This window comes from Protomyctophum bolini (genome assembly GCF_963924005.1).
Source record: "Protomyctophum bolini genome assembly, chromosome: 2".
NCBI classification, from domain to species: domain Eukaryota; kingdom Metazoa; phylum Chordata; class Actinopteri; order Myctophiformes; family Myctophidae; genus Protomyctophum; species Protomyctophum bolini.
The window spans coordinates 4394609-4466697 of record NC_137863.1 but is presented as its reverse complement, the minus strand read 5'-3'; the positions used below and the strand labels follow the sequence as shown (position 1 = coordinate 4466697).

The window sequence follows — 72089 nt, the reverse complement described above, 5'->3', positions numbered from 1 at the left end:
AATTTGCATGCTTCATGTGGTACTAGGTGTTTGGGTTATTGTCTGTCTTGTATTATTTTTGGTGTTTTGTGTTGGGATCTTTGAATTTTTTATGTTTCATGTTGTCCAAATGGGTTGGGTATTGTAAATCTTGTATTATTTTTTGTGTTTTGTGTTGTGTCTTTGAATTTTGCATGCTTCATGTGGTACTAGGTGTTTGGGTTATTGTCTGTCTTGTATTATTTTTGGTGTTTTGTGTTGGGATCTTTGAATTTTTTATGTTTCATGTTGTCCAAATGGGGTTGGGTATTGTAAATCTTGTATTATTTTTGGTGTTTTGGGTTGTGTCTTTGAATTTTGCATGCTTCATGTGGTACTAGGTGTTTGGGTTATTGTCTGTCTTGTATTATTTTTGGTGTTTTGTGTTGGGATCTTTGAATTTTTTATGTTTCATGTTGTCCAAATGGGGTTGGGTATTGTAAATCTTGTATTATTTTTTGTGTTTTGTGTTGTGTCTTTGAATTTTGCATGCTTCATGTGGTACTAGGTGTTTGGGTTATTGTCTGTCTTGTATTATTTTTGGTGTTTTGTGTTGGGATCTTTGAATTTTTTATGTTTCATGTTGTCCAAATGGGGTTGGGTATTGTAAATCTTGTATTATTTTTTGTGTTTTGTGTTGTGTCTTTGAATTTGCATGCTTCATGTGGTACTAGGTGTTTGGGTTATTGTCTGTCTTGTATTATTTTTGGTGTTTTGTGTTGGGATCTTTGAATTTTTTATGTTTCATGTTGTCCAAATGGGTTGGGTATTGTAAATCTTGTATTATTTTTTGTGTTTTGTGTTGTGTCTTTGAATTTTGCATGCTTCATGTGGTACTAGGTGTTTGGGTTATTGTCTGTCTTGTATTATTTTTGGTGTTTTGTGTTGGGATCTTTGAATTTTTTATGTTTCATGTTGTCCAAATGGGGTTGGGTATTGTAAATCTTGTATTATTTTTGGTGTTTTGGGTTGTGTCTTTGAATTTTGCATGCTTCATGTGGTACTAGGTGTTTGGGTTATTGTCTGTCTTGTATTATTTTTGGTGTTTTGTGTGGGGATCTTTGAATTTTTTATGTTTCATGTTGTCCAAATGGGGTTGGGTATTGTAAATCTTGTATTATTTTTTGTGTTTTGTGTTGTGTCTTTGAATTTTGCATGCTTCATGTGGTACTAGGTGTTTGGGTTATTGTCTGTCTTGTATTATTTTTGGTGTCTTGTGTTGGGATCTTTGAATTTTTTATGTTTCATGTTGTCCAAATGGGTTGGGTATTGTAAATCTTGTATTATTTTTTGTGTTTTGTGTTGTGTCTTTGAATTTTGCATGCTTCATGTGGTACTAGGTGTTTGGGTTATTGTCTGTCTTGTATTATTTTTGGTGTTTTGTGTTGGGATCTTTGAATTTTCTATGTTTCATGTTGTCCAAATGGGTTGGGTATTGTAAATCTTGTATTATTTTTGGTGTTTTGGGTTGTGTCTTTGAATTTTGCATGCTTCATGTGGTACTAGGTGTTTGGGTTATTGTCTGTCTTGTATTATTTTTGGTGTTTTGTGTTGGGATCTTTGATTTTTTTATGTTTCATGTTGTCCAAATGGGTGGGGTATTGTAAATCTTGTATTATTTTTTGTGTTTTGTGTTGTGTCTTTGAATTTTGCATGCTTCATGTGGTACTAGGTGTTTGGGTTATTGTCTGTCTTGTATTATTTTTGGTGTTTTGTGTTGGGATCTTTGAATTTTTTATGTTTCATGTTGTCCAAATGGGTTGGGTATTGTAAATCTTGTATTATTTTTTGTGTTTTGTGTTGTGTCTTTGAATTTTGCATGCTTCATGTGGTACTAGGTGTTTGGGTTATTGTCTGTCTTGTATTATTTTTTGTGTTTTGTGTTGGGATCTTTGAATTTTTTATGTTTCATGTTGTCCAAATGGGGTTGGGTATTGTAAATCTTGTATTATTTTTTGTGTTTTGTGTTGTGTCTTTGAATTTTGCGTGCTTCATGTGGTACTAGGTGTTTGGGTTATTGTCTGTCTTGTATTATTTTTGGTGTTTTGTGTTGTGTCTTTGAATTTTTTATGTTTCATGTGGTCCTAATGTGTTTGGATTATTGTCTGTCTTGTATTATTTTTTGTGTTTTGTGTTGTGTCTTTGAATTTTGTATGTTTCATGTGGTACTTCAAAATATTATTAATACAAACAGGCGGCCTGTTGTATTAATATAATATTTTGAAGTACCACATGAAACATACAAAATTCAAAGACACAACACAAAACACAAAAAATAATACAAGACAGACAATAATCCAAACACATTAGGACCACATGAAACATAAAAAATTCAAAGACACAACACAAAACACCAAAAATAATACAAGACAGACAATAACCCAAACACCTAGTACCACATGAAGCACGCAAAATTCAAAGACACAACACAAAACACAAAAAATAATACAAGATTTACAATACCCAACCCCATTTGGACAACATGAAACATAAAAAATTCAAAGATCCCAACACAAAACACAAAAAATAATACAAGACAGACAATAACCCAAACACCTAGTACCACATGAAGCATGCAAAATTCAAAGACACAACACAAAACACAAAAAATAATACAAGATTTACAATACCCAACCCATTTGGACAACATGAAACATAAAAAATTCAAAGATCCCAACACAAAACACCAAAAATAATACAAGACAGACAATAACCCAAACACCTAGTACCACATGAAGCATGCAAAATTCAAAGACACAACACAAAACACAAAAAATAATACAAGATTTACAATACCCCACCCATTTGGACAACATGAAACATAAAAAAATCAAAGATCCCAACACAAAACACCAAAAATAATACAAGACAGACAATAACCCAAACACCTAGTACCACATGAAGCATGCAAAATTCAAAGACACAACCCAAAACACCAAAAATAATACAAGATTTACAATACCCAACCCATTTGGACAACATGAAACATAGAAAATTCAAAGATCCCAACACAAAACACCAAAAATAATACAAGACAGACAATAACCCAAACACCTAGTACCACATGAAGCATGCAAAATTCAAAGACACAACACAAAACACAAAAAATAATACAAGATTTACAATACCCAACCCATTTGGACAACATGAAACATAAAAAATTCAAAGATCCCAACACAAGACACCAAAAATAATACAAGACAGACAATAACCCAAACACCTAGTACCACATGAAGCATGCAAAATTCAAAGACACAACACAAAACACAAAAAATAATACAAGATTTACAATACCCAACCCCATTTGGACAACATGAAACATAAAAAATTCAAAGATCCCCACACAAAACACCAAAAATAATACAAGACAGACAATAACCCAAACACCTAGTACCACATGAAGCATGCAAAATTCAAAGACACAACCCAAAACACCAAAAATAATACAAGATTTACAATACCCAACCCCATTTGGACAACATGAAACATAAAAAATTCAAAGATCCCAACACAAAACACCAAAAATAATACAAGACAGACAATAACCCAAACACCTAGTACCACATGAAGCATGCAAAATTCAAAGACACAACACAAAACACAAAAAATAATACAAGATTTACAATACCCAACCCATTTGGACAACATGAAACATAAAAAATTCAAAGATCCCAACACAAAACACCAAAAATAATACAAGACAGACAATAACCCAAACACCTAGTACCACATGAAGCATGCAAATTCAAAGACACAACACAAAACACAAAAAATAATACAAGATTTACAATACCCAACCCCATTTGGACAACATGAAACATAAAAAATTCAAAGATCCCAACACAAAACACCAAAAATAATACAAGACAGACAATAACCCAAACACCTAGTACCACATGAAGCATGCAAAATTCAAAGACACAACACAAAACACAAAAAATAATACAAGATTTACAATACCCAACCCCATTTGGACAACATGAAACATAAAAAATTCAAAGATCCCAACACAAAACACCAAAAATAATACAAGACAGACAATAACCCAAACACCTAGTACCACATGAAGCATGCAAAATTCAAAGACACAACCCAAAACACCAAAAATAATACAAGATTTACAATACCCAACCCCATTTGGACAACATGAAACATAAAAAATTCAAAGATCCCAACACAAAACACCAAAAATAATACAAGACAGACAATAACCCAAACACCTAGTACCACATGAAGCATGCAAAATTCAAAGACACAACACAAAACACAAAAAATAATACAAGATTTACAATACCCAACCCATTTGGACAACATGAAACATAAAAAATTCAAAGATCCCAACACAAAACACCAAAAATAATACAAGACAGACAATAACCCAAACACCTAGTACCACATGAAGCATGCAAATTCAAAGACACAACACAAAACACAAAAAATAATACAAGATTTACAATACCCAACCCCATTTGGACAACATGAAACATAAAAAATTCAAAGATCCCAACACAAAACACCAAAAATAATACAAGACAGACAATAACCCAAACACCTAGTACCACATGAAGCATGCAAAATTCAAAGACACAACACAAAACACAAAAAATAATACAAGATTTACAATACCCAACCCCATTTGGACAACATGAAACATAAAAAATTCAAAGATCCCAACACAAAACACCAAAAATAATACAAGACAGACAATAACCCAAACACCTAGTACCACATGAAGCATGCAAAATTCAAAGACACAACCCAAAACACCAAAAATAATACAAGATTTACAATACCCAACCCCATTTGGACAACATGAAACATAAAAAATTCAAAGATCCCAACACAAAACACCAAAAATAATACAAGACAGACAATAACCCAAACACCTAGTACCACATGAAGCATGCAAAATTCAAAGACACAACACAAAACACAAAAAATAATACAAGATTTACAATACCCAACCCCATTTGGCCAACATGAAACATAAAAAATTCAAATATCCCAACATAAAACACCAAAAATGATACAAGACAGACAATAACCCAAACACCTAGTACCACATGAAGCATGCAAATTCAAAGACACAACACAAAACACAAAAAATAATACAAGATTTACAATACCCAACCCCATTTGAACAACATGAAACATAAAAAATTCAAAGATCCCAACACAAAACACCAAAAATAATACAAGACAGACAATAACCCAAACACCTAGTACCACATGAAGCATACAAAATTCAAAGACACAACACAAAACACAAAAAATAATACAAGATTTACAATACCCAACCCCATTTGGACAACATGAAACATAAAAAATTCAAAGATCCCAACACAAAACACCAAAAATAATACAAGACAGACAATAACCCAAACACCTAGTACCACATGAAGCATGCAAAATTCAAAGACACAACACAAAACACAAAAAATAATACAAGATTTACAATACCCAACCCCATTTGGACAACATGAAACATAAAAAATTCAAAGATCCCAACACAAAACACCAAAAATAATACAAGACAGACAATAACCCAAACACCTAGTACCACATGAAGCATGCAAAATTCAAAGACACAACCCAAAACACCAAAAATAATACAAGATTTACAATACCCAACCCCATTTGGACAACATGAAACATAAAAAATTCAAAGATCCCAACACAAAACACCAAAAATAATACAAGACAGACAATAACCCAAACACCTAGTACCACATGAAGCATGCAAAATTCAAAGACACAACACAAAACACAAAAAATAATACAAGATTTACAATACCCAACCCCATTTGGCCAACATGAAACATAAAAAATTCAAATATCCCAACATAAAACACCAAAAATGATACAAGACAGACAATAACCCAAACACCTAGTACCACATGAAGCATGCAAATTCAAAGACACAACACAAAACACAAAAAATAATACAAGATTTACAATACCCAACCCCATTTGAACAACATGAAACATAAAAAATTCAAAGATCCCAACACAAAACACCAAAAATAATACAAGACAGACAATAACCCAAACACCTAGTACCACATGAAGCATACAAAATTCAAAGACACAACACAAAACACAAAAAATAATACAAGATTTACAATACCCAACCCCATTTGGACAACATGAAACATAAAAAATTCAAAGATCCCAACACAAAACACCAAAAATAATACAAGACAGACAATAACCCAAACACCTAGTACCACATGAAGCATGCAAAATTCAAAGACACAACACCAAAACACAAAAAATAATACAAGATTTACAATACCCAACCCCATTTGGACAACATGAAACATAAAAAATTCAAATATCCCAACATAAAACACCAAAAATGATACAAGACAGACAATAACCCAAACACCTAGTACCACATGAAGCATGCAAAATTCAAAGACACAACACAAAACACAAAAAATAATACAAGATTTACAATACCCAACCCCATTTGGACAACATGAAACATAAAAAATTCAAATATCCCAACACAAAACACCAAAAATGATACAAGACAGACAATAACCCAAACACCTAGTACCACATGAAGCATACAAAATTCAAAGACACAACACAAAACACAAAAAATAATACAAGATTTACAATACCCAACCCCATTTGGACAACATGAAACATAAAAAATTCAAATATCCCAACATAAAACACCAAAAATGATACAAGACAGACAATAACCCAGACACCTAGTACCACATGAAGCATGCAAAATTCAAAGACACAACACAAAACACAAAAAATAATACAAGATTTACAATACCCAACCCCATTTGGACAACATGAAACATAAAAAATTCAAATATCCCAACACAAAACACCAAAAATGATACAAGACAGACAATAACCCAAACACCTAGTACCACATGAAGCATACAAAATTCAAAGACACAACACAAAACACAAAAAATAATACAAGATTTACAATACCCAACCCCATTTGGACAACATGAAACATAAAAAATTCAAAGATCCCAACACAAAACACCAAAAATAATACAAGACAGACAATAACCCAAACACCTAGTACCACATGAAGCATGCAAAATTCAAAGACACAACACCAAAACACAAAAAATAATACAAGATTTACAATACCCAACCCCATTTGGACAACATGAAACATAAAAAATTCAAAGATCCCAACACAAAACACCAAAAATAATACAAGACAGACAATAACCCAAACACCTAGTACCACATGAAGCATGCAAAATTCAAAGACACAACACAAAACACAAAAAATAATACAAGATTTACAATACCCAACCCCATTTGGACAACATGAAACATAAAAAATTCAAATATCCCAACACAAAACACCAAAAATGATACAAGACAGACAATAACCCAAACACCTAGTACCACATGAAGCATGTAAATTCAAAGACACAACACAAAACACCAAAAATAATACAAGATTTACAATACCCAACCCCATTTGGACAACATGAAACATAAAAAATTCAAAGATCCCAACACAAAACACCAAAAATAATACAAGACAGACAATAACCCAAACACCTAGTACCACATGAAGCATGCAAAATTCAAAGACACAACACAAAACACAAAAAATAATACAAGATTTACAATACCCAACCCCATTTGGACAACATGAAACATAAAAAATTCAAAGATCCCAACACAAAACACCAAAAATAATACAAGACAGACAATAACCCAAACACCTAGTACCACATGAAGCATGCAAAATTCAAAGACACAACACAAAACACAAAAAATAATACAAGATTTACAATATCCAACCCCATTTGGACAACATGAAACATAAAAAATTCAAAGATCCCAACACAAAACACCAAAAATAATACAAGACAGACAATAACCCAAACACCTAGTACCACATGAAGCATGCAAAATTCAAAGACACAACACAAAACACAAAAAATAATACAAGATTTACAATACCCAACCCCATTTGGACAACATGAAACATAAAAAATTCAAAGATCCCAACACAAAACACCAAAAAAGAATACAAGATTTACAATACCCAACCCCATTTGGACAACATGAAACATAAAAAATTCAAAGATCCCAACACAAAACACCAAAAATAATACAAGACAGACAATAATCCAAACACCTAGTACCACATGAAGCATGCAAAATTCAAAGACACAACACAAAACACCAAAAATAATACAAGATTTACAATACCCAACCCCATTTGGACAACATGAAACATAAAAAATTCAAAGATCCCAACACAAAACACCAAAAATAATACAAGACAGACAATAACCCAAACACCTAGTACCACATGAAGCATGCAAAATTCAAAGACACAACACAAAACACCAAAAATAATACAAGATTTACAATACCCAACCCCATTTGGACAACATGAAACATAAAAAATTCAAAGATCCCAACACAAAACACCAAAAATAATACAAGACAGACAATAACCCAAACACCTAGTACCACATGAAGCATGCAAAATTCAAAGACACAACACAAAACACAAAAAATAATACAAGATTTACAATACCCAACCCCATTTGGCCAACATGAAACATAAAAAATTCAAATATCCCAACATAAAACACCAAAAATGATACAAGACAGACAATAACCCAAACACCTAGTACCACATGAAGCATGCAAATTCAAAGACACAACCCAAAACACCAAAAATAATACAAGATTTACAATACCCAACCCCATTTGGACAACATGAAACATAAAAAATTCAAAGATCCCAACACAAAACACCAAAAATAATACAAGACAGACAATAACCCAAACACCTAGTACCACATGAAGCATGCAAAATTCAAAGACACAACACAAAACACAAAAAATAATACAAGATTTACAATACCCAACCCCATTTGGCCAACATGAAACATAAAAAATTCAAATATCCCAACATAAAACACCAAAAATGATACAAGACAGACAATAACCCAAACACCTAGTACCACATGAAGCATGCAAATTCAAAGACACAACACAAAACACAAAAAATAATACAAGATTTACAATACCCAACCCCATTTGAACAACATGAAACATAAAAAATTCAAAGATCCCAACACAAAACACCAAAAATAATACAAGACAGACAATAACCCAAACACCTAGTACCACATGAAGCATACAAAATTCAAAGACACAACACAAAACACAAAAAATAATACAAGATTTACAATACCCAACCCCATTTGGACAACATGAAACATAAAAAATTCAAAGATCCCAACACAAAACACCAAAAATAATACAAGACAGACAATAACCCAAACACCTAGTACCACATGAAGCATGCAAAATTCAAAGACACAACACCAAAACACAAAAAATAATACAAGATTTACAATACCCAACCCCATTTGGACAACATGAAACATAAAAAATTCAAATATCCCAACATAAAACACCAAAAATGATACAAGACAGACAATAACCCAAACACCTAGTACCACATGAAGCATGCAAAATTCAAAGACACAACACAAAACACAAAAAATAATACAAGATTTACAATACCCAACCCCATTTGGACAACATGAAACATAAAAAATTCAAATATCCCAACACAAAACACCAAAAATGATACAAGACAGACAATAACCCAAACACCTAGTACCACATGAAGCATACAAAATTCAAAGACACAACACAAAACACAAAAAATAATACAAGATTTACAATACCCAACCCCATTTGGACAACATGAAACATAAAAAATTCAAATATCCCAACATAAAACACCAAAAATGATACAAGACAGACAATAACCCAGACACCTAGTACCACATGAAGCATGCAAAATTCAAAGACACAACACAAAACACAAAAAATAATACAAGATTTACAATACCCAACCCCATTTGGACAACATGAAACATAAAAAATTCAAATATCCCAACACAAAACACCAAAAATGATACAAGACAGACAATAACCCAAACACCTAGTACCACATGAAGCATACAAAATTCAAAGACACAACACAAAACACAAAAAATAATACAAGATTTACAATACCCAACCCCATTTGGACAACATGAAACATAAAAAATTCAAAGATCCCAACACAAAACACCAAAAATAATACAAGACAGACAATAACCCAAACACCTAGTACCACATGAAGCATACAAAATTCAAAGACACAACACAAAACACAAAAAATAATACAAGATTTACAATACCCAACCCCATTTGGACAACATGAAACATAAAAAATTCAAAGATCCCAACACAAAACACCAAAAATAATACAAGACAGACAATAACCCAAACACCTAGTACCACATGAAGCATACAAAATTCAAAGACACAACACAAAACACAAAAAATAATACAAGATTTACAATACCCAACCCCATTTGGACAACATGAAACATAAAAAATTCAAAGATCCCAACACAAAACACCAAAAATAATACAAGACAGACAATAACCCAAACACCTAGTACCACATGAAGCATGCAAAATTCAAAGACACAACACAAAACACAAAAAATAATACAAGATTTACAATACCCAACCCCATTTGGACAACATGAAACATAAAAAATTCAAAGATCCCAACACAAAACACCAAAAATAATACAAGACAGACAATAACCCAAACACCTAGTACCACATGAAGCATGCAAAATTCAAAGACACAACCCAAAACACCAAAAATAATACAAGATTTACAATACCCAACCCCATTTGGACAACATGAAACATAAAAAATTCAAAGATCCCAACACAAAACACCAAAAATAATACAAGACAGACAATAACCCAAACACCTAGTACCACATGAAGCATGCAAAATTCAAAGACACAACACAAAACACAAAAAATAATACAAGATTTACAATACCCAACCCCATTTGGCCAACATGAAACATAAAAAATTCAAATATCCCAACATAAAACACCAAAAATGATACAAGACAGACAATAACCCAAACACCTAGTACCACATGAAGCATGCAAATTCAAAGACACAACACAAAACACAAAAAATAATACAAGATTTACAATACCCAACCCCATTTGAACAACATGAAACATAAAAAATTCAAAGATCCCAACACAAAACACCAAAAATAATACAAGACAGACAATAACCCAAACACCTAGTACCACATGAAGCATACAAAATTCAAAGACACAACACAAAACACAAAAAATAATACAAGATTTACAATACCCAACCCCATTTGGACAACATGAAACATAAAAAATTCAAAGATCCCAACACAAAACACCAAAAATAATACAAGACAGACAATAACCCAAACACCTAGTACCACATGAAGCATGCAAAATTCAAAGACACAACACCAAAACACAAAAAATAATACAAGATTTACAATACCCAACCCCATTTGGACAACATGAAACATAAAAAATTCAAATATCCCAACATAAAACACCAAAAATGATACAAGACAGACAATAACCCAAACACCTAGTACCACATGAAGCATGCAAAATTCAAAGACACAACACAAAACACAAAAAATAATACAAGATTTACAATACCCAACCCCATTTGGACAACATGAAACATAAAAAATTCAAATATCCCAACACAAAACACCAAAAATGATACAAGACAGACAATAACCCAAACACCTAGTACCACATGAAGCATACAAAATTCAAAGACACAACACAAAACACAAAAAATAATACAAGATTTACAATACCCAACCCCATTTGGACAACATGAAACATAAAAAATTCAAATATCCCAACATAAAACACCAAAAATGATACAAGACAGACAATAACCCAGACACCTAGTACCACATGAAGCATGCAAAATTCAAAGACACAACACAAAACACAAAAAATAATACAAGATTTACAATACCCAACCCCATTTGGACAACATGAAACATAAAAAATTCAAATATCCCAACACAAAACACCAAAAATGATACAAGACAGACAATAACCCAAACACCTAGTACCACATGAAGCATACAAAATTCAAAGACACAACACAAAACACAAAAAATAATACAAGATTTACAATACCCAACCCCATTTGGACAACATGAAACATAAAAAATTCAAAGATCCCAACACAAAACACCAAAAATAATACAAGACAGACAATAACCCAAACACCTAGTACCACATGAAGCATGCAAAATTCAAAGACACAACACCAAAACACAAAAAATAATACAAGATTTACAATACCCAACCCCATTTGGACAACATGAAACATAAAAAATTCAAAGATCCCAACACAAAACACCAAAAATAATACAAGACAGACAATAACCCAAACACCTAGTACCACATGAAGCATGCAAAATTCAAAGACACAACACAAAACACAAAAAATAATACAAGATTTACAATACCCAACCCCATTTGGACAACATGAAACATAAAAAATTCAAATATCCCAACACAAAACACCAAAAATGATACAAGACAGACAATAACCCAAACACCTAGTACCACATGAAGCATGTAAATTCAAAGACACAACACAAAACACCAAAAATAATACAAGATTTACAATACCCAACCCCATTTGGACAACATGAAACATAAAAAATTCAAAGATCCCAACACAAAACACCAAAAATAATACAAGACAGACAATAACCCAAACACCTAGTACCACATGAAGCATGCAAAATTCAAAGACACAACACAAAACACAAAAAATAATACAAGATTTACAATACCCAACCCCATTTGGACAACATGAAACATAAAAAATTCAAAGATCCCAACACAAAACACCAAAAATAATACAAGACAGACAATAACCCAAACACCTAGTACCACATGAAGCATGCAAAATTCAAAGACACAACACAAAACACAAAAAATAATACAAGATTTACAATATCCAACCCCATTTGGACAACATGAAACATAAAAAATTCAAAGATCCCAACACAAAACACCAAAAATAATACAAGACAGACAATAACCCAAACACCTAGTACCACATGAAGCATGCAAAATTCAAAGACACAACACAAAACACAAAAAATAATACAAGATTTACAATACCCAACCCCATTTGGACAACATGAAACATAAAAAATTCAAAGATCCCAACACAAAACACCAAAAAAGAATACAAGATTTACAATACCCAACCCCATTTGGACAACATGAAACATAAAAAATTCAAAGATCCCAACACAAAACACCAAAAATAATACAAGACAGACAATAATCCAAACACCTAGTACCACATGAAGCATGCAAAATTCAAAGACACAACACAAAACACCAAAAATAATACAAGATTTACAATACCCAACCCCATTTGGACAACATGAAACATAAAAAATTCAAAGATCCCAACACAAAACACCAAAAATAATACAAGACAGACAATAACCCAAACACCTAGTACCACATGAAGCATGCAAAATTCAAAGACACAACACAAAACACCAAAAATAATACAAGATTTACAATACCCAACCCCATTTGGACAACATGAAACATAAAAAATTCAAAGATCCCAACACAAAACACCAAAAATAATACAAGACAGACAATAACCCAAACACCTAGTACCACATGAAGCATGCAAAATTCAAAGACACAACACAAAACACAAAAAATAATACAAGATTTACAATACCCAACCCCATTTGGCCAACATGAAACATAAAAAATTCAAATATCCCAACATAAAACACCAAAAATGATACAAGACAGACAATAACCCAAACACCTAGTACCACATGAAGCATGCAAATTCAAAGACACAACCCAAAACACCAAAAATAATACAAGATTTACAATACCCAACCCCATTTGGACAACATGAAACATAAAAAATTCAAAGATCCCAACACAAAACACCAAAAATAATACAAGACAGACAATAACCCAAACACCTAGTACCACATGAAGCATGCAAAATTCAAAGACACAACACAAAACACAAAAAATAATACAAGATTTACAATACCCAACCCCATTTGGCCAACATGAAACATAAAAAATTCAAATATCCCAACATAAAACACCAAAAATGATACAAGACAGACAATAACCCAAACACCTAGTACCACATGAAGCATGCAAATTCAAAGACACAACACAAAACACAAAAAATAATACAAGATTTACAATACCCAACCCCATTTGAACAACATGAAACATAAAAAATTCAAAGATCCCAACACAAAACACCAAAAATAATACAAGACAGACAATAACCCAAACACCTAGTACCACATGAAGCATACAAAATTCAAAGACACAACACAAAACACAAAAAATAATACAAGATTTACAATACCCAACCCCATTTGGACAACATGAAACATAAAAAATTCAAAGATCCCAACACAAAACACCAAAAATAATACAAGACAGACAATAACCCAAACACCTAGTACCACATGAAGCATGCAAAATTCAAAGACACAACACCAAAACACAAAAAATAATACAAGATTTACAATACCCAACCCCATTTGGACAACATGAAACATAAAAAATTCAAATATCCCAACATAAAACACCAAAAATGATACAAGACAGACAATAACCCAAACACCTAGTACCACATGAAGCATGCAAAATTCAAAGACACAACACAAAACACAAAAAATAATACAAGATTTACAATACCCAACCCCATTTGGACAACATGAAACATAAAAAATTCAAATATCCCAACACAAAACACCAAAAATGATACAAGACAGACAATAACCCAAACACCTAGTACCACATGAAGCATACAAAATTCAAAGACACAACACAAAACACAAAAAATAATACAAGATTTACAATACCCAACCCCATTTGGACAACATGAAACATAAAAAATTCAAATATCCCAACATAAAACACCAAAAATGATACAAGACAGACAATAACCCAGACACCTAGTACCACATGAAGCATGCAAAATTCAAAGACACAACACAAAACACAAAAAATAATACAAGATTTACAATACCCAACCCCATTTGGACAACATGAAACATAAAAAATTCAAATATCCCAACACAAAACACCAAAAATGATACAAGACAGACAATAACCCAAACACCTAGTACCACATGAAGCATACAAAATTCAAAGACACAACACAAAACACAAAAAATAATACAAGATTTACAATACCCAACCCCATTTGGACAACATGAAACATAAAAAATTCAAAGATCCCAACACAAAACACCAAAAATAATACAAGACAGACAATAACCCAAACACCTAGTACCACATGAAGCATGCAAAATTCAAAGACACAACACCAAAACACAAAAAATAATACAAGATTTACAATACCCAACCCCATTTGGACAACATGAAACATAAAAAATTCAAAGATCCCAACACAAAACACCAAAAATAATACAAGACAGACAATAACCCAAACACCTAGTACCACATGAAGCATGCAAAATTCAAAGACACAACACAAAACACAAAAAATAATACAAGATTTACAATACCCAACCCCATTTGGACAACATGAAACATAAAAAATTCAAATATCCCAACACAAAACACCAAAAATGATACAAGACAGACAATAACCCAAACACCTAGTACCACATGAAGCATGTAAATTCAAAGACACAACACAAAACACCAAAAATAATACAAGATTTACAATACCCAACCCCATTTGGACAACATGAAACATAAAAAATTCAAAGATCCCAACACAAAACACCAAAAATAATACAAGACAGACAATAACCCAAACACCTAGTACCACATGAAGCATGCAAAATTCAAAGACACAACACAAAACACAAAAAATAATACAAGATTTACAATACCCAACCCCATTTGGACAACATGAAACATAAAAAATTCAAAGATCCCAACACAAAACACCAAAAATAATACAAGACAGACAATAACCCAAACACCTAGTACCACATGAAGCATGCAAAATTCAAAGACACAACACAAAACACAAAAAATAATACAAGATTTACAATATCCAACCCCATTTGGACAACATGAAACATAAAAAATTCAAAGATCCCAACACAAAACACCAAAAATAATACAAGACAGACAATAACCCAAACACCTAGTACCACATGAAGCATGCAAAATTCAAAGACACAACACAAAACACAAAAAATAATACAAGATTTACAATACCCAACCCCATTTGGACAACATGAAACATAAAAAATTCAAAGATCCCAACACAAAACACCAAAAAAGAATACAAGATTTACAATACCCAACCCCATTTGGACAACATGAAACATAAAAAATTCAAAGATCCCAACACAAAACACCAAAAATAATACAAGACAGACAATAATCCAAACACCTAGTACCACATGAAGCATGCAAAATTCAAAGACACAACACAAAACACCAAAAATAATACAAGATTTACAATACCCAACCCCATTTGGACAACATGAAACATAAAAAATTCAAAGATCCCAACACAAAACACCAAAAATAATACAAGACAGACAATAACCCAAACACCTAGTACCACATGAAGCATGCAAAATTCAAAGACACAACACAAAACACCAAAAATAATACAAGATTTACAATACCCAACCCCATTTGGACAACATGAAACATAAAAAATTCAAAGATCCCAACACAAAACACCAAAAATAATACAAGACAGACAATAACCCAAACACCTAGTACCACATGAAGCATGCAAAATTCAAAGACACAACCCAAAACACAAAAAATAATACAAGATTTACAATACCCAACCCCATTTGGACAACATGAAACATAAAAAATTCAAAGATCCCAACACAAAACACCAAAAATAATACAAGACAGACAATAAACCATACCCATTATTACACCTGAACCCTCTCAAAGACCATCGGTAGCCCCCGGACTATTGCTTGAAAACATTTGCACTAGGTGACTGAAATCAGGGCATAAATGGTATTGCAGTTGTAAATATGTATATAGAAATTGACCACTAGGGGGATATCCTTGACTTACACAAGAATTACATTCAAGGACCCTTGGTGGTCCCCAGACCAATGATTGAAGAACATTTCCCTAGATGACTGAGATCACATCAGGGCATAAATGGTATTGCAGTGTAAATATTTATATAGAGATTGAACACTAGGGGGGTATCATTGATTTTCACAAGAATTACATTCAAGGACCATTGGTGGTCCCCAGACCATTGATTGAAAAACATTGCCCTATATGACTGAGATCACATCAGGGCATAAATGGTATTGCAGTGTAAATATTTATATATAGAGATTGACCACTAGGTGGAATCACACACCCCCTGTCAATGTATGTAAGGAATTTAAGGAATCCATGGAATTTAAATACTAACTTGATTAATTTATGCATACAATTCACTTCAAAGATAAGGACCCTAACCCTAACCCTAACCCTAACCCTGTTTACTACTGGCACCTGGTTAGAACCCATCCCCCCACCCCACCTCTGTGTTTATCTAATTTGCATGTCTGGCACCTAGCATTCCACAAAGAGGGGGGACCCCATCCCCCCACCCCACCCCCGCGCTTTCATTTAATTTGCATGTCGCACCTGGCACCTGGTTAGAGTGGGAGCCCATCCCCCCACCTCAGCCCCAGTGACAAACAAACAAATTTACATTTGTTTGTTTTTCACACCTTCGAGTCAGCATCTCTGCTGGCTTTTGGGGAGGCATGGCACAAGGAGAAGCAGGGAGAGAGAGAGATGAGATCAGCTAATCACACACACATCATGCATTTTATAAATAACTATCATTAGTTTTTATTATTATTTAATTATAAACTATTATATGCTAATTATATTTATGGATATTTATATTTATGGATATTTTATTATTTATGATTATGTTAATTATATCTATGGAATTCAAGGAATGTAATAACTAATTTGCATAATTAATTATGCAAATTATGCATTAAATTGCTCACTAGCGCCACCAGTGGCCAAAAAAGGTACCGAACAGACACCATACTATACTACTGAGGATGCTGTAGTCAGTATAACTCACTTAATTACACCTTACAGGGCTGGGCACAGCACGGAGGATGCTGTAGTCAGTATAACTCACTTAATTAGCAAGCACTTGGAGGAGCCAAAGGCGTATGCTCGTGTCCTTTTTGCAGACTTCAGTTCTGCTTTTGATACTGTAAGCCCTATATGTTACTTGTCAAATAGCTAAATGACATGAATGTAAATCCAGGTAAAGGTGAACTCAGTACTCTCAAGCTCCAAATTGTGTAGCACAGGTGTGCCACAAGGGGGGGTGAGTTCACCATTTATTTTCACTGCCTACACAAATGATTGCAGAAGCAGCCAGCCTAACAACTTAATCTTGAAATTTTCTGATGACACTGTAATAGTCAGCCTGTTGAGGGGTGTTGAACACCCGGTGGGTTATATCAGTGAGATCAATAACTTTAAAGACTGGTGTGATAATAGCCACCTTATGTTAAACACCACAAAAACCAAAGAGATGATCTTCGATCCAAAAGGTGTCCACATCCATGACCCAGTGGTCATGGGGGGCACGCAAATTGAGCAGGTTGTATCATACAAGTACCTGGGGATCCAAATGGACAACCAGCTCAAATGGAACGTCCATGTGGACTATCTGTGTGCCAAACTGGCACAACGCTTGCACTTTCTCCGCAGGCTCAGGCTCTTTGGTGTGAGCAAGGGAGTCATGTCAACCTTCTATGATGCAGTGCTAGGTAGCATTATTAGATATGGCACGACAGCTTGGTTTGGGACACTCTCTGTCCAGCTCAAATCTAGAATAGCTAAAATGGAAAAAACAGCCATGAAGGTAATTGGTAGGAAAGATTCTCCATCTCTTCAGACAATCTTTGAGAAAACGGTGCTCAGTCTGTCTAATAGAGTGTTGTCTGATCCTTCATCCTTCACATATATTATCTTCAGAGTATGAGCCGTTGCCCTCTGGTAGACGCTACAGAGCGTGTCGTTGCAAGAGCAACCGCTTCAAACTTTATTTTCTTCCCACAATTTTTCTACTAAACAACCGCCACATAGTTCATAGTTCTTAGTGGGGAAGGGACTTCTGACCTTCATCAGTTATTTATTGCACTTTTGTGATTGTGATACTATAAACTGTGAATACTCTAGCACTTCTTTAATATTATACCTTCTCTTATTGCAATTTGCACTTCTCTTGTGATACTCTTGTGACTTTACTTTGCTGCTACTGTGTATTGTCTTGTGTGTATTGTCTGTCTGTTTTAAAAAGCGTTGATGTATGTACTAATGCACTTTTGCCCAAGACAAATTTCCCCTCACGGGACAATAAAGTATATCTCATCATCTCATCTCATCATGATACTGACATATTTACATTAAACTGACCATTATACTGACCATGATACTGACCATGTCACTGACTTGATACTGACATGATACTGACCATGATACCACAGCCAATCCCTGGTCAATCACCACAGTATAAATACACCTGCGATCTCTCAACCAAGTTGTTTGTTCTGCTCCACGACAGACCAAGCATGGGTTTTGAGTACAGCTGCACTTGTAGATTGGCTATTTTCGCTATTCTTCAAATTTGCCATCCTCCTCCACCCCGACCTCCACCGTGCGTGCGTGCGTGTGTGTGTGTGTGTGTTGCTTATCTTTTCTTATCATCCAGATAAAAAGAACATGAAACAAAAGATTGACTACATTTGTGTTAATGTGCATCAGTAGCCTTTCCATGTCTACTTTAGTCCAATGTATAGTTATTCTCCACTGTAAGACAGGACAGACACTTTACTGTTCCTTTGGTTAGTATTGAATTTGGTAAACATTCCTTTTCTTTTAAAGCCCCCACTGTTACTTTCTTATCATGTTTCATGATAAATGCTTTTTATGTGATTGTATTCCCATGCTTTTTTGTTCTTGCTTAATGTAAGTCGCTCTGGATTAAGAGCGTCTGCTAAATGCCTAAATTGTAAATTGTATCTGTAAATATGTCATATGTTTTTTTCTTTATTTCTTTATTTTATTTTGTATTACTATTATCATTTTATTTTTGCACTCACTGTATAGGACGTAGCGTTTTCATAATGTGTTCTATAATTGGATTCAATGCCATAATGTGGTCTGCAATGTTTAGTGTTTTGTCTCGTCCATGTATGTTGTATGTAATTTGTTTTGTTTGATTGTTTACATGTACAATAATGATTGTGACATGTATCTGTGTTGGGAGCCCCTCGAAAACGAGATAGTACATCTCAAAGGGTCTTTTTTCCTAATCAAGAAACTTGAATCATCATCTTTCACACATTTTGCACATGAAGCCTTGTAAAAGTGCGTGCGGTGGAATGTGTACAAACCTGTATAACCTTCATTTGACTTCTAATTGTCTGCAAATCATATCATTGTTGAATAACACTTGAAAGTTATCGGCACAATTAACAACGCCAGTGGAAAACAGAAAAGGGCAATTAACTCCTGACCAAACAAATGATTTATCAGAATAACGAAGCCAGATCAAACATGTTTTACAGATATGGAGAGACATAGAAGGTATATAAGAGGCTTCTGGCCGTCAGTTAGTTGTACAGACGCACCATGGGCAAGCTTCTCATCTGCGTTGGTAAGTCGAGAAATTGCTGTTGAGGAAAACATTTTTCTGTGCAGAGCAGCAGAGGAAATGAACTGTATCTTTAGATTTACTATGAAACGGATATACTTTTCTGTTCTAAATAGTTGTTTAACAGTATGATTCATATAACTGATGATTATAATAATTTGTAGAAGGATTTATGTGTCATATATAGATTAATAACCGGAGGATAAATCTTAGTGCTTGTCCTTACTGACCCAACCACCACTCCTTATTTTCCACTTTCTCTGGATCTCTCTCTCTCTCTCTCTCTCTCTCTCTGCAGGACTGGCTCTCCTGCTGCACGTGCAGCTAGGTAAGACTTGGTCCACTTGGTGTGTTACTCTCAAACGGCAAAAAAACTAAAACAACAACAAGCCCTTATTTTGTCACTCGTCCCTTAATTGCAGGATCCTCCTACATCCTCTCATGTTACTTCACCAACTGGGGACAGTACAGTCCCGGTGCTGGGAAGTACATGGTCACCGACATCGACCCGTGTCTCTGTGACCATATAGTCTATGCCTTCGCTGGAATAGACAACAACAGGATCACGACCACTGAGTGGAACGATTATGAACTCTATATGCATCTCCGGGCTCTCAAGAAGCAGTGAGCACACACACACACACACACACATTCTGAAACATATTTTTTATCATGCACATGATCACAAAGTCTAAGGCTGCAGCCTCCTCTGAGCTGCAGCCTCCTGGCTGCTGTTGTGGGAAGATACATGCTTTTATCAAGCCATAAAATGTGCATGTCATTTTTAGATTTGAACCACTTTAACCATTAGTTCATCCTTTGGCTGTTCAAAAATGGCAGATATACAACCTCGTATAGCGTGTCACTTCTATCTATTCTACATCTATTCTATCCTACATATCAGGCTGACACAAAGGTGTGAGGACTCAAAGTGATTTACATTTTTGTTTTGTTTTGTCCAGGAACGGCGCTCTGAAGACCCTGCTGGCCGTTGGTGGATATACCGTAGGAACTTTGCCGTGAGTATTAAACATGAAACCTCAGATACTGTAAAGCCACTCTTTCTTTGACTCTTTTGGATGAATCTCTCTCTCCCTCCCCCTCTCCCTCTCCCTCCCCCCAGGTTCACATCCATGGTGTCCAGTCCTTATAACCGTTGGATCTTCATCGAAAGCGTGGTCCTGTTCCTGCGTGATCAAGGCTTTGACGGTCTGGACATCGACTCAAAGGGTGTGGACAAGGCTCTCTTCACCGTCCTGTGTCAGGTCAGCCGTCTATCATGTTACAAGACATAACCACCTTAAAACACTTTTAGTGCCGGAAGTGCATCAAAATAGGAGCTCTGGGGTGCCGGAGTTGTCTGATCGCTTTTACTCTGAAAGCCATGAACCGGAAACACTTTCCTAAAATTTTTAATTTTTTTACGATATATGATCCAAAATGCGTTCATATTTTGCGGAAGAGACGGATGAGGAGCAGAAATGAAGCGCCAGCATATCGATCCATTCAACACCACGGAGAGCGCCCTGGATTAGGAGATACGAGTCATTCTTTCCGCCGCGCTAACATGGGAGTCAATGACAAGCTAATAATTGCACAGAGCGTTAGCATACGGCAAGCGAAAAGCGAAATGCCAAAAGATAAAATAGGAAGAATTCTGAATATTCTTATCTCGCCCTGTATCTTTGAGGGTGCTCTAGGACGGCCACAGACGTCCAAGGCACCTCTCGGTTAGAATCCTTATGACGGCCTGAGGCGTCCTATGTAAAAATTGTGTTTTAATGGCACCTTAAAATGTTGGAAATTTGTGGAAATCTTTCTCTTCACCACCTCCTGTCTCTCTGCAGGAGCTGTTGGCTGCCTTCAAGCTTGAAGGTCAGCGGACCAACCGTCCTCGTCTGATGCTCACCGCTGCCGTCTCTGCCGACAAGGGAGTGATCGACGCTGGATACGAAGTTTCCCAGCTCGGAGCGTCAGTATAGATAACACACAAACATACAAACAAGTATTTGGCTGCATGGGCATTATAGGCTATATGAGTATTTGTGTCTGTTGAGCTCCTACAATTTTCAAATGCTTCCGTCATACAGTCTGGTGCAACGAAAGCTCTGAATATGATGCGACGCCTCCTTCCCCGCTGATACGATTCGTTTTTACAGTCGCTCAGAATCAGAAATGAATCTTCACTGAAATGACAATTTAATAAATAATAATAATAATAATAATAAAACTTTATTTGTATAGCACCTTTCATGACATGAAATGCAGCTCAAAGTGCTTTACAGAGAAATGGAGGATAAAAGAAAAGCAAGGCAACAACATTAAAAACAAGCAGTAATGCAATACAGTGAGGACATGAATAACAAAAATAAAAAATAAAAGATCAATTAAAAGCAATGTTGTAGAAGTGGGTCTTGAGCTGAGCTTTAAAAATGTCTACAGAGGCTGCCTGACGAAGGTACAGTGGGAGCTTGTTCCATGCCGACGGCCCGTAGAAGCAAAAAGCTGCTTCCCCGTATTTTTTTGTTGCCATTTTTTTTGGCAAAGCGAGCAGGCCAGCAGTGGAAGACCTTAGGGGGCGGTTTGGGACATATTTAGGCAGGCAGTCATGTAGGTAGGAAGGTGCGAGACCATTGAGAGCTTTATAGACAAGTAAAATAATTTTAAAATCAATCCTAAAAACAACCGGAAGCCAGTGCAGTGATGCCAAAACTGGAGTAATATGTTCTCTCATCTTAGTTCTAGTTAAAACTCTGGCTGCTGCATTTTGGACAAGTTGTATTCTGTCAGTTGTTTTCTTAGGCAGTCCTGAAAAAAGTGCATTGCAGTAGTCAAGCCGAGAAAAAACAAAGGCGTGGATTAGCGTTTTTGCATCGTCCAAGGACAAATAGGCTCTGATTCGTGCAATATTTCTAAGGTGAAAAAAGGCAATCTTGGTAACATGATTAATGTGTGAATTGAAATTCAATTCAGAATCAATAATAACCCCCAGGTTCTTTACTTTACTGTTACTTTCTACAGTCAGGTTACCAAGTCTGCTTATTATTGATTCTTTCTGCTCACTAGAACCGATTATGAGAACTTCTGTCTTATCCTCGTTTAGCTTGAGAAAGTTCTCACTCATCCAACATTTGATGCTAGACAGACAGGTCAACAGCGGGTCTAAAGCACAGGGATCATCTGGAGCCACAGAAAGATAAAGTTGGGTATCATCAGCATAGAAATGAAAATTGACTCCGTGATTGGTAATGAGTTCGCCCAATGGCAGTATGTACAAAGAGAAAAGCAGAGGGCCAAGAATCGAGCCCTGTGGAATACCAGAGCTGATGTCGTGTTTGTCTGAGTCAAACTCGGCTAGATTGACAAAGTAACTTCTGTTTGATAGGAAGGAGGAAAACCAGGACAGGGCCGTACCAGACAGGCCTATCCAGTGCTCCAGACGCTGTATTAAAATTGAATGATCAATCGTGTCAAATGCAGCCGTTAGATCTAGGAGTAGGAGAACAGATACATGTTTCTTGTCAGCAGACACCCTAAGATCATTAATTACTTTTACAAGTGCTGTTTCTGTGCTGTGACCTTTCCTAAAGCCAGATTGGAATTTGTTGTGCACATTATTGTTCTGTAGATGTATGTTGGCAATAGCATCCTTTAAGCAGTTTCCCCAGACAGTGTGCGGTCGGTGCGGGACCTTAAAAAAAGAAAGAAAAAAAAGAAAATGATATCATAGATTTCAGAACAATTGGACCTTCCTGGTTGTCCTATGCACTTTCACTAATATTTTCTTCAAATCCCCCTGACTCCTGTACATCCTTTCATCACCAGTATCCTGGACTACTTCCATGTGATGACCTACGGCTTCCACACCCCCTCGGAGCTCGTTACTGGAGAGAACAGTCCTGTGTGGCAGGGCCCAGCTGACAAGGGTGCCATGATCTACTTAAACGTGGTGAGTGTGGAGGTTCCTCCACATTCAAAATGTGAACACAGTGAACCCCATTCGTTTCTAGAACAGACCCGGACCGCGACAGACCGCTTTGAAGCCACGTTTTCGGCGAAATTAAATCCGATGGCGGCGGGCATCTTCAGAGCAGAATCCCGAGAAACATACCGAATTTCATAATCAACCTCGTCGTCATTAAACCGCAGGTTTATAACTTTATATCAAAATGGACCGGCAGAAGCCAAGCACATACCTCTTTAACCTCTATACCTCGCCCAGGTTGCTATAGGCAACCTTCAGTGTCCCTCCAGGCACAAGGCGAAATGCGCGTTTTTTTATGACACGCAGGTCCCGCATGAATTATTAATTTGACTCACCCGTCCGTCGCAGACATAGCCTACAGTAGAGTTATGCCAACAACAGGACTGGAGACACAGACGCTGAAAGAAAACGCCACTAAAGACCTGAGAAAAACTATTTGAAAATGTTTGGTGTTAACGTTGTCAAACCCCTCACTTATTAGCCTATACAATCCACACACATGCACGCACGCAAGCGCACGCACACACACACACACACACAGTGTGTCACACACACGCACACACTCGCGGGGGCGCTGAAGGAAAGGGATAGGTGCTGCTGGTGGTTATAAAAGATTTCACTCGCTCTGGAGTGTCGGTCATATACCGTCAGAACACAAGGATGGAAGATGGTAGTAGACAACTCACCACTGTGTTCAAGGACAGCACGGGGAAAATAAATGTGTGCTGAAAGGCTGTGCTGTATATTGTTTCCTTGTCCATATTATAGAACTACGCTATGAACTACTGGAAGAACCAGGGCGCCCCAGCTGAGAAGCTGCTGGTTGGTTTCGCCACCTACGGTAACACCTTCAAACTGGCTTCCTCTTCCAACACCGGTATCGGTGCTCCAAGCACTGGACCTGGACCTGCAGGTCAATTCACCGCCACGCCTGGAACCTGGGCCTACTATGAGGTATTTAACTCACCCTGGAACCTGGGCCTACTATGAGGTATTTAACTCACCCTGGAACCTGGGCCTACTATGAGGTATTTAACTCACCCTGGAACCTGGGCCTACTATGAGGTATTTAACTCACCCTGGAACCTGGGCCTACTATGAGGTATTTAACTCACCCTGGAACCTGGGCCTACTATGAGGTATTTAACTCACCCTGGAACCTGGGCCTACTATGAGGTATTTAACTCACCCTGGAACCTGGGCCTACTATGAGGTATTTAACTCACCCTGGAACCTGGGCCTACTATGAGGTATTTAACTCACCTGTCGCCAATTGCCTCTTTTGACGTCTATTTTAATATCAATTGATTACGGTGATCAACTGTGTCCAGTATGCCCTCATAACACTCCGGTAGCGGTCAGCTAAATATCAGATGTTTTGGTGGAAATGTAGGCAAAAGGTGACGTGCATTCAGCAAAACAAACTGCACATAAATAGACTTGTACAGCCATGTCAGAGGCAGAGATTGTACACGTCTCCAGTGCAACAACAAGGTTTTGCGTTCTATATAGAAACTAATACGTACAGTATAGATTTCACATTTGTTTCTAATGGCTTGTCTCTGCTTCATTCAGATCTGCCACTTCCTGAACCAGCAAGGAGTCACAGACGTCTGGGATGTCGCCCAGCAGGTGCCTTACGCCTACAACAGCCAGACCTGGGTTGGATTCGACAACGTTGTCAGCTATCAGGGCAAGGTGCATAGCAGCATTTCACATAATCGCTCAGATTTGTAGACACTACGAGTTACTAGCGCGAGCAGAGCGGCGCAAGTACTGTATTCGGCTGCGTATGTCCGGGATCAGGGAATATGTATTTCTTTGGTGGCGTCTCTCGGCCAATCGGAGCGTACGTTTGCAGCTTGCTGCGTATGTCGGTGGCCCCTCGAACCGATTGGTTTGGGGCTGTGTGTTGGTGGCGTCGTTCGGCCAATCAGGGGTGATGACGTAACTATGTATGTTTATCTAAAAACATGTGTGACATGTGTGGATGACGTAACAGATTTAAGTTATTTATGAGGGAGGAAGTTGACAAGCGTCGGATATAAGTTGCGTGCTCTGCTCGCGCACAAGTAGGCCAAGTAGTTCCTGCTTTTGTCATTTATTTTAACACACTGGTACAGGTTGGCTGGTACACTGTTACAGGTACAGGTTAACTGGTTACTGTTAACTGGTACAGGTTGGCTGGTACACTGTTACAGGTACAGGTTAACTGGTTACTGTTAACTGGTACAGGTTGGCTGATACACTGTTACAGGTACAGGTTAACTGGTTACTGTTAACTGGTACAGGTTGGCTGGTACACTGTTACAGGTACAGGTTAACTGCTTACTGTTAACTGGTACAGGTTGGCTGGCTGAAGAGGAGTGGTTTTGGTGGAGCCATGGTCTGGACTCTTGACATGGACGACTTCAGTGGCAATTTCTGTGGCCAGGGAAAATACCCTCTGATCAACGCCCTCAAGAAGGGCCTGGGAACCGGAGCTTCTGGTAATATGACGCACACACGCGTGCACGCACGCACGCACGCAATACAAACTTCAGATTGATCATGGGGAAAGGTAGCAGAGAGGGGCAGTTTAGTGACAAGAACACACACCCTCAAAACTGTTTAGAGATTGCAACCATACCGTGAGAGTCAGGATTGCTAAATTGGAGTAAAAGACATTCCTGGACCCAGGAAACGGTGCAGCAGAGGGCAAGCAGCATCAAAGCTTGGCTATAGAACCTGCCTGGTTCTATAGCCAAGCTTTGATGCTGCTTGCCCTCTTTGCCTGTTTCTGATGTGAAAGCACAAGTACTTGACCTCTGGCTATGCTCCTACACAAGTCTGATTATTCAGATAATGGATAACAGTCTACAGTATAGTGGGTTATTGGGTTAATTCAGCGGTGACAATACTACGTAGGCCTATTTCTAGTACAGAGTTCCATCTCTTGAGACATAATCCTCTTCTTCCTTCTCGTGTCATGCAGGCTGCAGTGCTTAGAGCTGGCTGAGATGGTCCAAGACCACGACGCAGGCCCATGTGCGTGGTGGGAAGGACCTGCTCCGTAACAGTTCTGTCTACTGATCACTGATGGAAATACTACTGTACAATTCAAAACACCTGTCCAAGTTATTACTGGGATCCGATTGTTTTTACTTCCGTTACTTTCTTCAGTTCTTGATAATAATAATAAACATGTAAGAAAACAAGAAATGAAGATCACTTATTAACACTTAATTTTCTAAGTAAGTATCTATACGTCATTTGTCAGCCGATCGCCGTTTGCGGATGACGTATCTATACGCAAATATAACTTTTTTTATTGAATACTTTAGTTCATCTTTGTTTGCGCCCGGACAATATATAAAGTAGCCCCGATCGCATCTTCAATTGATCCGGGGAGGTGATCCGCAGCTGCGCGACATGAGACTAATTACTTAGAGCGACAGAGAGAGAGAGAGGAGCGTGTATGTGTACATGTGTGCGTGTGTATGTCAATTTTACAAAGGTGCAGGCAATCAGAAATCAGCAGAGAGTGAGCAATGTTTGCGCTACTCTATGCTGAAGTGGACTCAGACCCAGACTTTTTTTTCCCTCGCTGGAAAGAAAAAGGTCTGGGTTTCCGAGGCTACATTTCACCCAACACCACAACACTCCATTCCCCCCAGCTCCCCTCCTGTTTCTACATGGTTTCTCCCGAGGAGGAGGATGGGGGGGGGGGTCTGTCTCTCTCTCGTTCTCGGAAAAGTATTCAGTGATGCTTGCGGAACTCGACTTTGTCTCGTTCCTTACCGCATCACTGTCGTGGCAATAATCACGTTAAACAACACCCTCTCGTGTAATATTGCTTAAGTCTTAAACAGGCCAGACACGATGTACTCTGAGGTTATCAATAATTCTACCACAGGTCGTTTCGAGGAAGCAATCTGATTGGTTGAAACAGCCTTCTAGCCGGTGGTTACTCAATGTCTGCCAACGACCTAATTGACCTCTTTTTTAGCAACTCCCACAGCGCCAACGACGTCTTTATCGTCTTTTTCAGACGGGTATAACATTGGACCAAAAAAAATGAAAATTTAAATTAAATAAAAAAATGTATAGAGACTGGCGCTTAGGGACTTTTTGGCACTTCTTAAAAGCGATGAATGAGTTAAACCAGCACTGTTCACCACCTAATCAAAACAAAGAATTCAGCTGCTCTGTTCTCCCAGAGTGCTAGCAAACTCGGTGGCTAGGCTAGCTAGTTTATTGGGACATTTGTGGTCGTAGTGACGACATCTGTCATTAAAAAAAATATTCTTTCAGCGATTTTCTTTGTTTTAAGGGTGGTTCTGGTAGAATTGCAATATTACACTCGAGGGTGTGGTTTAACTCAGCATTCAGTGATGCTTGCGGAACTCGACTCCGTCTCGTTCCTGACCGCATCCCTGTCGTGGCAATAATCACGTTAACCCACACCCTCTCGTGTAATATTGCTTAAGTCTTAAACAGGCCAGACACAATGTACTCTGAGGCATCTCCATCTACGAGGCCTGTTCCATTACTATGAATGAACCAGCAGGGAACATTTACTCCATTCCTAAAGTCCTTCTGCCAGCCTCTGTGCACTAGAGTTCTCAGGGTTCTCGGGTGATGAGATGAGAACTCTAGCGCACATGCACACACACCACCACCTGTGCCCCTGCGTGACTGTACCGCCCGTTGAGAAACGTTACTTCTAGAAGTTCAACCTTTTTTAGGTGTTAAAGGTGTGCCCCAGGGGTCAACTTTAGGACCCCTTCTGTTTTCTATTTATTTATGTGAACAATCTGCCATCAATTTTTAGACACAGTTTTTCCCAGCTTTATGCCGATAATAAGGTCATCTACACATAACTCCTTCAACTGTGTTGAAGGAATAAAAGTTAAAGGACTGACCTCATGCTTCCTTCTATGCATGAGGAGTCCAAGCTGCTTCTTTTCATCTGAGTATCCCCGGCCATTTATTCAAAGGCCACGCCCCCATTCACAATCACCTGTATCCACTACACCTGCCTCCTCTCACCACAGCCAATCCCTGGTCAATCACCACAGTATAAATACACCTGCGATCTCTCAACCAAGTTGTTTGTTCTGCTCCACGACAGACCAAGCATGGGTTTTGAGTACAGCTGCACTTGTAGATTGGCTATTTTCGCTATTCTTCAAATTTGCCATCCTCCTCCACCCCAACCTCCACCGTGCGTGCGTGCGTGCGTGCGTGCGTGCGTGCGTGCGTGCGTGTGTGTGTGTGTGTGTGCGTACATGCGTGCATGTGTGTGTTGCTTATCTTTTCTTATCATCCAGATAAAAAGAACATGAAACAAAAGATTGACTACATTTGTGTTAATGTGCATCAGTAGCCTTTCCATGTCTACTTTAGTCCAATGTATAGTTATTCTCCACTGTAAGACAGGACAGACACTTTACTGTTCCTTTGGTTAGTATTGAATTTGGTAAACATTCCTTTTCTTTTAAAGCCCGGCTACAGACTGGAATACTTTACCAGCTAACATTAGATCCATCTCAACATTCCCAGTTTTTAAAAGTGTTACTTTAAAGTTGTATGTTCTTGCTATCGGTAAATATGCCATTATATCACCATGTTTATTTCGTTATTTCATTATTTTATTTTGTATTACTATTATCATTTTATTTTTGCACTCACTGAATAGGACGTAGCGTTTTCATAATGTGTTCTATGATTTGATTAAATGCCGTAATGTGGTCTGCAATGTTTAGTGTTTTGTCTCGTCCATGTATGTTGTATGTCATTTGTTTTGTTTTATTGTAAACTTACATGTACAATAATTAGCCTTGTAAAAGTGCGTGCGGTGGAATGTGTACAAACCTGTATAACCTTCATTTGACTTCTAATTGTCTGCAAATCATATCATTGTTGAATAACACTTGAAAGTTATCGGCACAATTAACAACGCCAGTGGAAAACAGAAAAGGGCAATTAACTCCTGACCAAACAAATGATTTATCAGAATAACGAAGCCAGATCAAACATGTTTTACAGATATGGAGAGACATAGAAGGTATATAAGAGGCTTCTGGCCGTCAGTTAGTTGTACAGACGCACCATGGGCAAGCTTCTCATCTGCGTTGGTAAGTCGAGAAATTGCTGTTGAGGAAAACATTTTTCTGTGCAGAGCAGCAGAGGAAATGAACTGTATCTTTAGATTTACCATGAATCGGATATACTTTTCTGTTCTAAATAGTTGTTTAACAGTATGATTCATATAACTGATGATTATAATAATTTGTAGAAGGATTTATGTGTCATATATAGATTAATAACCGGAGGATAAATCTTAGTGCTTGTCCTTACTGACCCAACCACCACTCCTTATTTTCCACTTTCTCTGGATCTCTCTCTCTCTCTCTCTCTCTCTCTCTCTGCAGGACTGGCTCTCCTGCTGCACGTGCAGCTAGGTAAGACTTGGTCCACTTGGTGTGTTACTCTCAAACGGCAAAAAAACTAAAACAACAACAAGCCCTTATTTTGTCACTCGTCCCTTAATTGCAGGATCCTCCTACATCCTCTCATGTTACTTCACCAACTGGGGACAGTACAGTCCCGGTGCTGGGAAGTACATGGTCACCGACATCGACCCGTGTCTCTGTGACCATATAGTCTATGCCTTCGCTGGAATAGACAACAACAGGATCACGACCACTGAGTGGAACGATTATGAACTCTATATGCATCTCCGGGCTCTCAAGAAGCAGTGAGCACACACACACACACACACATTCTGAAACATATTTTTTATCATGCACATGATCACAAAGTCTAAGGCTGCAGCCTCCTCTGAGCTGCAGCCTCCTGGCTGCTGTTGTGGGAAGATACATGCTTTTATCAAGCCATAAAATGTGCATGTCATTTTTAGATTTGAACCACTTTAACCATTAGTTCATCCTTTGGCTGTTCAAAAATGGCAGATATACAACCTCGTATAGCGTGTCACTTCTATCTATTCTACATCTATTCTATCCTACATATCAGGCTGACACAAAGGTGTGAGGACTCAAAGTGATTTACATTTTTGTTTTGTTTTGTCCAGGAACGGCGCTCTGAAGACCCTGCTGGCCGTTGGTGGATATACCGTAGGAACTTTGCCGTGAGTATTAAACATGAAACCTCAGATACTGTAAAGCCACTCTTTCTTTGACTCTTTTGGATGAATCTCTCTCTCCCTCCCCCTCTCCCTCTCCCTCCCCCCAGGTTCACATCCATGGTGTCCAGTCCTTATAACCGTTGGATCTTCATCGAAAGCGTGGTCCTGTTCCTGCGTAATCAAGGCTTTGACGGTCTGGACATCGACTGGGAGTACCCAAAGGGTGTGGACAAGGCTCTCTTCACCGTCCTGTGTCAGGTCAGCCGTCTATCATGTTACAAGACATAACCACCTTAAAACACTTTTAGTGCCGGAAGTGCATCAAAATAGGAGCTCTGGGGTGCCGGAGTTGTCTGATCGCTTTTACTCTGAAAGCCATGAACCGGAAACACTTTCCTAAAAATTTAAAATTTTTTACGATATATCATCCAAAAAGCGTTCATATTTTGCGGAAGAGACGGATGAGGAGCAGAAATGAAGCGCCAGCATATCGATCCATTCAACACCACGGAGAGCGCCCTGGATTAGGAGATACGAGTCATTCTTTCCGCCGCGCTAACATGGGAGTCAATGACAAGCTAATAATTGCACAGAGCGTTAGCATACGGCAAGCGAAAAGCGAAATGCCAAAAGATAAAATAGGAAGAATTCTGAATATTCTTATCTCGCCCTGTATCTTTGAGGGTGCTCTAGGACGGCCACAGACGTCCAAGGCACCTCTCGGTTAGAATCCTTATGACGGCCTGAGGCGTCCTATGTAAAAATTGTGTTTTAATGGCACCTTAAAATGTTGGAAATTTGTGGAAATCTTTCTCTTCACCACCTCCTGTCTCTCTGCAGGAGCTGTTGGCTGCCTTCAAGCTTGAAGGTCAGCGGACCAACCGTCCTCGTCTGATGCTCACCGCTGCCGTCTCTGCCGACAAGGGAGTGATCGACGCTGGATACGAAGTTTCCCAGCTCGGAGCGTCAGTATAGATAACACACAAACATACAAACAAGTATTTGGCTGCATGGGCATTATAGGCTATATGAGTATTTGTGTCTGTTGAGCTCCTACAATTTTCAAATGCTTCCGTCATACAGTCTGGTGCAACGAAAGCTCTGAATATGATGTGACGCCTCCTTCCCCGCTGATACGATTCGTTTTTACAGTCGCTCAGAATCAGAAATGAATCTTCACTGAAATGACAATTTAATAAATAATAATAATAATAATAATAAAACTTTATTTGTATAGCACCTTTCATGACATGAAATGCAGCTCAAAGTGCTTTACAGAGAAATGGAGGATAAAAGAAAAGCAAGGCAACAACATTAAAAACAAGCAGTAATGCAATACAGTGAGGACATGAATAACAAAAATAAAAAATAAAAGATCAATTAAAAGCAATGTTGTAGAAGTGGGTCTTGAGCTGAGCTTTAAAAATGTCTACAGAGGCTGCCTGACGAAGGTACAGTGGGAGCTTGTTCCATGCCGACGGCCCGTAGAAGCAAAATGCTGCTTCCCCGTATTTTTTAGTTGCCATTTTTTTTGGCAAAGCGAGCAGGCCAGCAGTGGAAGACCTTAGGGGGCGGTTTGGGACATATTTAGGCAGGCAGTCATGTAGGTAGGAAGGTGCGAGACCATTGAGAGCTTTATAGACAAGTAAAATAATTTTAAAATCAATCCTAAAAACAACCGGAAGCCAGTGCAGTGATGCCAAAACTGGAGTAATATGTTCTCTCATCTTAGTTCTAGTTAAAACTCTGGCTGCTGCATTTTGGACAAGTTGTATTCTGTCAGTTGTTTTCTTAGGCAGTCCTGAAAAAAGTGCATTGCAGTAGTCAAGCCGAGAAAAAACAAAGGCGTGGATTAGCGTTTTTGCATCGTCCAAGGACAAATAGGCTCTGATTCGTGCAATATTTCTAAGGTGAAAAAAGGCAATCTTGGTAACATGATTAATGTGTGAATTGAAATTCAATTCAGAATCAATAATAACCCCCAGGTTCTTTACTTTACTGTTACTTTCTACAGTCAGGTTACCAAGTCTGCTTATTATTGATTCTTTCTGCTCACTAGAACCGATTATGAGAACTTCTGTCTTATCCTCGTTTAGCTTGAGAAAGTTCTCACTCATCCAACATTTGATGCTAGACAGACAGGTCAACAGCGGGTCTAAAGCACAGGGATCATCTGGAGCCACAGAAAGATAAAGTTGGGTATCATCAGCATAGAAATGAAAATTGACTCCGTGATTGGTAATGAGTTCGCCCAATGGCAGTATGTACAAAGAGAAAAGCAGAGGGCCAAGAATCGAGCCCTGTGGAATACCAGAGCTGATGTCGTGTTTGTCTGAGTCAAACTCGGCTAGATTGACAAAGTAACTTCTGTTTGATAGGAAGGAGGAAAACCAGGACAGGGCCGTACCAGACAGGCCTATCCAGTGCTCCAGACGCTGTATTAAAATTGAATGATCAATCGTGTCAAATGCAGCCGTTAGATCTAGGAGTAGGAGAACAGATACATGTTTCTTGTCAGCAGACACCCTAAGATCATTAATTACTTTTACAAGTGCTGTTTCTGTGCTGTGACCTTTCCTAAAGCCAGATTGGAATTTGTTGTGCACATTATTGTTCTGTAGATGTATGTTGGCAATAGCATCCTTTAAGCAGTTTCCCCAGACAGTGTGCGGTCGGTGCGGGACCTTAAAAAAAGAAAGAAAAAAAAGAAAATGATATCATAGATTTCAGAACAATTGGACCTTCCTGGTTGTCCTATGCACTTTCACTAATATTTTCTTCAAATCCCCCTGACTCCTGTACATCCTTTCATCACCAGTATCCTGGACTACTTCCATGTGATGACCTACGGCTTCCACACCCCCTCGGAGCTCGTTACTGGAGAGAACAGTCCTGTGTGGCAGGGCCCAGCTGACAAGGGTGCCATGATCTACTTCAACGTGGTGAGTGTGGAGGTTCCTCCACATTCAAAACACAGTGAACCCCATTGGCTTCTAGTACAGACCCGGACCGCGACAGACCGCTTTGAAGCCACGTTTTCGGCGAAATTAAATCCGATGGCGGCGGGCATCTTCAGAGCAGAATCCCGAGAAACATACCGAATTTCATAATTAACCTCGTCGCCATGAAACCGCGGCACCGAGGGTTATCATGGAAGGGATAAGGGATATGTGCTGCTGGACTGCTGGTGGTTATAAAAGATTTCACTCGCTCTGGAGTGTCGGTCAGATACCGTCAGAACAGGATGGAAGATGGTAGTAGACAACTCACCACTGTGTTCAAGGACAGCACGGGGAAAATAAATGTGTGCTGAAAGGCTGTGCTGTATATTGTTTCCTTGTCCATATTATAGAACTACGCTATGAACTACTGGAAGAACCAGGGCGCCCCAGCTGAGAAGCTGCTGGTTGGTTTCGCCACCTACGGTAACACCTTCATACTGGCTTCCTCTTCCAACACCGGTATCGGTGCTCCAAGCACCGCCACGCGTGGACCCTGGGCCTACTATGAGGTATTTAACTCACCCTGGAACCTGGGTCTACTATGAGGTATTTAACTCACCCTGGAACCTGGGCCTACTATGAGGTATTTAACTCACCCTGGAACCTGGGCCTACTATGAGGTATTTAACTCACCCTGGAACCTGGGCCTACTATGAGGTATTTAACTCACCCTGGAACCTGGGCCTACTATGAGGTATTTAACTCACCCTGGAACCTGGGCCTACTATGAGGTATTTAACTCACCCTGGAACCTGGGCCTACTAGTTTTTTTTACTGTACATTTATATTTTATATTTGCTATTTCCGTTAAATATCAGATCTTTTGGTAGAAGGCAAAAGGTGACGTGCATTCACCAAAACAAACTGCACATGAATAGACTTGTACAGCCATGTCAGAGGCAGAGATTGTACACGTCTCCAGTGCAACAACAAGCTTTTGCGTTCTATATAGAAACTAATACGTACAGTATAGATTTCACATTTGTTTCTAATGGCTTGTCTCTGCTTCATTCAGATCTGCCACTTCCTGAACCAGCAAGGAGTCACAGACGTCTGGGATGTCGCCCAGCAGGTGCCTTACGCCTACAACAGCCAGACCTGGGTTGGATTCGACAACGTTGTCAGCTATCAGGGCAAGGTGCATAGCAGCATTTCACATAATCGCTCAGATTTGTAGACACTACTAGTTACTAGCGCGAGCAGAGCGGCGCAAGTACTGTATTCGGCTGCGTATGTCCGGGATCAGGGAATGTGTATTTCTTTGGTGGCGTCTCTCGGCCAATCAGAGCGTAAGTTTGCAGCTTGCTGCGTATGTCGGTGGCCCCTCGAACCGATTGGTTTGGGGCCGTGTGTTGGTGGCGTCACTCGGCCATGACGTAACTATGTATGTTTATCTAAAAACATGTGTGGATGACGTAACAGATTTAAGTTATTCATGAGGGAGGAAGTTGACAAGCGTCAGATATAAGTTGCGTGCTCTGCTCGCGCACAAGTAGGCCATTCATGGCCAACTTGTGTGCGAAGCGCAAGGTGGCAGCTCGATAAGAGTGCATTTCTAGTTCCTGCTTTTGTCATTTATTTTAACGCACTGGTACAGGTTGGCTGGTACACTGTTACAGGTACAGGTTAACTGCTTACTGTTAACTGGTACAGGTTGGCTGGCTGAAGAGGAGTGGTTTTGGTGGAGCCATGGTCTGGACTCTTGACCAGGACGACTTCAGTGGCAATTTCTGTGGCCAGGGAAAATACCCTCTGATCAACGCCCTCAAGAAGGGCCTGGGAACCGGAGCTTCTGGTAATATGACGCACGCACGCGTGCACGCACGCACGCACGCAATACAAACTTCAGATTGATCATGGGGAAAGGTAGCAGAGAGGGGCAGTTTAGTGACAAGAACACACACCCTCAAAACTGTTTAGAGATTGCTACCATACCGCGAGAGTCAGGATTGCTAAATTGGAGTAAAAGATATTCCTGGACCCAGGAAACGGTGCAGCAGAGGGCAAGCAACATCAAAGCTTAGAACCAGGCCGTATGCCTGGTTCTATAGCCAAGCTTTGATGCTGCTTGCCCTCTCTGCCTGTTTCTGATGTGAAAGCACAAGTACTTGACCTCTGGCTATGCTCCTACACAAGTCTGATTATTCAGATAATGGATAACAGTCTACAGTATAGTGGGTTATTGGGTTAATTCAGCGGTGACAATACTACGTAGGCCTATTTCTAGTACAGAGTTCCATCTCTTGAGACATAATCCTCTTCTTCCTCCTCGTGTCATGCAGGCTGCAGTGCTTAGAGCTGGCTGAGATGGTCCAAGACCACGACGCAGGCCCATGTGCGTGGTGGGAAGGACCTGCTCCGTAACAGTTCTGTCTACTGATCACTGATGGAAATACTACTGTACAATTCAAAACACCTGTCCAAGTTATTACTGGGATCCGATTGTTTTTACTTCCGTTACTTTCTTCAGTTCTTGATAATAATAATAAACATGTAAGAAAACAAGAAATGAAGATCACTTATTAACACTTAATTTGCTAAGTAAGTATCTATACGTCATTTGTCAGCCGATCGCCGTTTGCGGATGACGTATCTATACGCAAATATAACTATTTTTATTGAATACTTTAGTTCATCTTTGTTTGCGCCCGGACAATATATAAAGTAGCCCCGATCGCATCTTCAAAGATCCGGGTAGGTGATCCGGAAAAAAGAGGGGGAAAAAAGGCCCCCCCCCCTTCTGAAAAGAGGCGGCGGTCTATGGGCGGGGCCGCTTCCTTTACGTGTAGATGTCAGGGGATCTAAAATGGACGCGCCCATGATCTAGTGTGTGTGAATAGAAGAGTCACATTTCACCCAACACCACAACACTCGATTGTCTCTCTCTCGTTCTCGGAAAAGTATTCAGTGATGCTTGCGGAACTCGACTTTGTCTCGTTCCTGACCGCATCCCCGTCGTGGCAATAATCACGTTAAACAACACCCTCTCGTGTAATATTGCTTAAGTCTTAAACAGGCCAGAAACGATGTTCTCTGAGGTTATCAATAATTCTACCACAGGTCGTTTCGAGGAAGCAATCTGATTGGTTGAAACAGCCTTCTAGCCGGTGGTTAAACCAGCACTGTTCACCACCTAATGAAAACAAAGAATTCAGCTGCTCTGTTCTCCCAGAGCGCTAGCAAACTCGTTGGCTAGGCTAGCTAGTTTATTGGGACATTTGTGGTCGTAGTGACTACATCTGTCAAAGAAAATATTCTTTCAGCGATTTTCTTTGTTTTAAGGGTAACTGGTAGAATTGCAATATTACACTCGAGGGTGTGGGTTAACGTGATTATTGCCACTTCAGTGACGCTTGCGGAACTCGACTCCGTCTCGTTCCTGACCGCATCCCTGTCGTGGCAATAATCACGTTAACCCACACCCTCTCGTGTAATATTGCTTAAGTCTTAAACAGGCCAGACACAATGTACTCTGAGGCATCTCCATCTAGGAGGCCTGTTCCATTACTATGAATGAACCAGCAGGGAACATTTACTCCATTCCTATAGTCCTTCTGCCAGCCTCTGTGGACTAGAGTTCTCAGGGTTCTCGGGTGATGAGATGAGAACTCTAGCGCACACGCACACACCACCACCTGTGCCCCTGCGTGACTGTACCGTCCGTTGAGAAACGTTACTTCTAGAAGTTCAACCTTTTTTAGGTGTTAAAGGTGTGCCCCAGGGGTCAACTTTAGGACCCCTTCTGTTTTCTATTTATTTATGTGAACAATCTGCCATCAATTTTTAGACACAGTTTTTCCCAGCTTTATGCCGATAATAAGGTCATCTACACATAACTCCTTACAATTTACAATTTAGGCATTTAGCAGACGCTCTTAATCCAGAGCGACTTACATTAAGCAAGAACAAAAAAGCATGGGAATACATCACATAAAAACATTTATCATGAAACATGCGTAAGCTAAGAAAGTAACAGTGGAATATCTATAATGAAACTATACATATAAGCTATACATCTATACTACTATGCTATACATATGTACTATGACGTGCTATGACAATAGCACATACAATGCACTTATGCTGTCTACATAACATGCTATAAGTCTGTATCAAATGCTATCTAAGTCTACAGAATTGCTATCTAAGGGGGTGGGGTAAGTGCTATGGGCCATGATGGAGTCTGAAAAGGTGGGTTTTCAGACTACGGCGGAAGATTGGGAGTGATGCTGCAGTTCTGACTGCAATGGGAAGTGCATTCCACAGTTTTGGAGCCAGAAGGGAGAAGAGTTTGGGACGTGTGGAGTGTTGTCCCGGCGTTTTTAGTGAGGGTACTTCCAGCTTCCCTGCGTTGGCTGATCTGAGTGAGCGCGAGGGTTTGTAGGGTTCGATCATACTTGTAAGATATGGGGGAGCCATACCTTTGGTTGCTTTGAATGCCAGCATCAGAGTTTTGTATTCTGTGCGGGCAGCGACCGGGAGCCAGTGGAGGGAACGGAGCAGGGGGGAGACATGTGATAATTTTGGCTGGTTGAAGACCAAGCGAGCTGCGGCATTTTGGATCAGCTGGAGAGGCTTAAGTGCACATGCTGGTAGGCCAGTAAGGAGGGAGTTACAATAGTCAAGTTTTGACAAGACTGTTGTCTGGATTAGGAGCTGGGCTGATTCCTGGGTGAGGAACGGTCTATTTCGTCGTATGTTATAGAGTGTGAACCTACAGGATCGAGTGACAGCTGTGATGTGAGTTTTGAACGAGAGCTGACTGTCCAGGACAACACCAAGATTCCTGGCTGTTGGGACAGACGTTACCAGGGCGTTGTCTACGGAGATAGTTAGCTCCCGCATAGGGCAGGACTTAGCTGGGAAGAAGAGAAGCTCAGTCTTGTCTGGGTTCAGTTTGAGGTGGTTGGAGGACATCCACTGTGAGATGTCAGCCAGGCATGCGGTGATGCGCTCTTCCACCTGAGTGGCAGAGGGGGGGAAGGATAGAAACAGTTGTGTGTCATCGGCGTAGCAGTGATAGGATATATTGTGAGCAGAGATGATAGTGCCAAGGGATTTAGTGTACAGTGAGAAAAGTACACATCCCTGTGGGACCCCAGTTTGGAGGGTTCGGGGGGATGATAACAGACCTTTCCAGGAAACCTGGTAGGTCCAGTCGGTGAGGTAGGAAGAGAACCACTTTAGTGCCGTTCCACTGATGCCTAGATCCGCTAGGGTGTCTAGGAGCAGATGGTGGTTCACTGTGTCAAATGCTGCCGATAGGTCTAGGAGGATCAGTACTGCAGAGTGGGAAGCATGTAGTGCTTCTGTGACTGCCAGCAGGGGAGTTTCTGTGGAGTGGGCCTTCTTAAATCCGGACTGGTTGGGATCCAGCAGGTTGTGCTGTGAGAGATGGAGAGAGAGCTGGTTGGAGACAACACATTCAATGGTTTTAGAAATAAATGAAAGGAGTGATACCGGTCTGTAGTTCTTGACATCTGAGGGGTCAAGAGTTGGTTTCTTGAGGAGTGGTGTTACTCTGGCTGACTTGAGGACAGATGGGACGCAGCCTGAGGTTACTGAGGTGTTGATGATGGAGGTGATGAAGGGGAGCAGATCAGCTGCGATGGTCTGGAAGATTGGAGACGGGACAGGGTCAAGAGGACAGGTGGTAGGTCTAGAGGATGTCACTAGTTGTAGAACCTCGTCTGGGGAAAGAGGAGAGAAGGAGGACATGCATGGTATGTTGGGGTTAGTGTTGGTTGAGTCAGATGCCACTTTATGTGGGAGGGGAGGAAAGGAGCTGCTGATATCATCAACCTTCTTCTCGAAGTAGTTGACAAAAACATCAGCAGTGAGGGATGCAGGTTGAGTGGGGGGAGGGGGTTTAAGGAGGGAGGAGAAAGTGGAGAAGAGCTTCCTTGGGTTAGAAGTACAGGATTGGATTTTGGTGTGGTAGAAAGAGGTTTTAGCAGTGGTTAGTGAGAGGGCGAAGGCAGAGAGGAGTGAGTGAAAGTGGGAAAGGTCATCTGGTAGCTTTGTCTTGTGCCACTTTCTTTCGGCTGCCCTTAGAGGTGTTCGTTCAGATCTGAGAGTTTCAGATAGCCAGGGAGCCGGTGGACATGAGCGAGCTGGCCTGGATGAGAACGGGCAGTGTTGGTCGAATGCAGATGAGATAGAGGAGAGGAAGGATGAGGTTGCAGTGTCAGGTGAGAGGGAGAGGAAGGACTCCAGGGAGGGTAGAGAGGAGAGAATAGAGGATGAGAGGGAGGAGGGGTTTAGGGACTTGAGATTGCGTCGGGAGGTGACGTTCGGAGGGTTAACAGGTTTAGGCGGGAGGGTGGAGAGAGAGAGGGAGAAGGTTATGAAGTGGTGGTCAGACCTAATTAAGGGGGTAACAGAGAGTGTGGAGGGAGAGCAGGCTCTGGAGAACACAAGGTCCAAAACATTACCAGCCTTGTGAGTGGGAGGGGAGGGAGATAGGGAGAGGTCAAATGAGGCCAGAAGGGATGTAACGGGAAGATACTTCTCTGCGGTAGGAAGGTTGAAGTCACCCAGTAGAATCAGAGGGGTGCCATCTTCCGGAAACGAGCTCATCAGAGAGTCTAGTTCTTCCAGGAAGTTCCCGAGAGTTCCTGGAGGGCGATAGAGCACAATGAGGATGAGGGGGACTGGCTGTGATATTGAGATAGCATGAAATTCACATGTGGACAGAGAAAGGTGAGAGAGATTTAAGACACGGAAATTCCATTTGGGGGATGTTAGTAGCCCTGTACCACCCCCTGTACCTGTTTGGCGAGGGGTGTGGGTGAACTTGTGTGAAACAGAGAGGGCGGCGGGAGTTGCAGTGTTATCTGGGGTGATCCAGGTTTCAGTCAGAGCAAGGAAATGCAGAGACTTGAGGGAGGCGTGGCCTGAAATGAATTCAGGCATATTCTTTTTGGTAGCTGCGTGGCAGTTCCATAGGCCTCCATCCACCACAATGTGGTGACTGGGTGAACGAGCTGGATAGATGAGCTTTGAGGGATCTCTGTGACTGGAGAGGTAGTGTCTAGGGCGACATGAGGAGGACAGTATAGGGACGGTGGGAAAGCACATTCTAAACGGGTATAAGGATAATAATAATAATAATAATAATAATAAAGTAATAATAATAATAAAGTACAACTAATAATTATAACATAATAGTAGGAAGTAAGTTGATACAGAACCCCTAGGACGGCCTCCTTCGATGTGTCTGGATGTCCGGGTCTTTGGATTGGACGCTAGGCTATATTTAGTCAGCCTGTGTGATTTTTTCAAAAATAAAGAAAGGAAATGTATAGAAAAGGTTCGGAGTATGTGCTCACTTACTGTGTACCAGAGTGCAGGTTAACAAGCAAATGCAGAGTCAGACCGGTAGTCTCCTTCAACTGTGTTGAAGGAATAAAAGTTAAAGGACTGACCTCATGCTTCCTTCTATGCATGAGGAGTCCAAGCTGCTTCTTTTCATCTGAGTATCCCCGGCCATTTATTGAAAGGCCACGCCCCCATTCACAATCACCTGTATCCACTACACCTGCCTCCTCTCACCACAGCCAATCCCTGGTCAATCACCACAGTATAAATACACCTGCGATCTCTCAACCAAGTTGTTTGTTCTGCTCCACGACAGACCAAGTATGGGTTTTGAGTACAGCTGCACTTGTTGATTGGCTATTTTCGCTATTCCTCAAATTTGCCATCCTCCTCCACCCCAACCTCCACCGTGCGTGCGTGCATGTGTGTGTGTGTGTGTGTGTGTGTGTGTGTGTGCGTACATGCGTGCATGTGTGCATGTGTGTGTGTGTGTTGCTTATCTTTTCTTATCATCCAGATAAAAAGAACATGAAACAAAAGATTGACTACATTTGTGTTAATGTGCATCAGTAGCCTTTCCATGTCTACTTTAGTCCAATGTATAGTTATTCTCCACTGTAAGACAGGACAGACACTTTACTGTTCCTTTGGTTAGTATTGAATTTGGTAAACATTCCTTTTCTTTTAAAGCCCGGCTACAGACTGGAATACTTTACCAGCTAACATTAGATCCATCTCAGCATTCCCAGTTTTTAAAAGTGTTACTTTAAAGTTGTATGTTCTTGCTATCGGTAAATATGCCATTATATCACCATGTTTATTTCGTTATTTCATTATTTTATTTTGTATTACTATTATCATTATTTTATTTTTGCACTCACTGTATAGGACGTAGCATTTTCATAATGTTATATATGATTGGATTCAATGCCATAATGTGGTCTGCAATGTTTAGTGTTTTGTCTTGTCCATGTATGTTGTATGTAATTTGTTTTGTTTCATTGTTTACATGTACAATAATGATTGTGACATGTATCTGTGTTGGGAGCCCCTCGAAAACGAGATAGTACATCTCAAAGGGTCTTTTTTCCTAATCAAGAAACTTGAATCATCATTTTTCACACATTTTGCACATGAAGCCTTGTAAAAGTGCGTGCGGTGGAATGTATACAAACCTGTATAACCTTCATTTGACTTCTAATTGTCTGCAAATCATATCATTGTTGAATAACACTTATAGTTATCAGCACAATTAACAACGCCAGTGGAAAACAGAAAAGGGCAATTAACTCCTGACCAAACAAATGCTTTATCAGAATAACGAAGCCAGATCAAACATGTTTTACAGATATGGAGAGACATAGAAGGTATATAAGAGGCTTCTGGCCGTCAGTTAGTTGTACAGACGCACCATGGGCAAGCTTCTCATCTGCGTTGGTAAGTCGAGAAATTGCTGTTGAGGAAAAAAAAATTCTGTGCAGAGCAGCAGAGGAAATGAACTGTATCTTTAGATTTACTATGAAACGGATATACTTTTCTGTTCTAAATAGTTGTTTAACAGTATGATTCATATAACTGATGATTATAAGAATAAGTAGAAGGATTCATGTGTCATATATAGATTAATAACCGGAGGATAAATCTTAGTGCTTGTCCTTACTGACCCAACCACCACTCCTTATTTTCCACTTTCTCTGGATCTCTCTCTCTCTCTCTCTCTCTCTCTCTCTCTGCAGGACTGGCTCTCCTGCTGCACGTGCAGCTAGGTAAGACTTGGTCCACTTGGTGTGTTACTCTCAAACGGCAAAAAAAACAAAAACAACAACAAGCCCTTATTTTGTCACTCGTCCCTTAATTGCAGGATCCTCCTACATCATCTCATGTTACTTCACCAACTGGGGACAGTACCGTCACGGTGCTGGGAAGTACATGCCCACCGACATTGACCCGTGTCTCTGTGACATCATCGTCTATGCCTACGCTGGAATAGACAAAAACATGCAGATCACGACCACTGAGTGGAACGATGTGGCGCTCTATACACAGCTCAACGATCTCAAGAAACAGTGAGCACACACACACACACACACACACACATTCTGAAATTCTGATTATATTTTATCATGCGCATGATCACAAAATCTAAGGCTATGTTTTTAGTCTCCCGGTTGACGTGATGTTTCAACCCTCCGGGCTGCTGTTGTGGGAAGATACATGCTTTTATCAAGCCATAAAATGTGCATGTCATTTTTAGATTTGAACCACTTTAACCATTAGTTCATACTTTGGCTGTTCACAAATAGCAGATATACAACCTCGTATAGCGTGTCACTTCTATCTATTCTACATCTATTCTATCCTACATATCAGGCTGACACAAAGGTGTGAGGACTCAAAGTGATTTACATTTTTGTTTTGTTTTGTCCAGGAACGGCGCTCTGAGGACCCTGCTGGCCGTTGGTGGATATACCGTAGGAACTTCTCAGTGAGTATTAAACATGAAACCTCAGATACTGTAAAGGCACTCTTTCTTTGACTCTTTTGGATGAATCTCTCTCTCTCTCTCCCTCTCCCTCTCCCTCTCCCTCTCCCTCTCCCTCTCCCTCTCTCTCTCCCTCTCTCTCCCTCTCTCTCTCTCTCCCTCCCCCTCCCCCAGGTTCACATCCATGGTGTCCAGTCCTGCTAACCGTCAGACCTTCATCGATAGTGTGATCAATGTCCTGGATACCGAAGCCTTTGATGGTCTGGACATCGACTGGGAGTACCCAGGCTCTCGTGGCTCCCCACCTGAGGACAAGGCTCTCTTCACAGTCCTGTGTCAGGTCAGCCTTCTATCACGTTACAAGACATAACCACCATAATGGCACCTTTAAAATGTTGGAAATCTTTCTCTTCACCACATCCCGTCTCTCTGCAGGAGCTGTTGGCTGCCTTCGAGGCTCAAGTTACCGTTTCTCGTCTGATGCTCACCGCTGCCGTCGCTGCCGACAAGGGAGTCATCGACGCTGGATACGAAGTTTCCCAGCTCGGAGCGTCAGTATAGATAACACACAAACATACAAACAAGTATTTGGCTGCATGGGCATTATAGGCTATATGAGTATTTGTGTCTGTTGAGCTCCTACAATTTTCAAATGCTTCCGTCATACAGTCTGGTGCAACGAAAGCTCTGAATATGATGTGACGCCTCCTTCCCCGCTGATACGATTCGTCTTTACAGTCGCTCAGAATCAGAAATGACAATTTAATAAATAGCATCCTTTAAGCAGTTTCCCCAGACAGTGTGCGGTCGGTGTGGGACCTTACAAAAAAATGATATCATAGATTTCGGAACAATTGGACCTTCCTGGTTGTCCTATGCACTTTCACTAATATTTTCTTCAAATCCCCCTGACTCCTGCACATCCTTTCATCACCAGTATCCTGGACTACTTCCATGTGATGACCTACGACTTCCACGGCCCCTGGGCGCACGTTACTGGAGAGAACAGTCCTGTGTGGCAGGGCCCAGCTGACAAGGGTGCCATGATCTACTTCAACGTGGTGAGTGTGGAGGTTCCTCCACATTCAAAATGTGAACACAGTGAACCCCATTCGTTTCTAGAACAGACCCGGACCGCGACAGACCGCTTTGAAGCCACGTTTTCGGCGAAATTACATCCGATGGCGGCGGGCATCTTCAGAGCAGAATCCCGAGAAACATACCGAATTTCATAATTAACCTCGTCGCCATGAAACCGCAGGTTTATAACTTTATATCAAAATGGACCGGCATAAGCCAAGCACATACCTCTTTAACCTCTATACCTCGCCCAGGTTGCTTGCTATAGGCAACCTTCAGTGTCCCTCCAGGCACAAGGCGTAATGCGTGCGCACTAGTGTTGCGCGGGTCAGTGTTTTTTATGACACGCAGGTCCCGCATTATTAATTATTAATTTGACTCACCTGTCCGTCGCAGACATAGCCTACAGTAGAGTTATGCCAACAACAGGACTGGGGAAAATAAATGTGTGCTGAAAGGCTGTGCTGTATATTGTTTCCTTGTCCATATTATAGAACTACGCTATGAACTACTGGAAGAACCAGGGCGCCCCAGCTGAGAAGCTGCTGGTTGGTTTCGCCACCTACGGTAACACCTTCAAACTGGCTTCCTCTTCCAACACCGGTATCGGTGCTCCAAGCACTGGACCTGGACCTGCAGGTCAATTCACCGCCACGCCTGGAACCTGGGCCTACTATGAGGTATTTAACTCACCCTGGAACCTGGGCCTACTATGAGGTATTTAACTCACCCTGGAACCTGGGTCTACTATGAGGTATTTAACTCACCCTGGAACCTGGGCCTACTATGAGGTATTTAACTCACCCTGGAACCTGGGCCTACTATGAGGTATTTAACTCACCCTGGAACCTGGGCCTACTATGAGGTATTTAACTCACCCTGGAACCTGGGCCTACTCTGAGGTATTTAACTCACCCTGGAACCTGGGCCTACTATGAGGTATTTAACTCACCCTGGAACCTGGGCCTACTATGAGGTATTTAACTCACCCTGGAACCTGGGCCTACTCTGAGGTATTTAACTCACCCTGGAACCTGGGCCTACTATGAGGTATTTAACTCACCCTGGAACCTGGGCCTACTAGTTTTTTTTACTGTACATTTATATTTTATATTTGCTATTTCCGTTAAATATCAGATCTTTTGGTAGAAGGCAAAAGGTGACGTGCATTCACCAAAACAAACTGCACATAAATAGACTTGTACAGCCATGTCAGAGGCAGAGATTGTACACGTCTCCAGTGCAACAACAAGCTTTTGCGTTCTATATAGAAACTAATACGTACAGTATAGATTTCACATTTGTTTCTAATGGCTTGTCTCTGCTTCATTCAGATCTGCCACTTCCTGAACCAGCAAGGAGTCACAGACGTCTGGGATGTCGCCCAGCAGGTGCCTTACGCCTACAACAGCCAGACCTGGGTTGGATTCGACAACGTTGTCAGCTATCAGGGCAAGGTGCATAGCAGCATTTCACATAATTGCTCAGATTTGTAGACACTACTAGTTACTTAGTTACTACTAAGTACTGTATTCGGCTGCATATGTCCGGGATCAGGGAATGTGTATTTCTTTGGTGGCGTCTCTCGGCCAATCAGAGCGTAAGTTTGCAGCTTGCTGCGTATGTCGGTGGCCCCTCGAACCGATTGGTTTGGGGCCGTGTGTTGGTGGCGTCACTCGGCCAATCAGGGATTGGGTGATGACGTAACTATGTATGTTTATCTAAAAACATGTGTGACATGTGTCGATGACGTAACAGATTTAAGTTATTCAAGGTTCAAGGTTCAAGGTTATCTTTATTTGTCTCCCTTGGGAGAAATTTGTCTTGGAGACAGAGTCACAGCTGCATACAAATAACAGACATGTTCACATACGAAAAGAAAAAACACCATGAAACACCCACATACACAAAACAGAGATATTGCACACATTCCCTTGATAAAGTGCAACTATAGTCATTAAAGTGCATTCGTCAATCCCTGATTGAGCATTTTAGTTGACAGGGGAACAAAAGAGTGTTTGAATCTATTATATACACATCGTGGAGTTCTATACCTCCTACCGGATGGCATTAGCTCGTACTCTCGGTACAGTACATGCAAGGGGTCAGATACAATATTCCGAGCCTGTCTCACCACTGCTTGTTCAAAGATGGCCTGGGGTGTGATGGGTGGGGTGGACATGCCCATGATCTTCCCAGCCATGTTTGCTAGCCTATTTACTTGAGACTTGTATTTCACAGTTAGTTTGCCAAACCAGCTGGATATACCATATCTTAGGATTGACTCTATACTAGCTCTGTAAAAGGTCAACATGATATTTCTACTGACTCCAAAAAGTCTAAGTCTTCTGAGAAAGTGTAGACGTTGGTGTATCTTAGAACACAGTGTTGTAACATGCGTGTGCCAGCTCAGGTCCTCATCGATCTGTACTCCCAGGTATTTATATGAGGGGACCTGTTTGATGTTATGGTCATGGACACGAATCATACTGTGGTCTCCTATGGACCTGGGGTCTACTATGACCTCCTCTGTTTTGTTTACATTTATTTTCAGATGGTGTAGATCACACCACTCTATAAACTTGTCTACTCCCTCTGTATGGCTGAGGATGTTATTATCACTCTTGAGCAGACTAAGTAACACAGTGTCATCGGAGAACTTGATAATAAATTGATTTGGATGTGAGCTGACACAGTCGTCCGTATACAAGGTAAACAGAAAAGAGGAACTGACTGTTCCTTGAGGCACCCCTGTACTACTCAGTGTCTCCTCTGAGAGCACTGAGAAAATACCCTCTGATCAACGCCCTCAAGAAGGGCCTGGGAACCGGAGCTTCTGGTAATATGACGCACTCACGCACCCACGCATGCACGCACGCAATACAAACTTCAGATTGATCATGGGGAAAGGTAGCAGAGAGGGGCAGTTTAGTGACAAGAACACACACCCTCAAAACTGTTTAGAGATTGCTACCATACCGTGAGAGTCAGGATTGCTAAATTGGAGTAAAAGACATTCCTGGACCCAGGAAACGGTGCAGCAGAGGGCAAGCAGCATCAAAGCTTGGCTATAGAACCAGGCAGGTTCTATAGCCAAGCTTTGATGCTGCTTGCCCTCTCTGCCTGTTTCTGATGTGAAAGCACAAGTACTTGACCTCTGGCTATGCTCCTACACAAGTCTGATTATTCAGATAATGGATAACAGTCTACAGTATAGTGGGTTATTGGGTTAATTCAGCGGTGACAATACTACGTAGGCCTATTTCTAGTACAGAGTTCCATCTCTTGAGACATAATCCTCTTCTTCCTCCTCGTGTCATGCAGGCTGCAGTGCTTAGAGCTGGCTGAGATGGTCCAAGACCACGACGCAGGCCCATGTGCGTGGTGGGAAGGACCTGCTCCGTAACAGTTCTGTCTACTGATCACTGATGGAAATACTACTGTACAATTCAAAACACCTGTCCAAGTTATTACTGGGATCCGATTGTTTTTACTTCCGTTACTTTCTTCAGTTCTTGATAATAATAATAATAAACGTGTAAGAAAACAAGAAATGAAGATCACTTATTAACACTTAATTTGCTAAGTAAGTATGTATACGTCATTTGTCAGCCGATCGCCGTTTGCGGATGACTTATCTATACGCAAATATAACTTTTTTTATTGAATACTTTAGTTCATCTTTCTATGCGCCCGGACAATATATAAAGTAGCCCCGATCACATCTTCAAAGATCCGGGTAGGTGATCCTGTCGTGGCAATAATCACGTTAAACAACACCCTCTCGTGTAATATTGCTTAAGTCTTAAACAGGCCAGACACAATGTACTCTGAGGTTATCAGTAAGTCTTAAACAGTCCAGAAACGATGTACTCTGAGGTTATCAATAATTCTACCACAGGTCGTTTCGAGGAAGCAATCTGATTGGTTGAAACAGCCTTCTAGCCGGTGGTTAAACCAGCACTGTTCACCACCTAATCAAAACAAAGAATTCAGCTGCTCTGTTCTCCCAGAGCGCTAGCAAACTCGGTGGCTAGGCTAGCTAGTTCATTGGGACATTTATGGTCGTAGTGACTACATCTGTCAAAGAAAATATATTCTTTCAGTGATTTTCTTTGTTTTAAGGTTAACTGGTAGAATTGCAATATTACACGAGAGGGCGTGGGTTAACGTGATTATTGCCACGACAGGGATGCGGTCAGGAACGAGACGGAGTCGAGTTCCGCAAGCATCACTGAAGTTTAAGTCTTAAACAGGCCAGACACAATGTACTCTGAGGCATCTCCATCTAGGAGGCCTGTTCCATTACTATGAATGAACCAGCAGGGAACATTTACTCCATTCCTATAGTCCTTCTGCCAGCCTCTGTGGACTAGAGTTCTCATCGGGTGATGAGATGAGAACTCTAGCACACACACGCACACACCACCACCTGTGCCCCTGCGTGACTGTACCGCCCGTTGAGAAACGTTACTTCTAGAAGTTCAACCTTTTTTAGGTGTTAAAGGTGTGCCCCAGGGGTCAACTTTAGGACCCCTTCTGTTTTCTATTTATTTATGTGAACAATCTGCCATCAATTTTTAGACACAGTTTTTCCCAGCTTTATGCCGATAATAAGGTCATCTACACATAACTCCTTCAACTGTGTTGAAGGAATAAAAGTTAAAGGACTGACCTCATGCTTCCTTCTATGCATGAGGAGTCCAAGCTGCTTCTTTTCACCTGAGTATCCCCGGCCATTTATTCAAAGGCCACGCCCCCATTCACAATCACCTGTATCCACTACACCTGCCTCCTCTCACCACAGCCAATCCCTGGTCAATCACCACAGTATAAATACACCTGCGATCTCTCAACCAAGTTGTTTGTTCTGCTCCACGACAGACCAAGTATGGGTTTTGAGTACAGCTGCACTTGTAGATTGGCTATTTTCGCTATTCTTCAAATTTGCCATCCTCCTCCACCCCAACCTCCACCGTGCGTGTGTGCGTGTGCGTGTGTGCGTGTGTGCGTGTGTGCGTGTGTGTGCGCGCGTGCGTGTGCGTACATGCGTGCATGTGTGTGTTGCTTATCTTTTCTTATCATCCAGATAAAAAGAACATGAAACAAAAGATTGACTACATTTGTGTTAATGTGCATCAGTAGCCTTTCCATGTCTACTTTAGTCCAATGTATAGTTATTCTCCACTGTAAGACAGGACAGACACTTTACTGTTCCTTTGGTTAGTATTGAATTTGGTAAACATTCCTTTTCTTTTAAAGCCCGGCTACAGACTGGAATACTTTACCAGCTAACATTAGATCCATCTCAACATTCCCAGTTTTTAAAAGTGTTACTTTAAAGTTGTATGTTCTTGCTATCGGTAAATATGCCATTATATCACCATGTTTATTTCGTTATTTCATTATTTTATTTTGTATTACTATTATCAGTATTTTATTTTTGCACTCACTGTATAGGACGTAGCGTTTTCATAATGTGTTCTATGATTTGATTAAATGCCGTAATGTGGTCTGCAATGTTTAGTGTTTTGTCTCGTCCATGTATGTTGTATGTCATTTGTTTTGTTTTATTGTTTACAATCATGATTGTGACATGTATCTGTGTTGGGAGCCCCTCGAAAACGAGATAGTACATCTCAAGGGGTATTTTTTCCTAATCAAGAAACTTGAATCATCATTTTTCACACATTTTGCACATGAAGCCTTGTAAAAGTGCGTGCGGTGGAATGTGTACAAACCTGTATAACCTTCATTTGACTTCTAATTGTCTGCAAATCATATCATTGTTGAATAACACTTGAAAGTTATCGGCACAATTAACAACGCCAGTGGAAAACAGAAAAGGGCAATTAACTCCTGACCAAACAAATGATTTATCAGAATAACGAAGCCAGATCAAACATGTTTTACAGATATGGAGAGACATAGAAGGTATATAAGAGGCTTCTGGCCGTCAGTTAGTTGTACAGACGCACCATGGGCAAGCTTCTCATCTGCGTTGGTAAGCTGAGAAATTGCTGTTGAGGAAAACATTTTTCTGTGCAGAGCAGCAGAGGAAATGAAATCTTTAGATTTACCATGAAACGGATATACTTTTCTTTTCTAAATAGTTGTTTAACAGTATGATTCATATAACTGATGATTATAATAATTTGTAGAAGGATTTATGTGTCATATATAGATTAATAACCGGAGGATAAATCTTAGTGCTTGTCCTTACTGACCCAACCACCACTCCTTATTTTCCACTTTCTCTGGATCTCTCTCTCTCTCTCTCTCTCTCTCTCTCTGCAGGACTGGCTCTCCTGCTGCACGTGCAGCTAGGTAAGACTTGGTCCACTTGGTGTGTTACTCTCAAACGGCAAAAAAACTAAAACAACAACAAGCCCTTATTTTGTCACTCGTCCCTTAATTGCAGGATCCTCCTACATCCTCTCATGTTACTTCACCAACTGGGGACAGTACAGTCCCGGTGCTGGGAAGTACATGGTCACCGACATCGACCCGTGTCTCTGTGACCATATAGTCTATGCCTTCGCTGGAATAGACAACAACAGGATCACGACCACTGAGTGGAACGATTATGAACTCTATATGCATCTCCGGGCTCTCAAGAAGCAGTGAGCACACACACACACACACACATTCTGAAACATATTTTTTATCATGCACATGATCACAAAGTCTAAGGCTGCAGCCTCCTCTGAGCTGCAGCCTCCTGGCTGCTGTTGTGGGAAGATACATGCTTTTATCAAGCCATAAAATGTGCATGTCATTTTTAGATTTGAACCACTTTAACCATTAGTTCATCCTTTGGCTGTTCAAAAATGGCAGATATACAACCTCGTATAGCGTGTCACTTCTATCTATTCTACATCTATTCTATCCTACATATCAGGCTGACACAAAGGTGTGAGGACTCAAAGTGATTTACATTTTTGTTTTGTTTTGTCCAGGAACGGCGCTCTGAAGACCCTGCTGGCCGTTGGTGGATATACCGTAGGAACTTTGCCGTGAGTATTAAACATGAAACCTCAGATACTGTAAAGCCACTCTTTCTTTGACTCTTTTGGATGAATCTCTCTCTCCCTCCCCCTCTCCCTCTCCCTCCCCCCAGGTTCACATCCATGGTGTCCAGTCCTTATAACCGTTGGATCTTCATCGAAAGCGTGGTCCTGTTCCTGCGTAATCAAGGCTTTGACGGTCTGGACATCGACTGGGAGTACCCAAAGGGTGTGGACAAGGCTCTCTTCACCGTCCTGTGTCAGGTCAGCCGTCTATCATGTTACAAGACATAACCACCTTAAAACACTTTTAGTGCCGGAAGTGCATCAAAATAGGAGCTCTGGGGTGCCGGAGTTGTCTGATCGCTTTTACTCTGAAAGCCATGAACCGGAAACACTTTCCTAAAAATTTTAATTTTTTTACGATATATGATCCAAAAAGCGTTCATATTTTGCGGAAGAGACGGATGAGGAGCAGAAATGAAGCGCCAGCATATCGATCCATTCAACACCACGGAGAGCGCCCTGGATTAGGAGATACGAGTCATTCTTTCCGCCGCGCTAACATGGGAGTCAATGACAAGCTAATAATTGCACAGAGCGTTAGCATACGGCAAGCGAAAAGCGAAATGCCAAAAGATAAAATAGGAAGAATTCTGAATATTCTTATCTCGCCCTGTATCTTTGAGGGTGCTCTAGGACGGCCACAGACGTCCAAGGCACCTCTCGGTTAGAATCCTTATGACGGCCTGAGGCGTCCTATGTAAAAATTGTGTTTTAATGGCACCTTAAAATGTTGGGAATTTGTGGAAATCTTTCTCTTCACCACCTCCTGTCTCTCTGCAGGAGCTGTTGGCTGCCTTCAAGCTTGAAGGTCAGCGGACCAACCGTCCTCGTCTGATGCTCACCGCTGCCGTCTCTGCCGACAAGGGAGTGATCGACGCTGGATACGAAGTTTCCCAGCTCGGAGCGTCAGTATAGATAACACACAAACATACAAACAAGTATTTGGCTGCATGGGCATTATAGGCTATATGAGTATTTGTGTCTGTTGAGCTCCTACAATTTTCAAATGCTTCCGTCATACAGTCTGGTGCAACGAAAGCTCTGAATATGATGCGACGCCTCCTTCCCCGCTGATACGATTCGTTTTTACAGTCGCTCAGAATCAGAAATGAATCTTCACTGAAATGACAATTTAATAAATAATAATAATAATAATAATAAAACTTTATTTGTATAGCACCTTTCATGACATGAAATGCAGCTCAAAGTGCTTTACAGAGAAATGGAGGATAAAAGCAAGGCAACAACATTAAAAACAAGCAGTAATGCAATACAGTGAGGACATGAATAACAAAAATAAAAAATAAAAGATCAATTAAAAGCAATGTTGTAGAAGTGGGTCTTGAGCTGAGCTTTAAAAATGTCTACAGAGGCTGCCTGACGAAGGTACAGTGGGAGCTTGTTCCATGCCGACGGCCCGTAGAAGCAAAAAGCTGCTTCCCCGTATTTTTTAGTTGCCATTTTTTTTGGCAAAGCGAGCAGGCCAGCAGTGGAAGACCTTAGGGGGCGGTTTGGGACATATTTAGGCAGGCAGTCATGTAGGTAGGAAGGTGCGAGACCATTGAGAGCTTTATAGACAAGTAAAATAATTTTAAAATCAATCCTAAAAACAACCGGAAGCCAGTGCAGTGATGCCAAAACTGGAGTAATATGTTCTCTCATCTTAGTTCTAGTTAAAACTCTGGCTGCTGCATTTTGGACAAGTTGTATTCTGTCAGTTGTTTTCTTAGGCAGTCCTGAAAAAAGTGCATTGCAGTAGTCAAGCCGAGAAAAAACAAAGGCGTGGATTAGCGTTTTTGCATCGTCCAAGGACAAATAGGCTCTGATTCGTGCAATATTTCTAAGGTGAAAAAAGGCAATCTTGGTAACATGATTAATGTGTGAATTGAAATTCAATTCAGAATCAATAATAACCCCCAGGTTCTTTACTTTACTGTTACTTTCTACAGTCAGGTTACCAAGTCTGCTTATTATTGATTCTTTCTGCTCACTAGAACCGATTATGAGAACTTCTGTCTTATCCTCGTTTAGCTTGAGAAAGTTCTCACTCATCCAACATTTGATGCTAGACAGACAGGTCAACAGCGGGTCTAAAGCACAGGGATCATCTGGAGCCACAGAAAGATAAAGTTGGGTATCATCAGCATAGAAATGAAAATTGACTCCGTGATTGGTAATGAGTTCGCCCAATGGCAGTATGTACAAAGAGAAAAGCAGAGGGCCAAGAATCGAGCCCTGTGGAATACCAGAGCTGATGTCGTGTTTGTCTGAGTCAAACTCGGCTAGATTGACAAAGTAACTTCTGTTTGATACGAAGGAGGAAAACCAGGACAGGGCCGTACCAGACAGGCCTATCCAGTGCTCCAGACGCTGTATTAAAATTGAATGATCAATCGTGTCAAATGCAGCCGTTAGATCTAGGAGTAGGAGAACAGATACATGTTTCTTGTCAGCAGACACCCTAAGATCATTAATTACTTTTACAAGTGCTGTTTCTGTGCTGTGACCTTTCCTAAAGCCAGATTGGAATTTGTTGTGCACATTATTGTTCTGTAGATGTATGTTGGCAATAGCATCCTTTAAGCAGTTTCCCCAGACAGTGTGCGGTCGGTGCGGGACCTTAAAAAAAGAAAGAAAAAAAAGAAAATGATATCATAGATTTCAGAACAATTGGACCTTCCTGGTTGTCCTATGCACTTTCACTAATATTTTCTTCAAATCCCCCTGACTCCTGTACATCCTTTCATCACCAGTATCCTGGACTACTTCCATGTGATGACCTACGGCTTCCACACCCCCTCGGAGCTCGTTACTGGAGAGAACAGTCCTGTGTGGCAGGGCCCAGCTGACAAGGGTGCCATGATCTACTTCAACGTGGTGAGTGTGGAGGTTCCTCCACATTCAAAACACAGTGAACCCCATTGGCTTCTAGTACAGACCCGGACCGCGACAGACCGCTTTGAAGCCACATTTTCGGCGAAATTAAATCCGATGGCGGCGGGCATCTTCAGAGCAGAATCCCGAGAAACATACCGAATTTCATAATTAACCTCGTCGCCATTAAACCGCAGGTTTATAACTTTATATCAAAATGGACCGGCAGAAGCCAAGCACATACCTCTTTAACCTCTATACCTCGCCCAGGTTGCTATAGAGCGCCGCAGTCCCCGCCCCCTTTCAGAAAGCGAGTGGCCCAGGAAGTGAAAGCCCCATGCATTCTGCCATCGACACTTTTAATATAATTTATTTAAAGACGGTTACGCCGCGGACAAAGCCAATTCGGATCGTGACGAATCATGACAATGAACACAATATTTTGGGCCGATCAAATAATTTATAAGACGAAAAATAAAACAAATAGTGTTGTCTCCTGACTTTCTTTTCTTCTTTCTAATGATTTGATCGTCCCAAAATATTGTGTTCATTGTCATGATTCGTCACGATCCGAATTGGCTTTGTCCACGGCGTAACCGTCTTTAAATAAATTATATTAAAAGTGCCGATGGCAGAATGCATGGGGCTTTCACTTCCTGGGCCACTCGCTTTTCTGAAAGGGGGCGGGGACTGCGGCGCTCTATTGGCAACCTTCAGTGTCCCTCCAGGCACAAGGCGAAATGCGCGTTTTTTTATGACACGCAGGTCCTACATGAATTAATAATTTGACTCACCCGTCCGTCGCAGACATAGCCTACAGTAGAGTTATGCCAACAACAGGACTGGAGACACAGACGCTGAAAGAAAACGCCACTAAAGACCTGAGAAAAACTATTTGAAAATGTTTGGTGTTAACGTTGTCAAACCCCTCACTTATTAGCCTATACAATCCACACACATGCACGCACGCAAGCGCACGCACACACACACACACACAGTGTGTCACACACACGCACACACTCGCGGGGGTGCTGAAGGAAAGGGATAGGTGCTGCTGGTGGTTATAAAAGATTTCACTCGCTCTGGAGTGTCGGTCAGATACCGTCAGAACACAAGGATGGAAGATGGTAGTAGACGACTCACCACTGTGTTCAAGGACAGCACGGGGAAAATAAATGTGTGCTGAAAGGCTGTGCTGTATATTGTTTCCATGTCCATATTATAGAACTACGCTATGAACTACTGGAAGAACCAGGGCGCCCCAGCTGAGAAGCTGCTGGTTGGTTTCGCCACCTACGGTAACACCTTCAAACTGGCTTCCTCTTCCAACACCGGTATCGGTGCTCCAAGCACTGGACCTGGACCTGCAGGTCAATTCACTGCCACGCCTGGAACCTGGGCCTACTATGAGGTATTTTACTCACCCTGGAACCTGGGCCTACTATGAGGTATTTAACTCACCTGTCGCCAATTGCCTCTTTTGACATCTATTTTAATATCAATTGATTACGGTGATCAACTGTGTCCAGTATCTCCTCATAACTCTCCGGTAGCGGTCAGCTAAATATCAGATGTTTTGGTGGAAATGTAGGCAAAAGGTGACGTGCATTCACCAAAACAAACTGCACATAAATAGACTTGTACAGCCATGTCAGAGGCAGAGATTGTACACGTCTCCAGTGCAACAACAAGCTTTTGCGTTCTATATAGAAACTAATACGTACAGTATAGATTTCACATTTGTTTCTAATGGCTTGTCTCTGCTTCATTCAGATCTGCCACTTCCTGAACCAGCAAGGAGTCACAGACGTCTGGGATGTCGCCCAGCAGGTGCCTTACGCCTACAACAGCCAGACCTGGGTTGGATTCGACAACGTTGTCAGCTATCAGGGCAAGGTGCATAGCAGCATTTCACATAATCGCTCAGATTTGTAGACACTACTAGTTACTAGCGCGAGCAGAGCGGCGCAAGTACTGTATTCGGCTGCGTATGTCCGGGATCAGGGAATGTGTATTTCTTTGGTGGCGTCTCTCGGCCAATCGGAGCGTAAGTTTGCAGCTTGCTGCGTATGTCGGTGGCCCCTCGAACCAATTGGTTTGGGACCGTGTGTTGGTGGCGTCGTTCGGCCAATCAGGGGTGATGACGTAACTATGTATGTTTATCTAAAAACATGTGTGACATGTGTGGATGACGTAACAGATTTAAGTTATTTATGAGGGAGGAAGTTGACAAGCGTCGGATATAAGTTGCGTGCTCTGCTCGCGCACAAGTAGGCCAAGTAGTTCCTGCTTTTGTCATTTATTTTAACACACTGGTACAGGTTGGCTGGTACACTGTTACAGGTACAGGTTAACTGGTTACTGTTAACTGGTACAGGTTGGCTGGTACACTGTTATAGGTACAGGTTAACTGGTTACTGTTAACTGGTACAGGTTGGCTGATACACTGTTACAGGTACAGGTTAACTGGTTACTGTTAACTGGTACAGGTTGGCTGGTACACTGTTACAGGTACAGGTTAACTGCTTACTGTTAACTGGTACAGGTTGGCTGGCTGAAGAGGAGTGGTTTTGGTGGAGCCATGGTCTGGACTCTTGACATGGACGACTTCAGTGGCAATTTCTGTGGCCAGGGAAAATACCCTCTGATCAACGCCCTCAAGAAGGGCCTGGGAACCGGAGCTTCTGGTAATATGACGCACACACGCGTGCACGCACGCACGCACGCAATACAAACTTCAGATTGATCATGGGGAAAGGTAGCAGAGAGGGGCAGTTTAGTGACAAGAACACACACCCTCAAAACTGTTTAGAGATTGCTACCATACCGTGAGAGTCAGGATTGCTAAATTGGAGTAAAAGACATTCCTGGACCCAGGAAACGGTGCAGCAGAGGGCAAGCAGCATCAAAGCTTGGCTATAGAACCAGGCAGGTTCTATAGCCAAGCTTTGATGCTGCTTGCCCTCTTTGTCTGTTTCTGATGTGAAAGCACAAGTACTTGACCTCTGGCTATGCTCCTACACAAGTCTGATTATTCAGATAATGGATAACACTCTACAGTATAGTGGGTTATTGGGTTAATTCAGCGGTGACAATACTACGTAGGCCTATTTCTAGTACAGAGTTCCATCTCTTGAGACATAATCCTCTTCTTCCTCCTCGTGTCATGCAGGCTGCAGTGCTTAGAGCTGGCTGAGATGGTCCAAGACCACGACGCAGGCCCATGTGCGTGGTGGGAAGGACCTGCTCCGTAACAGTTCTGTCTACTGATCACTGATGGAAATAAAACTGTACAATTCAAAACACCTGTCCAAGTTATTACTGGGATCCGATTGTTTTTACTTCCGTTACTTTCTTCAGTTCTTCATAATAATAATAAACAAGAAATGAAGATCACTTATTAAAACACTTAATTTGCTAAGTAAGTATCTATACGTCATTTGTCAGCCGATCGCCGTTTGCGGATGACGTATCTATACGCAAATATAACTTTTTTTATTGAATACTTTAGTTCATCTTTGTTTGCGCCCGGACAATATATAAAGTAGCCCCAATCGCATCTTCAAAGATCCGGGGAGGTGATCCGCAGCTGCGCGACATGAGACTAATTACTTGGAGCGACAGAGAGAGAGAGGAGCGTGTATGTGTACATGTGTGCGTGTGTATGTCAATTTTACAAAGGTGCAGGCAATCAGAAATCAGCAGAGAGTGAGCAATGTTTGCGCTACTCTATGCCGAATTGAAGTGGACTCAGACCCAGACTTTTTTTCCCTCCCTGGAAATAAAAACGTCTGGGTTTCCGAGGCTACATTTCACCCAACACCACAACACTCCATTCCCCCCAGCTCCCCTCCTGTTTCTACATGGTTTCTCCCGAGGAGGAGGATGGGGGGGGGGGGGTCTGTCTCTCTCGTTCTCGGAAAAGTATTCAGTGATGCTTGCGGAACTCGACTTTGTCTCGTTCCTGACCGCATCCCTGTCGTGGCAATGATCACGTTAAACAACACCCTCTCGTGTAATATTGCTTAAGTCTTAAACAGGCCAGAAACGATGTACTCTGAGGTTATCAATAATTCTACCACAGGTCGTTTCGAGGAAGCAATCTGATTGGTTGAAACAGCCTTCTAGCCGGTGGTTAAACCAGCACTGTTCACCACCTAATCAAAACAAAGAATTCAGCTGCTCTGTTCTCCCAGAGCGCTAGCAAACTCGGTGGCTAGGCTAGCTAGTTCATTAATAATAATAATAATAATAATAATAAAACTTTATTTGTATAGCACCTTTCATGACATGAAATGCAGCTCAAAGTGCTTTACAGAGAAATGGAGGATAAAAGAAAAGCAAGGCAACAACATTAAAAACAAGCAGTAATGCAATACAGTGAGGACATGAATAACAAAAATAAAAGATCAATTAAAAGCAATGTTGTAGAAGTGGGTCTTGAGCTGAGCTTTAAAAATGTCTACAGAGGCTGCCTGACGAAGGTACAGTGGGAGCTTGTTCCATGCCGACGGCCCGTAGAAGCAAAAAGCTGCTTCCCCGTATTTTTTAGTTGCCATTTCTTTTGGCAAAGCGAGCAGGCCAGCAGTGGAAGGCCTTAGGGGGCGGTTTGGGACATATTTAGGCAGGCAGTCATGTAGGTAGGAAGGTGCGAGACCATTGAGAGCTTTATAGACAAGTAAAATAATTTTAAAATCAATCCTAAAATGTCATTGGGACATTTGTGGTCGTAGTGACTACATCTGTCATTAAAAAAATATATTCTTTCAGCGATTTTCTTTGTTTTAAGGGTAACTGGTAGAATTGCAATATTACACTCGAGGGTGTGGGTTAACGTGATTATTGCCACTTCAGTGATGCTTGCGGAATATTGCTTAAGTCTTAAACAGGCCAGACACAATGTACTCTGAGGCATCTCCATCTAGGAGGCCTGTTCCATTACTATGAATGAACCAGCAGGGAACATTTACTCCATTCCTATAGTCCTTCTGCCAGCCTCTGTGGACTAGAGTTCTCATCGGGTGATGAGATGAGAACTCTAGCGCACACGCACACGCACACACCACCACCTGTGCCCCTGCGTGACTGTACCGCCCGTTGAGAAACGTTACTTCTAGAAGTTCAACCTTTTTTAGGTGTTAAAGGTGTGCCCCAGGGGTCAACTTTAGGACCCCTTCTGTTTTCTATTTATTTATTTATTTATTATTTATGTGAACAATCTGCCATCAATTTTTAGACACAGTTTTTCCCAGCTTTATGCCGATAATAAGGTCATCTACACATAACTCCTTCAACTGTGTTGAAGGAATAAAAGTTAAAGGACTGACCTCATGCTTCCTTCTATGCATGAGGAGTCCAAGCTGCTTCTTTTCACCTGCGTATCCCCGGCCATTTATTCAAAGGCCACGCCCCCATTCACAATCACCTGTATCCACTACACCTGCCTCCTCTCACCACAGCCAATCCCTGGTCAATCACCACAGTATAAATACACCTGCGATCTCTCAACCAAGTTGTTTGTTCTGCTCCACGACAGACCAAGCATGGGTTTTGAGTACAGCTGCACTTGTTTTTACTTGCGCAAGCAGAGCGTGCAAGTAATCATTTTGCTTGGTCTCTTCAAAGTGAAGCCAAGTTTTTTTCAACCGTAAGTCTTTGCCTGCTTTGCTGGGACCAGTTACAACATTACGTCATCGCTGAGAACTGGGACCGTATGTAACTGGTCCTAGTTCTCAGCGATGACGTAATGTTGTAACTGGTCCCAGCAAACCAGGCACAGACTTACGGTTGAAAAAAACTTGGCTTCACTTTTTGGAACCAAGTAACCACAGTATACTGCTAATCAAATTACAACTATATACTCTGTATGTAGTTGTAATGTGATTTGTAATTTGTAAATCTGTGCCTGGTCTGCTGGGACCAGACTACACAGATGACCATATCTCTTACGTCATCACTGAGAGCTAGTCATACATATACACACCATGTACTCTGGTCCCAGTTCTCAACGATGACGTAATGTTGTAACTGGTCCCAGCAAACCAGGCACAGACTTACGGTTGGAAAAAACTTGGCTTCACTTTTTGGAACCAAGTAACCACAGTATACTGCTAATCAAATTACAACTACATACTCTGTATGTAGTTGTAATGTGATTTGTAATTTGTAAATCTGTGCCTGGTCTGCTGGGACCAGACTACACAGATGACCATATATCTTACGTCATCACTGAGAGCTAGTCATACATATACACACCGTGTACTCTGGTCCCAGCTCTCAACGATGACGTAATGTGGTATCTGGTGGGACCAGATTACACAGCTGACCATTTCTCTTACGTCATCACTGAGATACAAATCCAACTACAGATTTCAGAAGTATTTTAGATCATGTATATTTCAACAAATTTGAAAGTATTATTACAGAAATTGAAGTTAGAGACACATATTACTCTGATCATGATTTAGTATTAATATCACTATAGTACAAAATGAAATACATTTAAAACAATTGACAATTTACAATAAGTAATAAAATAATTATACTGTATAATATATTTTAATTCAGTTTATATACCTTTTCTTTTTCATCACATATCAATGATTCATTTTTCTGTAAAAAAGTAGTTAGGTAGCAAATAGTTACACGTAATGATTATACATTTCAAACGTTCCTTCACAGAGATACTGAGATGTGATAGTTTCCAGCGGTCGAAAGTACTTTCGCGCTCTGCTTGCGCACTAGTAGGCCATTTATGGCCTACTAGTGTGCAACAAGCAAGTATGCACTCGGCAGAGTGCAGTTCTAGTTGATTGGCTATTTTCGCTATTCTTCAAATTTGCCATCCTCCACCGTGCGTGCGTGCGTGTGCGTGTGTGTGTGTGTGTGTGTGTGTGTGTGTGTGTGTGTGTGTGTGTGTGTGTGTGTGTGTGTGTGTGTGTGTGTGTGTGCGTACATGCGTGCATGTGTGTGTTGCTTATCTTTTCTTATCATCCAGATAAAAAGAACATGAAACAAAAGATTGACTACATTTGTGTTAATGTGCATCAGTAGCCTTTCCATGTCTACTTTAGTCCAATGTATAGTTATTCTCCACTGTAAGACAGGACAGACACTTTACTGTTCCTTTGGTTGGTATTGAATTTGGTAAACATTCCTTTTCTTTTAAAGCCCGGCTACAGACTGGAATACTTTACCAGCTAACATTAGATCCATCTCAACATTCCCAGTTTTTAAAAGTGTTACTTTAAAGTTGTATGTTCTTGCTATCGGTAAATATGCCATTATATCACCATGTTTATTTCGTTATTTCATTATTTTATTTTGTATTACTATTATCAATATTTTATTTTTGCACTCACTGTATAGGACGTAGCGTTTTCATAATGTGTTCTATGATTTGATTAAATGCCGTAATGTGGTCTGCAATGTTTAGTGTTTTGTCTCGTCCATGTATGTTGTATGTCATTTGTTTTGTTTTATTGTAAACTTACATGTACAATAATTAGCCTTGTAAAAGTGCGTGCGGTGGAATGTATACAAACCTGTATAACCTTCATTTGACTTCTAATTGTCTGCAAATCATATCATTGTTGAATAACACTTATAGTTATCGGCACAATTAACAACGCCAGTGGAAAACAGGAAAGGGCAATTAACTCCTGACCAAACAAATGATTTATCAGAATAACGAAGCCAGATCAAACATGTTTTACAGATATGGAGAGACATAGAAGGTATATAAGAGGCTTCTGGCCGTCAGTTAGTTGTACAGACGCACCATGGGCAAGCTTCTCATCTGCGTTGGTAAGTCGAGAAATTGCTGTTGAGGAAAACATTTTTCTGTGCAGAGCAGCAGAGGAAATGAACTGTATCTTTAGATTTACCATGAATCGGATATACTTTTCTGTTCTAAATAGTTGTTTAACAGTATGATTCATATAACTGATGATTATAAGAATAAGTAGAAGGATGTATGTGTCATATATAGATTAATAACCGGAGGATAAATCTTAGTGCTTGTCCTTACTGACCCAACCACCACTCCTTATTTTCCACTTTCTCTGGATCTCTCTCTCTCTCTCTCTCTCTCTCTCTCTCTCTGCAGCACTGGCTCTCCTGCTGCACGTGCAGCTAGGTAAGACTTGGTCTACTTGGTGTGTTACTCTCAAACGGCAAAAAACCCCCAAAAACAACAACAAGCCCTTATTTTGTCACTCGTCCCTTAATTGCAGGATCCTCCTACATCATCTCATGTTACTTCACCAACTGGGGACAGTACCGTCACGGTGCTGGGAAGTACATGCCCACCGACATTGACCCGTGTCTCTGTGACATCATCGTCTATGCCTACGCTGGAATAGACAAAAACATGCAGATCACGACCACTGAGTGGAACGATGAGGCGCTCTATAAACAGCTCAACGATCTCAAGTTACAGTGAGCACACACACACACACACACATTCTGAAATTCTGATTATATTTTATCATGCGCATGATCACAAAATCTAAGGCTATGTTTTTAGTCTCCCGTTGACGTGATGTTTCAACCCTCCGGGCTGCTGTTGTGGGAAGATACATGCTTTTATCAAGCCATAAAATGTGCATGTCATTTTTAGATTTGAACCACTTTAACCATTAGTTCATACTTTGGCTGTTCACAAATAGCAGATATACAACCTCGTATAGCGTGTCACTTCTATCTATTCTACATCTATTCTATCCTACATATCAGGCTGACACAAAGGTGTGAGGACTCAAAGTGATTTACATTTTTGTTTTGTTTTGTCCAGGACATCTCCCTGGACAGCCCTGAGGACCCTGCTGTCCGTTGGTGGATGGAACGTAGGAACTTCTCAGTGAGTATTAAACATGAAACCTCAGATACTGTAAAGGCACTCTTTCTTTGACTCTTTTGGATGAATCTCTCTCTCTCCCTCTCCCTCTCTCCCTCTCCCTCTCCCTCTCTCCCTCTCTCTCTCTCTCTCTCTCTCTCTCTCTCTCTCCCTCTCCCTCTCTCTCTCTCTCTCTCTCCCTCTCCCTCTCCCTCTCCCTCTCCCTCTCCCTCTCCCTCTCCCTCTCCCTCTCTCTCTCTCTCTCTCTCTCTCTCTTTCCCTCCCCCTCCCCCTCCCCCCAGGTTCACATCCATGGTGTCCAGTCCTGCTAACCGTCAGATCTTCATCAATAGCGTGATCAACACAGTGGCTGAGCACTCCTTTGACGGTCTGGACATCGACTGGGAGTACCCAGGCTCTCGTGGCTCCCCACCTGAGGACAAGGCTCTCTTCACAGTCCTGTGTCAGGTCAGCCTTCTATCACGTTACAAGACATAACCACCATAATGGCACCTTTAAAATGTTGGAAATCTTTCTCTTCACCACATCCCGTCTCTCTGCAGGAGCTGTTGGCTGCCTTCGAGGCTCCAAATACCGTTCCTCGTCTGATGCTCACCGCTGCCGTCGCTGCCGACAAGGGAGTCATCGACGCTGGATACGAAGTTTCCCAGCTCGGAGCGTCAGTATAGATAACACACAAACATACAAACAAGTATTTGGCTGCATGGGCATTATAGGCTATATGAGTATTTGTGTCTGTTGAGCTCCTACAATTTTCAAATGCTTCCGTCATACAGTCTGGTGCAACGAAAGCTCTGAATATGATGTGACGCCTCCTTCCCCGCTGATACGATTCGTCTTTACAGTCGCTCAGAATCAGAAATGACAATTTAATAAATAGCATCCTTTAAGCAGTTTCCCCAGACAGTGTGCGGTCGGTGTGGGACCTTACAAAAAAATGATATCATAGATTTCGGAACAATTGGACCTTCCTGGTTGTCCTATGCACTTTCACTAATATTTTCTTCAAATCCCCCTGACTCCTGCACATCCTTTCATCACCAGTATCCTGGACTACTTCCATGTGATGACCTACGACTTCCACGGCCCCTGGGCGCACGTTACTGGAGAGAACAGTCCTGTGTGGCAGGGCCCAGCTGACAAGGGTGCCATGATCTACTTCAACGTGGTGAGTGTGGAGGTTCCTCCACATTCAAAATGTGAACACAGTGAACCCCATTGGTTTCTACAGACCCGGACTGCTACAGACCGCTTTGAAGCCACGTTTTCGGCGAAATTAAATCCGATGGCGGCGGGCATCTTCAGAACAGAATCCCGAGAAACATACCGAATTTCATAATTAACCTCGTCGCCATTAAAATGCAGGTTTATAACTTTATATCAAAATGGACCGGCAGAAGCCAAGCACATACCTCTTTAACCTCTATACCTCGCCCAGGTTGCTATAGGCAACCTTCAGTGTCCCTCCAGGCACAAGGCGTAATGCGTGCGCACTAGTGTTGCGCGGGTCTGTGTTTTTCATGACCCTCAGGTCCTGCATTAATTATTAATTTGACTCACCCGTCCGTCGCAGACTTAGCCTACAGTAGAGTTATGCCAACAACAGGACGTGGGAAAATAAATTTGTGCTGAAAGGCTGTGCTGTATATTGTTTCCTTGTCCATATTATAGAACTACGCTATGAACTACTGGAAGAACCAGGGCGCCCCAGCTGAGAAGCTGCTGGTTGGTTTCGCCACCTACGGTAACACCTTCAAACTGGCTTCCTCTTCCAACACCGGTATCGGTGCTCCAAGCACTGGACCTGGACCTGCAGGTCAATTCACCGCCACGCCTGGAACCTGGGCCTACTATGAGGTATTTAACTCACCCTGGAACCTGGGCCTACTATGAGGTATTTAACTCACCCTGGAACCTGGGCCTACTATGAGGTATTTAACTCACCCTGGAACCTGGGCCTACTATGAGGTATTTAACTCACCCTGGAACCTGGGCCTACTATGAGGTATTTAACTCACCCTGGAACCTGGGCCTACTATGAGGTATTTAACTCACCCTGGAACCTGGGTCTACTATGAGGTATTTAACTCACCCTGGAACCTGGGCCTACTATGAGGTATTTAACTCACCCTGGAACCTGGGCCTACTATGAGGTATTTAACTCACCCTGGAACCTGGGCCTACTATGAGGTATTTAACTCACCCTGGAACCTGGGCCTACTATGAGGTATTTAACTCACCCTGGAACCTGGGCCTACTATGAGGTATTTAACTCACCCTGGAACCTGGGCCTACTATGAGGTATTTAACTCACCCTGGAACCTGGGTCTACTATGAGGTATTTAACTCACCCTGGAACCTGGGCCTACTATGAGGTATTTAACTCACCCTGGAACCTGGGCCTACTATGAGGTATTTAACTCACCCTGGAACCTGGGCCTACTATGAGGTATTTAACTCACCCTGGAACCTGGGCCTACTATGAGGTATTTAACTCACCCTGGAACCTGGGCCTACTATGAGGTATTTAACTCACCTGTCGACAATTGCGCCTTTTGACGTCTATTTTAATATCAATTGATTACGGTGATCAACTGTGTCCAGTATGCCCTCATAACACTCCGGTAGCGGTCAGCTAAATATCAGATGTTTTGGTGGAAATGTAGGCAAAAGGTGACGTGCATTCACCAAAACAAACTGCACATAAATAGACTTGTACAGCCATGTCAGAGGCAGAGATTGTACACGTCTCCAGTGCAACAACAAGGTTTTGCGTTCTATATAGAAACTAATACGTACAGTATAGATTTCACATTTGTTTCTAATGGCTTGTCTCTGCTTCATTCAGATCTGCCACTTCCTGAACCAGCAAGGAGTCACAGACGTCTGGGATGTCGCCCAGCAGGTGCCTTACGCCTACAACAGCCAGACCTGGGTTGGATTCGACAACGTTGTCAGCTATCAGGGCAAGGTGCATAGCAGCATTTCACATAATCGCTCAGATTTGTAGACACTACTAGTTACTTGCGCGAGCAGAGCGGCGCAAGTACTGTATTCGGCTGCGTATGTCCGGGATCAGAGAATGTGTATTTCTTTGGTGGCGTCTCTCGGCCAATCAGAGCGTAAGTTTGCAGCTTGCTGCGTATGTCGGTGGCCCCTCGAACCGATTGGTTTGGGGCCGTGTGTCAGGGATTGGGTGATGACGTAACTATGTATGTTTATCTAAAAACATGTGTGACATGTGTCGATGACGTAACAGATTTAAGTTATTTATGAGGGAGGAAGTTGACAAGCGTCAGATATAAGTTGCGTGCTCTGCTCGTGCACAAGTAGGCCATTCATGGCCAACTTGTGTGCGAAGCGCAAGGTGGCAGCTCGATAAGAGTGCATTTCTAGTTCCTGCTTTTGTCATTTATTTTAACGCACTGGTACAGGTTGGCTGGTACACTGTTACAGGTACAGGTTAACTGGTTACTGTTAACTGGTACAGGTTGGCTGGTACACTGTTACAGGTACAGGTTAACTGGTTACTGTTAACTGGTACAGGTTGGCTGGTACACTGTTACAGGTACAGGTTAACTGGTTACTGTTAACTGGTACAGGTTGGCTGGTACACTGATACAGGTACAGGTTAACTTTTACTGTTAACTGGTACAGGTTGGCTGGTACACTGTTACAGGTACAGGTTAACTGGTTACTGTTAACTGGTACAGGTTGGCTGGTACACTGTTACAGGTACAGGTTAACTGGTTACTGTTAACTGGTACAGGTTGGCTGGCTGAAGAGGAGTGGTTTTGGTGGAGCCATGGTCTGGACTCTTGACATGGACGACTTCAGTGGCAATTTCTGTGGCCAGGGAAAATACCCTCTGATCAACGCCCTCAAGAAGGGCCTGGGAACCGGAGCTTCTGGTAATATGACGCACGCACGCGTGCACGCACGCACGCAATACAAACTTCAGATTGATCATGGGGAAAGGTAGCAGAGAGGGGCAGTTTAGTGACAAGAACACACACCCTCAAAACTGTTTAGAGATTGCTACCATACCGTGAGAGTCAGGATTGCTAAATTGGAGTAAAAGACATTCCTGGACCCAGGAAACGGTGCAGCAGAGGGCAAGCAGCATCAAAGCTTGGCTATAGAACCAGGCAGGTTCTATAGCCAAGCTTTGATGCTGCTTGCCCTCTCTGCCTGTTTCTGATGTGAAAGCACAAGTACTTGACCTCTGGCTATGCTCCTACACAAGTCTGATTATTCAGATAATGGATAACAGTCTACAGTATAGTGGGTTATTGGGTTAATTCAGCGGTGACAATACTACGTAGGCCTATTTCTAGTACAGAGTTCCATCTCTTGAGACATAATCCTCTTCTTCCTCCTCGTGTCATGCAGGCTGCAGTGCTTAGAGCTGGCTGAGATGGTCCAAGACCACGACGCAGGCCCATGTGCGTGGTGGGAAGGACCTGCTCCGTAACAGTTCTGTCTACTGATCACTGATGGAAATACTACTGTACAATTCAAAACACCTGTCCAAGTTATTACTGGGATCCGATTGTTTTTACTTCCGTTACTTTCTTCAGTTCTTGATAATAATAATAAACATGTAAGAAAACAAGAAATGAAGATCACTTATTAAAACACTTAATTTGCTAAGTAAGTATCTATACGTCATTTGTCAGCCGATCGCCGTTTGCGGATGACGTATCTATACGCAAATATAACTTTTTTTATTGAATACTTTAGTTCATCTTTGTTTGCGCCCGGACAATATATAAAGTAGCCCCGATCGCATCTTCAAAGATCCGGGGAGGTGATCCGCAGCTGCGCGATATGAGACTATAATTACTTAGAGCGACAGAGAGAGAGAGAGGAGCGTGTGTGTGTACATGTGTGCGTGTGTATGTCAATTTTACAAAGGTGCAGGCAATCAGAAATCAGCAGAGAGTGAGCAATGTTTGCGCTACTCTATGCCGAATTGAAGTGGACTCAGACCCAGACTTTCTTTTCCTCCCTGGAAATAAAAACGTCTGGGTTTCCGAGGCTACATTTCACCGAACACCACAACACTCCATTCCCCCCAGCTCCCCTCCTGTTTCTACATGGTTTCTCCCGAGGAGGAGGATGGGGGGGGGGGTCTGTCTCTCTCTCGTTCTCGGAAAAGTATTCAGTGATGCTTGCGGAACTCGACTTTGTCTCGTTCCTTACCGCATCACTGTCGTGGCAATAATCACGTTAAACAACACCCTCTCGTGTAATATTGCTTAAAGGTATTGTAGACAAGTTTCCAGTGTTTGTACACAGAATTGATCGAGTGTTTCCAAACAAATTAAAATCTAGCTCCACCCCCCTCCCCCTGTCATTCTATTGGCTGAGCCAGGTCACTTCGGGCTATGGGGTTGTTGTTGCTGCTGGGAGGGACGCTATGGATATTGCGCTCGTATGGCTAAATATGACATTAAAAAAATATGAATTTCTATCGATATCATAGTTACAACAATGACATTGAGTTGACATGTTTTTTTAAGGGTAACTGTAGCGTAATCACAATATCACAAGACTGACACGACGAGTCCCGCAAATGAGGAAGTAGGAAGTAGTGGAGCAGACTCACTGGCTCTCAATTCAATTATCTTTCATTTGTAATCGTGCATATAAAACATATTGCCCCTCAAATGCCCCAGCCACTACAGCATCGTTCATGTGAACTACTTTGTCCACGGTTATTCATTGCAATGAAGAAAAATCGCTATGATCAGCGACGGCTTGTCACCGTTGGCGAGCACGGGTTGAATGCAAGCTTCAAGCCGGCCGGACCACCCAACCATGCGCTATACATAGCGATTCTCATAATTTCAACAGGCTTACATATTACATCATAAACATACTATTTCACATGAACAATGGTGAAACTAAGATATGGGGATAATATTATACTTGCAATGAAATCGCATTGCGTTTTCATTATAATACTGCTGGGTCGAACACACAGTCACACACTCGCGCTGTGATTGGCTAAGACTCCGCGTCACCCCCCACACAGACCCTCCTCCCAACACACTTTATTCCGTCCCGAGACAAAAACAACAGTGGATATAAACAGATACAAACACATAGAGGGAGACAAAGGGAGAGTGTATGTCTACAGGGCAGCAGCTCAGCATCAAAATATAGGGGAAGATAGAGGGAATAAGGCCACAAATATAGATAGATAAATATTTTGATTTTTGGCTGAAAACCTGCCTATATAACCTATAAGTCTTAAACAGGCCAGACACGATGTACTCTGAGGCCTCTCCATCTAGGAGGCCTGTTCCATTACTATGAATGAACCAGCAGGGAACATTTACTCCATTCCTATAGTCCTTCTGCCAGCCTCTGTGGACTAGAGTTCTCATCGGGTGATGAGATGAGAACTCTAGCACACACACACACACACACCACCACCTGTGCCCCTGCGTGACTGTACCGCCCGTTGAGAAACGTTACTTCTAGAAGTTCAACCTTTTTTAGGTGTTAAAGGTGTGCCCCAGGGGTCAACTTTAGGACCCCTTCTGTTTTCTATTTATTTATTTATTTATTTATTATTTATGTGAACAATCTGCCATACATTTTTAGACACAGTTTTTCCCAGCTTTATGCCGATAATAAGGTCATCTACACATAACTCCTTCAACTGTGTTGAAGGAATAAAAGTTAAAGGACTGACCTCATGCTTCCTTCTATGCATGAGGAGTCCAAGCTGCTTCTTTTCACCTGAGTATCCCCGGCCATTTATTCAAAGGCCACGCCCCCATTCACAATCACCTGTATCCACTACACCTGCCTCCTCTCACCACAGCCAATCCCTGGTCAATCACCACAGTATAAATACACCTGCGATCTCTCAACCAAGTTGTTTGTTCTGCTCCACGACAGACCAAGCATGGGTTTTGAGTATAGCTGCACTTGTAGATTGGCTATTTTCGCTATTCTTCAAATTTGCCATCCTCCTCCACCCCAACCTCCACCGTGCGTGCGTGCGTGCGTGCGTGCGTGCGTGTGTGTGTGTGTGTGTGTGTGTGTGTGTGTTGCTTATCTTTTCTTATCATCCAGATAAAAAGAACATGAAACAAAAGATTGACTACATTTGTGTTAATGTGCATCAGTAGCCTTTCCATGTCTACTTTAGTCCAATGTATAGTTATTCTCCACTGTAAGACAGGACAGACACTTTACTGTTCCTTTGGTTGGTATTGAATTTGGTAAACATTCCTTTTCTTTTAAAGCCCGGCTACAGACTGGAATACTTTACCAGCTAACATTAGATCCATCTCAACATTCCCAGTTTTTAAAAGTGTTACTTTAAAGTTGTATGTTCTTGCTATCGGTAAATATGCCATTATATCACCATGTTTATTTCGTTATTTCATTATTTTATTTTGTATTACTATTATAATTATTTTATTTTTGCACTCACTGTATAGGACGTAGCGTTTTCATAATGTGTTCTATGATTTGATTAAATGCCGTAATGTGGTCTGCAATGTTTAGTGTTTTGTCTCGTCCATGTATGTTGTATTCATTTGTCATTTGTTTTGTTTTATTGTAAACTTACATGTACAATAATTAGCCTTGTAAAAGTGCGTGTGGTGGAATGTGTACAAACCTGTATAACCTTCATT

At 41.3% G+C, this 72089-nt stretch overlaps 4 protein-coding genes across 4 annotated transcripts; all 4 read left to right on the top strand.

Annotated features, from left to right (window-relative positions):
• Window positions 1–20550: 20550 nt before the first annotated feature.
• LOC308326396 (acidic mammalian chitinase-like) lies at window positions 20551–27596 on the top strand (the record flags this gene model as incomplete). The annotated part of the gene is made up of 11 exons (XM_080779242.1): window positions 20551–20626; window positions 20922–20951; window positions 21046–21247; window positions 21586–21642; window positions 21747–21888; window positions 22471–22595; window positions 24449–24572; window positions 25377–25562; window positions 26184–26306; window positions 26956–27097; window positions 27583–27596. Exons 1-11 carry the CDS (start codon window positions 20602–20604, stop codon window positions 27594–27596), a joined length of 1170 nt encoding a protein of 389 aa, XP_080635368.1. The 5' UTR covers window positions 20551–20601.
• Window positions 27597–30702: 3106 nt separating this feature from the next.
• LOC308326388 (acidic mammalian chitinase-like) lies at window positions 30703–37038 on the top strand (the record flags this gene model as incomplete). Its single annotated transcript, XM_080779229.1, has 10 exons — window positions 30703–30727; window positions 31149–31350; window positions 31687–31743; window positions 31848–31998; window positions 32581–32705; window positions 34559–34682; window positions 35093–35251; window positions 35758–35880; window positions 36396–36537; window positions 37025–37038. 10 exons carry the CDS (start codon window positions 30703–30705, stop codon window positions 37036–37038), a joined length of 1122 nt encoding a protein of 373 aa, XP_080635355.1.
• Window positions 37039–43474: 6436 nt separating this feature from the next.
• LOC308326380 (acidic mammalian chitinase-like) lies at window positions 43475–58757 on the top strand (the record flags this gene model as incomplete). The annotated part of the gene is made up of 18 exons (XM_080779217.1): window positions 43475–43499; window positions 43924–44128; window positions 44491–44547; window positions 44719–44884; window positions 44980–45095; window positions 45482–45605; window positions 46119–46304; window positions 46959–47076; window positions 48389–48463; window positions 52046–52247; window positions 52584–52640; window positions 52745–52895; window positions 53478–53602; window positions 55451–55574; window positions 56797–56982; window positions 57345–57467; window positions 58117–58258; window positions 58744–58757. 18 exons carry the CDS (start codon window positions 43475–43477, stop codon window positions 58755–58757), a joined length of 2196 nt encoding a protein of 731 aa, XP_080635343.1.
• A 4595-nt stretch (window positions 58758–63352) lies between these two features.
• LOC308326372 (acidic mammalian chitinase-like) lies at window positions 63353–68834 on the top strand (the record flags this gene model as incomplete). Its single annotated transcript, XM_080779206.1, has 10 exons — window positions 63353–63377; window positions 63806–64010; window positions 64366–64431; window positions 64710–64875; window positions 64971–65086; window positions 65473–65596; window positions 66100–66285; window positions 67277–67399; window positions 68198–68339; window positions 68821–68834. The coding sequence occupies 10 exons, from the start codon at window positions 63353–63355 to the stop codon at window positions 68832–68834; spliced, it is 1167 nt and encodes a 388-aa protein (XP_080635332.1).
• Window positions 68835–72089: the final 3255 nt, after the last annotated feature.